The following is a 72,089-nucleotide window of genomic DNA, read 5'->3' on the forward strand; positions in this document are numbered from 1 at the left end:
GACTGCCCTTGTAAAAAGAAAACAAGCTGCCGAGAAACCAGAACATCGATTGTCCATGAAATAAATCCACCTTTCTCCACCATAGTAACCAAGCAACTTTGTAATCAGAAGAAATCCAAGTGTCCAAAAGTCAGTCTCATTTCCTCGGCGTCTTAATGTGACAATTCACAGATGAAATGAACCCTGGGTGTACATAACACCCGCCCCAAAGAAAGCAAAATTCTGATCAAGGAGCAAAATTTTTAACTGTAGATTACAGAGTATTAAGCCATACATACGTGTTTAATATGTAGCACATTACAGAAGCGTATATAAATACTAATTTGTATTTCATTCTTAAACTCAACATCCAGACAACCAATCTACCATTTTATTATCTTTATCTCTCACGTTCTTTGTTATGAAATCAAGTTCTTGCAAAACAAGTTCCTGTGGTATTCAAAACGACGTTTTGTCAGGACAATTAACCACCACGTGATCTGCTTGCTTACCAGCTCCAGAGACTGCCTGAACTTTACTCTGAACAAGTGCTAACTATCACCAATGTTTTCCTTGTGAAAAGTTCTGAACAGTTTATTTGTCCAACTCCATATCCTTTAGTTCCACAGGTTTCCTTAGTAATCCCTACAGATGGTCTCTCCAAGTCAAAACAACACTTCTCCAACCCACAACATTGACGTTGTTTATCTTTAAATCCCAAAATATAGTTAAACAAATCAACATGCACTGTCTCTGCAGACCACTGTTCCCTCAACAAGGTCAAAGGTCTTGAATCTGATCCAGACTTCAATTTCACTTTATTCAAAGGTTCAGAAACAACATCTTTCCCAATACGTTCAATAAAATTTTACTCACCGGTTTTCTTCTCATCACCAGATTTTAGCAGTCAAATCCAGCTCTTTCAAGCTGTCAAAATCATCAAGGTCTAACACTAGACCTCCCTGCTGCCATTTCTCCCTCTCGACCTGCCTCTGATTTTCTGCTTCTTTTCTCTTGTTTTTCTGCCTCTTCTCTCTGTTTTTTTTTTTGCCTCCTCTCTTCGTTTGTCTGCCTCTACTCGCTGTTTGTCTGCCTTTCGAGCTTCGAGCTGTTTTAGTTTTAACTCACATAAGTGACTGAGAACACCCAATTTCCATTGGTAACGCTGTTAACCCTTCATTCACTGACACCAATCTATCTGACACAAATGGACTGAATTCCTTTCCTACCAAATCAGACATCTCTGGCTTTAACAGAGATCCAACACAATATTCAGCATCCTGTAGATTTACAGATGCTTCAACAACCTGAACACAAGCAATTGGGACTGCCCCTTCTTCCTCGCTTTCATCACTAGTCCCAGGTTCAGATTCCATTGCACTCTGGCCACCCCAGCTACTCTCTTGGAAGCTCCTATTTGGGATAAACTTAACCTTATGGGTTAAAGAAAACTCATCTGCTAATCTAGCAGAGTCTGGCAAAGTGGTGGCATCCTTTTCATCTGGGTATGCCTTTATATAATCTGGAACAGACTTCATGAATTCCTCAGTCAAATCCAGCTCTTTCAAGCTGTCAAAATCATCAAGGTCTAACACTAGACCTCCCTGCTGCCATTTCTCCCTCTCGACCTGCCTCTGATTTTCTGCTTCTTTTCTCTTGTTTTTCTGCCTCTTCGCTCTGTTTTTGTTTGCCTCCTCTCTTCGTTTGTCTGCCTCTTCTCGCTGTTTGTCTGCCTTTCGAGCTTCGAGCTGTTTTAGTTTTAACTCATATGCTGTCTTCGCCTATTCTCACCCACCATACTAAATTTTTCTACCTGAAACTGAAGCTCAGCCTCAGCAGGAGTACCTTCAGCAAACATTTCCAACACATCCTCATTAAACTTACCCTTGGCTGAGGAATGATTTGCTATTAACGGCATCTGAGTCTTCCTCATTTTAGTGTTCCCCTTAAGCTTTAACTTTTGAGCAATTTCACTCTGCACAACCCTCTTAGCATCCTCCAATGCTTCAGCGGTTGGCGTTTCCTGAAATTTATCAACATCCATTCCTGCTGATATTCTACTCAAGCAAATCAAATGGGATTTTCCCCAATCAGACCGAATATTAATCAATCAATTAAGTCCCCAACAATTTTTAAATGGCTCCAAATAAATTATTAATATCCCGGAAGAGCCCCTAATTTATGGCACACACACGCCTTCCTATAAAAGTATCAGCAACAATAGAACACATCTGAAATATGATTTTGCTGTTAAAAACACTGTTTTATTAGCAACTACATAATATAATAACTTAGACCAGGTAAATCAAGAGTTAACGGTGTTATGCATATATAGGTGCAAATATATAAAACCCAAACTTCTTCAAGCTCAGATGGTAAGTGTTACAGCATTAAGATGGTATGTAAGAAACCGCAGTTCAAAAGCACGTGTTAATTAATGCGAGATGTGTGTAATCCTAAGGCAAATATTGTGAGAAGGCGATTCCATCGATATTCCACAGACTCCACGACATCAATACAAAATAATAATACCAGTAGGTTTTATCTCTGCCGATATTCAACTCCACACGCGAAGCATCACCGACAGTGATCTTCAACGAATATCATTTCAACACAAATGGTACCACACCCGAATTCAGCTACGGGATATCTCAGAGTGGTGGCCACAGGTACTCAAACGGAATCCACGTATGGATAATCACCAATAGTAGCTTATCACAAAAGGGACCACCTTAAAGGGAACCACCACCCAGGCAAGGGTCGACACACTGGTAGATTCTACAAGGTTACCCCAATCACACACAACCTGATAGCCACTCATCCAGTTCCACGACATACGAAATAACTCAAACAGTGTTATGCCACAGGGGTGCCTTTCTTCAGTGAACGACCACGCCCAGACAAAGGATAAACAAACACGTGGTATTCACAAATGTTTCCCCTCATCTGGGAACCCACTCCTGTGGATTAAATAAGCGACAATCACCCTTTCGTAGCCGAATGGAAACAAACTCACCCTCACTGGCTACTTAGAGAGAGTCACTTACAATACTTAGGATCTCACCGCATTTAGGCTACCGGACGTTTAAACCAACGACCGACTCACTGGTGACTTCCATTGACCGAACCCATCTTGACTTTAAACTGTGTGTGTCTGTGTCTCTGTGACTGTCCTTGTAAAAAGTAAACAAGCTGCGGAGAAATCATAACATCGATTGTCCACCAAAGAACTCCACCTCTCTCCACCATAGTAAACAAGCAACTTTGTAATCAATAGAAATCCAAGTGTCCGAAAGTCAGTCGCATTCCCTCGGTGTCCTAAAGTGACAGTCCACAGATAAAATTTACCTGGGGGTCTATAACAGTTTGCAAAGGTTTCGTCACTAGTCGAGCTGACATCATCTGTGCGCAATTCAATGTTGGTACCGTTGAAATTTCGGGTCTGACTCATTGTTCTGACTGCCTGCCTGTCGCACTGGCCGCTAGTTACCGCTGGGTCCCGACCAACGTATAAAAGGGGAATTGACCATGTATTCTACTATCATCACTTGTTTTTATAATACACTTTTTTTATCTTAGAAACTAAAATACTCCACTTGATGTTATTCACATTTAAAAGCGGTTCTCATAATTTTATTCAATTGCCCTCTGTTGAATTGGAATAAGTCCTAAAACCCTCAATAATTAATTTGGAAGAAATCTTAGCACTGTTTCCCATTCCTTTCGCTATTGATAGTCTTCTGCTCAGTAAGCTCCCATGCTGAATATTTACCATCGCAACTAAAGAAAGGATGAAAGATGGAAATAACGTACACTCAACGATCTTCAGTATTTCACTACGGCATTCGCTGCTGAACAGCAGAAATATTATTAATAATGAACAAGTCGACTGAGCGTATTTTCTTCATTTGCATTAGTTATGCCCCATTTAATAATTAGAGACCTGCTTTTTATGTGCATCGATTATATACGTCATGACCTAACTCTCCATCCAAGTAATTGTTCAAATTAGTAGTTGCATCGCTAAAGTATCGGGAATTGTGCGCATTTAATGCTTACATGTATTATTACATCCCCTGTAGACAAGGATAGGATTCGACTGACCATGATCTTCTCCATATTTTATGTTTTCGTCCCTGAATTTTGTTCATTATTTTAGTAGATTATCGGATCAAGGGAACTATATGATGACGTGGTTACTGTGAATTGGTGTCCGTGAGATACGAGTGTGCCCATGGGATAACTGAAAGGCGATCATTGAAAGTTGTCTCTATCCACGCACTAGTCTTTCTGTTTCCGTCATGATTCTGTTCTATGTGGCAAAGAATGTCCAGCGGAGACAGTGCCTGATTGATAGATATCAAAGATTCAAAGCTGTTGCTTGAACCCCGGGGTGGGCGGTGGTGTTGTTGAAGGACAGCGCTTCCATTAGGAAGTCACAAAATAATGGAGGGTTTGTCTGCGAGTAGGCGTTTAAAGATTTATGGAAGAATCAGAGACAATTATTTAATTTATTATAATTCCCCCTACAGCGGTCGTGAAGGACCAGAGTGAAAACGTTCAAGGTGCGTGCTAAACTTTATTGATTGTTCCTATAATGCTGCTGTTCTATCTTTCTGTTTGATCGATGTGTTATGTGATGAAACCAACTTTACTTATTGTCTCTGATTTTTCTACGGCTCTGATATGATTGAGCCAAACCTGCTGCAAGCAAGATTAAGGCCCAGAAACAACTGCTATTCCTTGGTTTAGTTCACTGAAATTCTATTTTAGACAGATGAGGAGGTAAGATGACAAGGCGGTTTTACAGATACGGAGTTCATTCGTTATGGAGACATTGTTAACAAAGCTCAACTTGAAGAAGAAAGTTTTCTCTGCTTTCAGAAGCAGAGGATATAATTCCACAATAACGTGTAAAGGAATCTCTGCAATAAATTCCCTTCCGAACATAACAGAGTAATCAACAAGCACCGATATGGAATTCGTCAGTGTCACAAGAAGTGAAATGCACAAGGTCCATTGGAACCTCTGCAGTCCACAGATTTAGCGTATGTGTTTTACACCAACCCAAAAGAACACAAATTCTCTCCAAATTATAAAAGGGAACAGATATCCGCTATATAAAGTGAGGTGTCTACAGGGTACTGAAATTGCTTTAAACGATTTGGTGTTTGTTATTCACAGGGTAAAGTTCAATATTCGCTTTTAAAAATCCTAGGCACGAGCAATCTCACAACGGACGCGTTTGACATTATAACAGATCGAAGGTCCTGAACGGACTATTCTGCGTCATATGCCAAAATAAATTTGGGACGGAAAAGTTAAAGGGAGTGAGCAAAAAAGGAATTTGTTAGACAGGACAATGGACCATGGAGGAAAGGGAGGGAGGAGGGGCATGATGGGGTGGTGATAGGCATGTGACGACAAGAGGTAAGAGATAATAGTGAGGACATTGAAGAAGAGGGAGGGAGAATGGTGAAAAGTTCCTGGAAGTTAGAGAAACCGATGTTCATGTCATCAGTTTGGATAATTATGATAACAAAATAAGTAGCATTATGATAATATTCCATTCTAACAATACATAATGATTGTGCATTGCTACAACAGTTAACCAGCTATCCATGCTACACAGGGACAAATTTTCTTCACCGCGAGGAAAACTTAGTAAACGTGACAATGAATTCGGAAATAAAGAGTATCTGTAGAAAATTCAGACAAGACATTGAACTTTAAATAATATATTAATATTTGCCAAACACGTGTGAAGATTACGCTGAGGTTGTGCGTGGTCTGAATCAATTTATTCTCTGTATTTGCAGCTGATTTGGTGAAACCTATACTGTCAGCTGACCGTGGGGTCTATGTGTCCGGTGAAGCGAGTACGTTCAGTTGTACAGCGAAAAACCTACACCCGATTTCACGCTATCTGCTCTACGAAGTCGGACTACAAACACCTGTCCAAAAATCAAACTATTTACGACAAAGTAGTATGACGTTTACCATGGTAAAGATGAGGGCAGGCATATATGACTACTACTGTGCTTACTTGTGCTCAATAAGTGGGAGAATTGTCACGTCAGAGAAAAGTGAAACGGTGAAAATAACTGTCGTGGGTGAGTTTAATATTTGTCGATTTAAGGGTATGTCGTATGTACTGATGCCAGCGCGTAATGGAAAGATATTTAGACAGACAGGGGTCATAAAGAGCAGATTAAAACTTACTTTCACTCCCGCCCTCTCATATTCCTTCCTGTCTTTGTTATGAGCGTGTCTTCACCAGAGTCATAGAGTCGCCGAACAGGACAGCACAGAAACAGGACCTTCGGCCTATCTAGTCCAGCCTAAAGAGTTAAACGGCCTACCCCCATCAGCCTACACAGGAAACATAGCTCTCCACATCTCTATCATTAATGTACCGATCGAAACTTCTCTTATTCGTTGAAATCGAAATCGCATGCACCGCTTGCACCAGCCGCTCGTTTGATGCTCTCACAACCCTCTGAGAGAAGACGTTTCACCGCAAGATTCCCTTAAACTTTTACCTTTCACATTTAACCCATGACCACTTTTTGTAGCCCATCTCGACTTCAGTGGAAATACCCTGCTCGCATTTAGCCTATCTCTTAATTTTGCATACCTCTATCAAATCTCCTCTGAATTGTCTGTGTACCATTAAATAAGGTACAAAGCTATCAATCCTTTCCATATATCTTTGGCCGTCCAGAGCTGGCAACAGTCTTGTAAATTTTCTCTGTACTTTTGCAAACTTACTTATATTATTTTTGTAGGTATGTGATCAAAACTACACACAATACTCCAAATTAAGCCTCACCAACATCTTATATACCTTCAATATAATATCCCCTCTCAAGTACTCAGTCCTTTGATTTATTAAAGCCAGTGTGTCAATATCTTCCTTTCCGACACTATCAAACCTTACGCTGCTTTCAGTGAATTATGGACCTATATCCCATCATTGTTCCTTCATTTGCATTCCTCAGTTCCCTTCCGGTTATTGTGTAAGACCTGCCCTGGCTGGTCCTACCGAACTACAACAACTCTCACTTTTCTGACTGAATTCCATCTGACATTTTAAGCACATTTTTCCAGGAAGTCTAGATCCCATTGCAAGTCATGATAGTCCTTCTCGTTGTCCACCTCACCCCCAATCTCCGTTTCATCGGTAACTTTGCTAATCCAGTTCACCGCATTATTATTCAGATGTTTGATTTCGATGACAAACAATAACATACCGAGCACCGACCCATGCGACACATGCGGCTCCGGGAGGCAACTATCTACTACACTCCGGTTGCTTTACAAAGCTGATGTCTAGTCCAATTTACCACCTCATGTTGAATGCGAATGACTGAAAATTCCTAATGAAATTCCCATGCAGAACTTTGTCAAATACCTTGCTGAAGTCAATGTAGACACCATTCACTGCCTTGTCTCCATCAACTTTGCTGCTGGATTCCTCAACAAACACATTAGGATTAGTTTGACGCAACTTACCTCGCACGAAGCCAAACTGACCATCCATAATTAGTCCATGTCTATCCAAATGCTCATATATCGGGTCCAATATCCTTCCCTCTACTCAATTCAAGCTCACTGGCCTATAATTTCCTGGATTATTTTTAGGAGTTTTCTTAAATAGCGGAAAACATTGGCTATCCCCCAATCCTCTCGAATCTGACAGGTCGCTAAGGATGATTTAAACATTATTGCTAGTGCCCCGGGCAATTGCACAGTTGCCTTCCTCAACACATTGTCAGGCCCGGGAGAACTATCCATTCTAACTTTCCCCAAGCCAGCAAACACCTCGTGCTCTGTTAGTTGTATAGGGTCCATTACGTTGATGCTGCCTTGCCTTTCTGTTGTAGATTTTGTATCCATCTCACGCTCGCGTGTATATATATATATAGATATATATATATATTTTTTTTTCTATTTATATATATATGTATATCTGTGTGTGCGTGTGTGTGTGTGTGTGTGTGTGTGTGTGTGTGTGTGTGTGTGTGTGTGTGTGTGCATTTCATCTCTTGCATTTCTTGTGCTACCTAAACAACTCGTTTCTTCCTATCTGCCTATACCTGAAATGCAGCCTGCTCTATTCCTTAACCAGGATAATGAATGTATTTTGTTTATCCACACACTTTCTTTACCTTCTCCTGTTATCGTTACCCTTTATTCTGACAGACAAATGGAGTCTTTGAACACTCAGGATAACACTTTTAAAGACTTTCTGCGTAAAATGTACACCTTTGCTGGAAAACAGCCTGTCCTAATTAACTGATGCCAGATTCTTGCTGAAACCATCAAAACTGGCCTTTATGATATTCAGAATCTCAACACGCTTACTAGGCCTGTCCTTTTTATTTCAAATTTACTCTGAAATTAATGCTTGGTGATCACGAGATGAAAAATGTTCTCCTACACAAAATGTTGTCACCTTCCCTATTTCATTCCCTTATAGCAGATCACACAGTCTTTTTCTGCGACTTCGAAGCACTAATTCAGGCAATATTCGTGAACACATTTCATAAACTCTTTCGCATCTAGTCGTTTTACAGAATGGGGCTCCACGTCAATTTCTAAAAAGTTAAAATTGTGTCCAATAACAACCTTATGTTTCTCCATCCTTACACGTCAAACCACCCTGCATCAAACAATTGCTCCTCATCTTAACTCTGCCTGCTGAATGTTTACCCTGTTGCCTAATGTGTTTAGTTTCTGCTCCCTAAGTTTAGTGCCCCCTGGTGGCTTGTCTATTACTAAAGATTTAGTTTAATGCTAAAACGTCTACTTGTTCTGCTTTTGGGTCAAGCATTCTCTATATTTTCTCACACTAAGGCTAATTTTCTAGTTTGTTTCGAGAATTGTAAACAAAAAATTGTTATCGCTATTCATCAGCTGCAATACTCCTTTCTGCTCTATTGATTTTAAATCTCCTTCATGCTCCGAATTTAAATCTACAAATGTTTGTATTATCATTATCGTCAGCATTAATTGCCATCCGCTTCGTAGTTTGCTTAGGTGTTTCTGTCTTTGTGATCTTTGTTTCCCTGCATCACATGCCATACTAAATCCGATTTTTGTTTTGATCCGTAGTATTTACCCCCTGGAATCACAAGCACCTTCTGGCAGAGTGGATGTAGACACGATCTTTGCTGCAACTGAGGCAGCTAGGACTAGAGGGCAAACATGAGAAAGGATGTGTGGGTATTGGAGACATTTCAGTGGCGACACAAGAAAGATTCAGCAAATGAAATGGATAACATATGTGCACCAAATAAGACTCTGGTCCCTGTTCACTGGAGTTTAAATTAATAAAGGGGAGGGGTTCATTGAAAGCTTTTGAACTTTGAATAGAGTCGCAGAGTGGACGTGGAAAGACTGTTTCATTTAATGGGAATCATGTGGGCCCTCCTCCTTTAATCCCTCCCGCTTAGATGTGTCTAAAACATCGGGAAACCTGAAAACTGAGCCGCCAGTCTTGCCCTTCCTGCAGCCAGATCGTACTGATGGGTATAATATCATAATTCCGGGTGTTCATTCATGCCCTGAACTCATCTGTCTTTTCAACCATACTCTTGCTTTGGCAAGATGTTTACGCAACTCAGGAGTTTAGTGACATCATGCTCAACATTTTGATTCCTGACTTTGTCTGATGTCTTAATATCTAATCCACAAACTCTCCAGTGACTGTTCTGGCCCCCTGTTTCCCAACGTCCTGCATCTCTAGGATGGTGCCCACCCTCAGACCCTTGCAGCATGAGCAAAGCTTCCGGTTGGGATTCCAGACCCTTCCAGTTCAGTTGCAAACTGCCTTTTCTGTTCAGGATCCACCTTCACGGGAAGGGTGACCAGTGATCCAAGCATTTGACGCCTTCCTTCCTGCACCAAATCCTTAGCCACCAGTAAAACTGATTGATTTTGTTATTTCAGGACTCAGTAATACTTGACATGAGTAGCAATCGAGCACGGCATAACCCTGAAGATCCTGCAATTTAACTTAGCAGAGCTTTCCGGTAGTTCTTTTGTTCAACTTCTACATAGAAAACTTTAGACGAGGGCTGGATGTTATATAATGTGAATTAGGAATGCGAAGTTAATAGTTGTACAGAACGGGTTTTGCACGAAGTCAGTGAGAATTTTGATACCTTCCGCTTCTGCGCAGTCTGAATTAATTGATTTTCTTTCTTTCTAGATCGGCCACCGATGCCTCATATATTAAGTTACTCAAGGAACAAAGTATATCTAACAGGTGAATCGGTCATTTTAACCTGTTGGATAACTTATCCGGTACATTCCAATGGCACCTTCCAACTGTACAAAAACCGACAACCAGTAAAGGAAGAGCAATCAGAGCAAGGCAGAGCGCATTTCAGCATCAGGATTGGAGGTGATGCATCCAGCGAATACAGTTGTGATTACACGTGCACGGTGTCTGGTAGAAGAATATCCTCAACAGAAAGCGACACAATGAAGATAACAGTCGTGGGTGAGTGTTTTGTTTTCACATTCAACAAGGTGACAAATGCACAGAATTGGAACCAGAGTATTTCGACTGGGAGGCCCCGCCTATAGTGGTGCAAACACTATATCTATTCACAGACATCTTGGTTTGACGCGTGTGTCCTACGACCAGGCAAACCTCCTCCTTCAAACTTCACGCGCGAATCACATTTTTGCAGCTATTCAGACATGTTGGGGACAATTGAAATTTCAAAGTTCCAAGTAAGTTTATTTTTGAAGTGCGTATATGTCACCATATCCAAACCTAAGATAAATTTTATTGCGGGCATACTCAACGAAACACGGGGGTGGGGGGGGGGGGGGGAGCTGTACCTGTGTGGATGGAAGTGGAGAAGATACTGCCACCAATCAGAATTAACGGAGATCACCAAGTGTGGAAATCAAGGATGCAATTGCATAATGAGGTATTGAGGTCAAGGTCTTGAAATTCATTGATTAGTTTTGTGCGGATGATGATGTTGAGTGCCAAGTAGCAGCCGATAAAGAAATTCCCGATTGTGGGAATATTTCAATGGAGGTGCAAGTGAAGCTGAGTAAAGTTCTCCCCTTAGGCTCAAGAGCATGATGGCTGAAGGGTAGTAACAGTTCCTGAAGCAGGTAATGTGTATCTTAAGGGTCCTGTACATTCTTCCTGATGGCAGTGACGCGAAGAACGCAAGTGCTGTATAGCAGCGTCACAGATGATTGCTGCTGCGTTCCTGCCACAGCTCTTCGTGGAGATGTGCGTATTGGTGGAGCGTACTTTACCTGTGATAAACTGTGCCATATAGATTACTTTTCTAAGGGATGTTCCCTTCAATGTAGGTTGTGTTTCCATACCAGTCTGCGATGCAACGAGATATACACTCCACTGCACATCTATTGAAGTTCGCCAAAGTTGTAGATGTAATGCCGAATCTTCGCGAACTGTAAAGGAAGTAGAAGCACTGCCGTGCTTTCTTCACGATTAAAATTGCGTTCTATGACCAGAGCAGTTCCTCCCAAGTAACAACACTGAGCAATGTAACATTGCTGATCGTTTCCACCTTTGATTGTCTGGTGAGGACTATCTTGTAGATCCTTGGGAACCTCGTTCTAAAGTCAATATTCAGCTCTTTAATTTTGATCATACTTTGTAAGAGTTTGTTACCATGGCACCCCTCAGCCAGACCTGCAATCTCTGCCCTGTATGCATATTTGTCACCACCTTAGATTCAGCCCACGACGGTGGTATCCTCAGCAAACTTGATTGTAGCTTTCAAATTGTGCTTAACCATACAGTCATTAGCATAAAGTGAGTACAGCGGGTTTAGGGCGTGTGGGCTAAGTACACAGCTGTACCCGTGTGGATGGAGTTCGAGAAGAAAATGTTACCAATCAGAACTAACTGGGATCTCCAAGAGTGGAAATCGAGGATGCAATTGCACAATGAGGTATTGAGGTCAAGGTCTTGAAACATATTGATTAGTTTTGTGCAGATGATGCTGTTGAGTACCGAGAAGCAGCAGATAAAGAAAATCCCGATTTTTGCAACCTCCCTGTTCAGAAGATCCTGTGTTGTGTTAAGAACCAGTAACATGTCATCTGTTGCTCCGGTGGGCAAACTGAGGCGCATATTAGCATACAAATGCAGTTGCAAAAGAATATATCACCTCTTAACCGTTGCTGCTTTCTCCTTGCTTTCATTTTTATGGGAGAGGTCTTGTCGAGGGAAATGCTGAAAGATCAGCTCGCAAGTTTCATCAAATATATGTCATGATACCTTAGTTCTGGACTTTAATAACAAGCATGCGAAACCCAAGACTGTTAAAGATTTCCACTTGCTATTTTTATCTCTTCCGTGCATATCTTTCAGGTCAGCTTGTGCTCGCATTCTTCAGCCGGCAAATGTTGATCGCGCCCAGTCTCCACCCAGCCAATAGGATTCACCTGCCACTCGTTCCAGGCTCATCAGCCGCAGCCTTATTAATCACTTATATCCCACATTCCTCTTCACTCCTGCACCATCCAGCTTCATTTCATTTCATTTTTCAATATTTTTTATTGATTTTCTAATAAAGAATATTCAAATCAGAGGAGAAGTTTAGCAAACAGATAATACAAAAGACATATAAACAACAGTACAAAATCTATTTATTGTCAAAATCAGATAGGTAAAATGTTACGCTGTTATATATACAATATAATCTTTTGGAAGAGGACAGCGAGGCTTTGAGAGGAAGTGCGGCGGCGGCCATTTTCAAATTGCTTCTCAGATCGGAGTTCTGAGAGGCGGGTCTGCGCAGGCACGTGAAGGAGGCCTGGGAAGGAGGGAAGATATAAAAAGGGGAGAAAGAGTGAGGTAGTTCTCTTTTGGAAGAAGACAGCGAGGCTTTGAGAGGAAGTGCGGCGGCGGCCATTTTCAAATTGCTTCTCAGATCGGAGTTCTGAGAGGCGGGACTGCGCAGGCGCGTAAAGGAGGCCTGGGAAGGAGGGAAGATATAAAAAGAACGCAGCCTTAAGCAGCGGGCAGCTTCGTTTGCGGGCAGCGGAGTGAGCCGGGAGCAGAGTGTAGGGCTTGGGCTCAGAGGGCTTAGGCGGAAGAGGGCACAGTAGGCTTATCTTTTAGTTCTCCTTGTTATTTTCAGTTATTCGGGAAGTATGAGTGTGAGGGCAGCTTGTTGTTCTCGGTGTCGGATGTGGGAGATCCTGGAGTCTCCGAGCCTCCCGGACGTCCACATCTGCGCCAGGTGCGCCGAACTGCAGCTCCTGAGGGACCGAGTTAGGGAACTCTAGCTACAGCTCGATGACCTACGCCTGGTCAGGGAGAGTGAGGAGTTACAGGCAGGTGGTCACTCCGGGGCCACGGGAGGCAGATAGGTGGGTCACGGTCAGGAAGGGGAAGAGGCAGGTACTAGAGAGTACCCCAGTGGCTGTACCCCTTGACGATAAGTACTCATGTTTAGATAGATAGATAGATAGATAGATACTTTATTCATCCCCATGGGGAAATTCAACTTTTTTTCCAATGTCCCATACACTTGCTGTAGCAAAACTAATTACATACAATACTTAACTCAGTAAAAAAAATATGATATGCATCTAAATCACCGTCTCAAAAGCATTAATAGCTTTTGAGTACTGTTGGGGGGGTCAGCCTACCTGGAGGAAGTGACAGTGGCCGGGCCTCCGCCACAGAGGACGGCCCTGTAGCTCAGAAGGGTAGTGATAGAAGAAAGAGGACCATAGTAATAGGGGACTCGATAGTCAGGGGTTCAGACAGGCGGTTCTGTGGAGGTGATTGGGAGTCCCGGATGGTAGTTTGTCTCCCTGGTGCCAGGGTTCGGGACGTTTCTGATCGCGTCCAAGATATCCTGAAGTGGGAGGGTGAGGAGCCAGAGGTCGTGGTACATGTAGGTACCAATGACATAGGTAGGAAAGGGGAAGAGGTCCTGAAACGAGAGTATAGGGAGTTAGGAAGGCAGTTAAGAAGAAGGACCTCAAAGGTAGTAATCTCGGGATTACTGCCTGTGCCACGCGACAGTGAGAGTAGGAATGGAATTAGGTGGAGGATGAATGCGTGGCTGAGGGATTGGAGCAGGGGGCAGGGGGCAAGTTCCTGGATCATTGGGACCTCTTCTGGGGCAGGCGTGACCTGTTCAAGAAGGACGAGTTACACTTGAATCCTGGTGGGACCAATATCCTAGCGGGGAGGTTTGCTAGGGCTACAGGGCAGACTTTAAATTAGTAAGATGGGGGGGGGGGGCGGGAATCAATTTGAGTAAACTATGGGAGAGGAGGTTAGTTCACCAGTAGAGCAAGTATGTAGACAGTGTGTGAGGGAGGAAAGGCCGGTGATGGAGAAGGGATGCGCTCAGCCCGAAGATGTAGGGAGAAGAAAGAATAGGATAATAAATTTGAATGCATTGTTAGGGATGAAAAGAGAGGAGGAGGTGGAGAGTATCTTAACTGTATCTATTTTAATGCTAGGAGCATTGTAAGAAAGGTGGATGAGCTTAAAGCGTGGATTGATACCTGGAATTATGATGTTGTAGCTATTAGTGAAACATGGTTGCAGGAAGGGTGTGATTGGCAACTAAATATTCCTGGATTTAGTTGCTTCAGGTGTGATAGAGTAGGAGGGGCCAGAGGAGGAGGTGTTGCATTGCTTGTCCGAGAAAATCTTATGGCGGTGCTTTGGAAGGATAGATTAGAGAGCTCCTCTAGGGAGACTATTTGGGTGGAATTGAGGAATGGGAACGGTGTAGTAACACTGATAGGAGTGTATTATAGGCCACCTAATGGGGAGCGTGAGTTGGAAGAGCAAATGTGTAAGGAGATAGCAGATATTTGTAGTAAACACAAGGTGGCGATTGTGGGAGATTTTAATTTTCCACACATAGATTGGGAAGCTCATTCTGTAAAAGGGCTAGATGGTTTAGAGTTTGTGAAATGTGTGCAGGAAGTTTTTTGCAACAATACATAGAAGTACCGACTAGAGATGGGGCAGTGTTGTATCTCCTGTTAGGGAATGCGATAGGTCTGCTGATAGATGTATTTGTTGGGGAGCACTTCGGGTCCAGTGATCACAATAGCATTAGCTTCAATATAATTATGGAGAAGGACAGGACTGGACCGAGAGTTGAGATTTTTGATTGGAGAAAGGCTAACTTTGAGGAGATGCGAAGGGATTTAGAGAGAGTGGATTGGGTCAAGTTGTTTTATGGGAAGGATGTAATAGAGAAATGGAGGTCATTTAAGGGTGAAATTATGAGGGTACAGAATCCTTATGTTCCTGTTCGGTTGAAAGGAAAGGTTAAAGGTTTGAAAGCGCAATGGTTTTCAAGGGATATTAGAAACTTGGTTCTGAAAAAGAGGAATGTCTACAATAGATATAGGCAGCATGGAGTAAAGGAATTGCTCGAGGAATATAAAGAATGTAAAAGGAATCTTAAGAAAGAGATTAGAAAAGCTAAAAGAAGATACGAGTTTGGTTTGGCAAATAAGGTGGAAGTAAATCCGAAAGGTTTCTCCAGTTATATTAAAAGCAAGAGGATAGTGAGGGATAAAATTGGTCCCTTAGAGAATCAGGGTGGTCAGCTATGTGTGGAGCCGAGGGAGATGGGAGAGATTTTGAACGATTTCTTCTCTTTGGTATTCACTAAGGAGAAGGATATTGAATTGTGTAAAGTGTGGGAAACAAGTAAGGAAGTTATGGAACCTCTGACAATTAAAGAGGTGGAAGTACTGGCGCGTTTAAGAAATTTAAAAGTGGATAAATCTCCGGGTCCTGACAGGATATTCCCCAGAACCTTGAGGGAAGTTTGTGTAGAGATAGCAGGAGCTCTGACGGAGATCTTTCAGATGTCATTAGAAACGGGGATTGTGCCGGAGGATTGGCGTATTGCTCATGTAGTTCCATTGTTTAAAAAGGGTTCCAGAAGTAAGCCTAGCAATTATAGACCTGTCAGTTTGACATCAGTGGTGGGAAAATTAATGGAAAGTATTCTTAGAGATGGTATTTATAATTATCTGGATAGACAGGATCTGATTTGGGGTAGCCAGCATGGATTTGTGCGTGGAAGGTCATGTTTGACAAACCTTATTGAATTTTTTGAAGAAGTTACGAGGAATGTTGACGAGGGTAAGGCAGTGGATGTAGTCTATATGGACTTCAGCAAGGCCTTTGACAAAGTTCCACATGGAAGGTTAGTTAAGAAGGTTCAGTCGTTAGGTATTAATGCTGGAGTAATTAAATGGATTCAACAGTGGCTAGATGGGAGATGCCAGAGAGTAGTGGTGGATAATTGTTTATCGGGATGGAGGCCGGTGACTAGCGGGGTGCCTCAGGGATCTGTTTTGGGCCCAATGTTGTTTGTAATATACATAAATGATCTGGATGATGGGGTGGTAAATTGGATTAGTAAGTATGCCGATTATACTAAGGTAGGAGGTGTTGTGGATAATGAGGTGGGTTTTCAAAGCTTGCAGGGAGATTTATGCCGGTTAGAAGAATGGGCTGAACGTTGGCAGATGGAGTTTAATGCTGAGAAGTGTGAGTTTCTACATTTTGGCAGGAATAATCCAAATAGAACATACAGGGTAAATGGTAGGGCATTGCGGAATTTAGTGGAACAGAGAGATCTCGGAATAACAGTGCATAGTTCCCTGAAGGTGGAGTCTCATGTAGATAGGGTGGTGAAGAAGGCTTTTGGAACGCTGGCCTTTATAAATCAGAGCACTGAGTACAGAAGTTGGGATGTAATGTTAAAATTGTACAAGGCATTGGTAAGGCCAAATTTGGAATATTGTGTACAGTTCTGGTCACCGAATTATAGGAAAGGTATCAATAAATTAGAGAGAGTGCAGAGACGATTTACTAGGACGTTACCTGGATTTCAGCACTTAGGTTACAGAGAAAGGTTGAACAAGTTAGGTCTCTATTCATTGGAGCGTAGAAGGTTGAGGGGGGATTTGATCGAGGTATTTAACATTTTGAGAGGGATAGATAGAGTTGACGTGAATAGGCTGTTTCCATTTAGAGTAGGGGAGATTCAAACGAGAGGACATGATTTGAGAGTTAGGGGGCAAAAGTTTAAGGGAAACACGAGGGGGTATTTCTTTACTCAGAGGGTGATAGCTGTGTGGAATGAGCTTCCTGTTGAAGTAGTAGAGGCCAGTTCAGTTGTGACATTTAAGGTAAAATTGGATAGGTATATGGACAGGAAAGGAGTGGAGGGTTATGGGCTGAGTGCGGGTAGGTGGGACTAGGTGAGATTAAAAGTTCGGCACGGACTAGGAGGGCCGAGATGGCCTGTTTCCGTGCTGTGATTGTTATATGGTTATATAATCGAAAAAACTATAGCTCCTCATAACAATCATTAAAAAAAATTGGAAAAGTTATTTAATAAAGGGAAAAAAACACTAACTAAACGAAAACAGAAAAAAAGAAAGATTGGGCAGTCCATTTGAGGATAAAATTAGAAAAAAAAGAGAAAGAGAAAAAGAAACATCCTTCCAGTCATCTCCGAACCTTCACGGATAAGGATTTTCCCTACGGAGAATTAGAAATAAATAAGTCAATAAATAATAACTTAAATCATGTGAAAATATTGAATAAAGGGTCGCCAGCCTTGTTTAAGTTTAAAAGATGTATCAAATGTCCGGCTTCTAATTTTCTCCAAGCTTTGACATTACATAATGGAGGAGAGCCATCCAGCTTCAACCGGTTTTTCTCGTCTTCACTCTTCCTCCCTATAGTTTACCCTACTGCCTGTTGTGTTTACTTTCTGTTCTCTCCTATTTTGCACCCCTTGGTGACTTATCTATTACTACTGGTTTCGTTTGTTACTAACCTTTATCCCCTACTCTGCTTTTCGGTCAAGACTTCTCGATATTTTCTTACAGTGTCACTTTGAGCTAATGTCTTGGTTTGTCCGGAGAATTATAAAAAAAGCTGCTATCACTATTCATGAACTGCATTACTCCTTTATGGACTGTTCATAATAAATCCTCCTCATGCTCGGAATTTAAAACCTATATTCATAAATATCTGCGTTAATTGCCATCCGCAATTTTCTGCTTATGTGTTTCTGTCCTCGTGATCGTTGTTTTCCAGCATCACAAGCCACACTAAATCCGATTTTTGCCCTGATCCGTAGTATTTACCCCCTAGAACCACAAGCACCTTCTGGCAGAGTGAATGTAGACACGATATTTGCTACAGCGGAGGCTGCTAGGACTAGAGGGCAAATATGAGAAAGGATGTGTGGGTATTGGAGACATTGGAGTCAAAAGAAAGATTCAGCAAATGAAATGGTTAACATATATGCAGTTATGACTGTGGTCCCTATTCACTGGAGTTTAACAGAATAAAGGGGAGGAGGTTCATTGAATGCTTTTGAACTTTGAATGGCCGTCGTAGAGTGGACGTGGAAAGACTGTTTCATTTACTCGGAAATATAGTTGGATGTTTCACGGTTCCACCCATAAAGTATTATTCAACAGGTTCTGCAGTCGGTACTGACAGCATTGCCTTGACGAGTAAAACCAGCCCTCCTCTTTTAATACCTCCCGCTAAGATATGTCTAAAACATCCGAAAACCTGAAAACTGAGCTGCCAGACTTGCCCTTCCTGCAGCCAGATCGCACTGATGGGTATAGTATCATACTTCCGGGTGTTCATTCATGCCCTGAACTCATCTGCCTTTTCTACCATACTCTTGCTTTGGCAAGATGTTTACGCAACTCAGGAGTTTAGTGACATTATTCTCAACATTTTGATTCCTGACTTTGTCTGATGTCTTAGCGTCTAATCCACAACCTCTCCAGTAATTGTTCTGGCTGTCTATTTCCCATCGACCTGTATCTCTAGGATGATGCCCATCCTCAGACCGTTGGAGCATGAGCAATGCTTTTCATTGAGATTTTAGTCCCCTTACATTTCAGTTGCAAACTGTCTTTTCTGTAAAGGATCGAACTTCACTGGAAGGGTGGCTAGTGATCCAAACATTTGGCGCCTTTCTTCCTGCACCAAATCCTTAGCCACCTGTTAAACTGAATAATTTTATTATTTCAGGACTCAGTAATAATTGGCATGAGTAGCAATCGGCACGGCGTAACCCTGAAGATCCTGCTATTTAACTTAGCTTTCCATTAGTTCTTTCGTTCAACCATACAAACATACGTCACTTTAGCCTCTAGGAAATGTTCCTTCTACATAGAGAACTTCAGACGAGGGCTGGGTGTTATATAATGGGAATTAGGAATGCGAAGTAAATAGTTGTACAGAACGGGTTTTGCACGAAGTCAGTGAGAATTTTGATTCCTTCCGCTTCTGCGCAGTCTAAATTAATTGATTTTCTTTCTTTCTAGATCGGCCACCGAAGCCTCAAATATTAAGTTACCCAAGGAACAAAGTATATCTAACAGGTGAATCGGTCATTTTAACTTGTTCGATAAATTATCCGGTACATTCCGATGGCACCTTCCAACTGTACAAAAACCGACAACCAGTAAAGGAAGAGCGATCAGAGCAAGGCAGAGCGCATTTCAGCATCAGGATTGGAGGTGATGCATCCAGCGAATACAGTTGTATTTACACGTGCACGGTGTCTGGTAGAAGAATATCCTCAACAGCCAGCGACACAATGAAGATAACAGTCGTGGGTGAGTATTTTGTTTTCACATTCAACAAGGTGACAAATGCACAGAATTGGAACCAGAGTATTTCGATTGGGTTGCCCCGCCTATAGTGGTGCAAACACTTTATCAATTCACAGACATCTTGGTTTGACGCATGTGTCCTGCGACCAGGCATACCTCCTCCTTCAAACTTCACGTGCGAATCATATTTTCGCAGATATTCAGATATGTTAGGCACAATTGAAATTTCAAATTTGAAAGTAAGTTTATTGTTGAAGTGCGTATATGTGACCATATTCAACCCTGATATAAATTTTATTGCGGGCATACTCAACGAAACACGGGGGGGGGGGGGGGGGGTGGCTGTACCTGTGTGGATGGAAGTCGAGAAGATACTGCCACCAATCAGAACTAACAGCGATCACCAAGTGTGGAATTCAAGGATGCAATTGCATAATGAGGTATTGAGGTCAAGGTCTTGAAATTTATTGATTAGTTTTGAGCGGATGATGATGTTGAGTGCCAAGTAGCAGCCGATAAAAAAAATTACCGATTGTCAGAATATTTCAATAGAGAGGCAAGTGAAGCTGAGTGAAGTTCTCCCCTTACTTTCGAGAGCATGATGGCTGAAGGGTAGTAACTGTTCCTGAAGCAGGTACTGTGTACCTTAAGTGTACTGTACATTCTTCCTGATGGCAGTAACGAGAAGAACGCAAGTACTGTATAGCGGCGTCACAGATGATTGATGCTGCTTTCCTGCCACAGCTCTTCGTGGAGATGTGCGTACTGGTGGAGAGTGCTTTACATGTGATACACTGTGCCATATAGATTACTTTTCTAAGGGATGTTCCCTTCAATGTAGGTTGTGTTTCCATACCAGTCTGCGATGCAACGAGATATACACTCCACTGCACATCTATTGAAGTTCGCCAAAGTTGTAGATGTAATGCCGAATCTTCGCGAACTGTAAAGGAAGTAGAAGCACTGCCGTGCTTTCTTCACGATTAAAATTGTGTTCTAAGACCAGAGCAGTTCCTCCCAAGTAACAACACTGAGCAATGTAACATTGCTGATCGTTTCCACCTTTGATTGTCTGATGAGGACGAGCTTGTAGATCCTTGGGAACCTCGTTCTAAAGTCAATATTCAGCTCTTTAATTTTGATCATACTTTGTAAGAGTTTGTTACCATGGCACCCCTCAGCCAGACCTGCAATCTCTGCCCTGTATGCGTATTTGTCACCACCTTAGATTCAGCCCACGACGGTGGTATCCTCAGCAAACTTGATTGCAGCTTTCAAATTGTGCTTAACCATACAGTCATTAGCATAAAGTGAGTACAGCGGGTTTAGGGCGTGTGGGCTAAGTACACAGCTGTACCCGTGTGGATGGAGATCGAGAAGATAATGTTACCAATCAGAACTAAATGGGATCTCCAAGCGTGGAAATCGAGGATGTAATTGCACAAAGAGGTATTGAGGTCAAGGTCTTCAAACTTATTGATTAGTTTTGTGCAGATGATGCTGTTGAGTACCGAGTAGCAGCCGATAAAGAAAATCCCGATAAAGGAATCATTTTTATGGGAGAGGTCTTGTCGAGGGAAATGCTGAAAGATCAGCTCGCAAGTTTCATCAAATATATGTCATGGTATTTTATTTCTGGAATTTGATAACAAGAATGCGAAACCCAAGACTGTTAAAGATTTCCACTTGCTATTTTTATCTCTTCCGTGCATATCTATCACGTCAGCTCGTTGTCGTATTCTTCAGCCAGCAAATGCAAATCGCGCCCAGTCTCCACCCAGCCAATAGGATTCACCTGCCACTCGCTCCAGGCTCATCAGCAGCAGCCTTATTAATCACTTATGTCCCACATTCCTCTTCACTCCTGCACCATCCAGCTTCATTTCATTTCAATTTTCCATCTTTTTATACATTTTCTAATAAAGAATATAAAAATCAGAGGAGGTTTAGCAAACAGATAATACAAAAGACATATAAACAACAGTAAAAAAGGAAGTATTTATTGTCAAAATCAGATAGGTAAATGTTACGCTGTTATATATACAATATAATAGAAAAAACTATAACTCCTCAGAACAATCATAAAAAAATTGGAAAATTTATTTAATAAAGGGAAAAAAACACTAATCTAAAACAACAAAAAAAAGGAAGATTGGGCAGTCCATTTGAGGATAAAATTAGAAAAAATCAGAAAGAGAAAAAAAAAACATCCTTCCAGTCATCTCCTAACCTTCACGGATAAGGATCTTCCCCAAGGAGAATTAAAAATAAATAAATAAATGATTACTTCATGTGAACATATTGAATAAAGGGTCGCCAGGCTTGTTTAAAATTAAAAGATGTATCAAATTTCCGGCTTCTAATTTTCTCAAAGCTTATCATGACTTAATGGAGGAGAGCCATCCAGCTTCAACCGATTTTTCACGTCTTCACTCTTCCTCCCTATAGTTTACCCTACTGCCTGTTGTGTTTAGTTTCTGTTCTCTCCTGTTTTGCACCCCTTGGTGACTTATCTATTACTACTGGTTTCGTTGGTTACCAGACTGTCTCCCCTACTCTGCTTTCGGGTCAAGTCTTCTCTATATTTTCTTACAGTGTCACTTTGAGCTAATGTCCTGGTTTGTCCAGAGAATCATAAAAAGAAGCTGCTATCGCTATTCATGAACTGCATTACTCCTTTATGGACTGTTCATAACAAATCCTCCTCATGCTCGGAATTTTAAACAAATATTCATAAATATCTGCGTTAATTGCCATCCGCAATTTTTTGCTTATGTGTTTCTGTCCTCGTGATCGTTGTTTTACAGCATCAGAAGCCACACTAAATCGTATTTTTCCTTCGTGATCTATAATATTTACCGCTTATTATCTTAGGCACGTTTTGATAGATTAGAGATGGACTCGATCTTTCCTATAGTGGAGGTGTCCCGAAATGGCAGGTAAATATGAGAAAGGATGAGATGAGATACAAGACTATCCAAATGGCGTTCCAAGGGAAAGATTCAGCAGATGAAAGGTTTAACGTAAATGTAGCGTTTGAGGCTCTGGACCCTAATCACTGGTGCGTAAAAATAAATGAAGGTTAGGCGGTCTCTCTAAAAGACTTTGGACTTTGAAAGGCCCACTTAGACTGGACCTGGAGATGATGTTCACCATAGTGAGAGAGTATTGGAATAGAGAACCCAAGCTCGGATTGAAGTATGATCCTTTCGAATGGAGATGTGGAGGACTTTGTTCTTCTGAAGGCTGATGAATGAATGTCAACGTTAATTGCCTTGCGAAATGTTCTGCTTAGGTGATTCTATCTTCGTGATCTTAGCTTTCCTGCATCACATGCCACACTAAGTGCGATATTTGTTCTCATCCGTAGTATTTACCCCCTATAATCACAAGCACCTTCTGGTAGTGTGGATGTAGAAACAATATTCGCTACAGCGGAGGCATCGAAGACTAGAGGGCAAATATGAGAAAGGATGTTTTGGAAATGGAGCCATTTCAGTGGCGTCACAAGAAAGATTCAGCAAATGAAATGGTTAACGTATATGCACCCATTGAACTCCGATCCCCATTCACTGGAGTTTAAAAGAATAAAGTTGGGGTCTCACTGAAAGCTTTTGAACCTTGAACGGCTGACGTAGATGGGACGTGAAGAGACTGTTTTATTTAGTGAGGTGTTTCGCAGCCCCACCCATAAATTATCATTCAGCAAGTTCTGCAGTCGGTCATGATAGCATTGCTGTGGCATTTCCCCTTAGCAGTAACACCATAGAACTATAGAACCATAGAACATTACAGAACAGTACAGACCCTTCAGCCCTCTGTGTTGTGCCGACCCATATAATCCTTTTAAAAAGTACTAAAACCACACTACCCCATAACCCTCCATTTTTCATTCATCCTTTTTCCTGTCCAAGAGGCTCTTAAATATCCATAATGTTTTAGCCTCTACCACCATCCCTGGCAAGTAATTCCGGGCATTCACAACCCTCTGTGTAAAAAACTTACCCCTGATGTCTCCTCTAAACTTCCCTCCCTTATTTTTGTACATATGCCCTCTGGTGTTTGCTATTAGTGCCCTGGGAAACAGGTACTGACCATCCACCCTATCAATGCCTGTCATAATCTTGTAGACCTCTATCAAGTCCCCTCTCATTCTTTTACGCTCCAAAGAGAAAAGTCCCAGCTCTGCAAACCTTGTTTCATATGACTTGTTCTCCAAACCAGACAACATCCTGGTAAATCTCCTCTACACCCTCTCCATAGCTTCCACATCCTTCCTATAATGAGGTGACCAGAACTGAACACAATGCTCTAAGTGTGGTCTCAACAGAGATTTGTATAGCTGCAACATGACCTCTCTACTCTTGAACTCAATCCCCCGGTTAATGAAGCCTAGCATCCCATAGGCCTTCTTAACTACCCTATCAACCTGTGCAGCGACCTTGAGGGATGTATGGATTTGAACCTCAAGCTCCCTTTGTTCATCCACACTCTTAAGTAACTGACCATTATTCCTACTCAGTCTTCTGGTTTGTCTATCCAAAATACATCACCTCACACTTGTCCGGATTGAACTCCATCTGCCATTTTTCTGCCCAATTACCTGGGAGGCAAACTACCATCCGGGTTTCTTTCCTGCATCCACAGAATCGCCTGTCTGAACCCCTGAATATAGAATCCCCTATCACTACTGTCTTCTTCTTCCTTTCTCTAACTTCCTGAGCAACAGGGCCAGAATCTGTGCCAGAGGCACGACCACTGTCGCTTCCCCCAGGTAGGCTGTCCCCCCACCCACCGAACAGTACTCAAACAGAAGTACTTATTGTCAAGGGGTACAGCCACAACCACCAGACCTCCTCCTCTAATCCCACCCCCTAAGGTGTGTCTAAAACAAAGGAAAACTGGAATACTGATGCTGCCAGTCCTGCCCCTTCTGTAGCCAGATCGCACTGATGGGTATACTATCATAATTCAAGGTGTTGATCCATGCGCTGAATTCAACTGTCTTTTCAACCGCACCTCTTGCTTTGGCATAGTATTTAGCTCAGGATTTTAGGGGCATCGTGCTCAACGTTTTAATTCCTGACTTTGTCGGATGTCTTAACAACATCTATCTCTACAACCACTCTACAAATTGTTCTGGCTCTCTGGTTGCAATTTTCTTGCTCTCCTAGGATGATCCCACCCTCAGATCCTTGCAGCATGAGTTAGCGAAGCTTCCTGTTGATATGTTAGTACACTTCCAGTTCAGCTGCAAACTGTCTTCTCTGTACAGGATCCATCTTCGCTGGAGGAGTGCCCAATGATCCGAACATCTGGCACCTTCCTTCCTGCGCCAAATCCTTAGCCACGTGTTCAACTGTATAATCTTCTTATCTATAGCCTCACTAACTCGTGGTAGTAGTAGCAATCGTTTAGGTCATTACCCTGGGGTTCCTGCTCTTTAACTTAGCAGAGCTTTCCAGTAGATCTTTCGTTGGATCAGACAGACAACCGTCAATTATTGTCTCTTGGATAGTCTCTCACACATATACATCTTCAGACAGGGGTGCGGATGGGTGTTATATGATGGGAATTAGGAATGAGAAATAGGTAGATGCACAAAACGGGTTTTGCACGGAGTTAGTGAGAATTTTGATTCCATACGCTTCAGTACAGTCTGAATCAATTCAATTTCTTTCCATCCAGCTCGGCCACCGAGACCTCAAATATCAAGTGACCAACCGGATAAAGTCTACGTGTCAGATGAATCGGTCAAGTTAACTTGTTGGATAACTGGTTCGGTACTTTCTAATGGCACCTTTCACCTGTACAAAAACGGAAAACCAGTAGAGGAAAAACAATCCCAGCGAATCAGCGTGACGTTCTCCATCGCGAATGGAGTTGATGCATCGGGCAAATACAGTTGTTTATACACGGGCATAGTGTCCGGTAGAACCATATCCTCAGAAGAAAGCGACAGCATAGAGGTAACAGTCGTGGGTGAGTGTTTTGTTTTCCTATTCAACCAGGTGACAAATACATACAATTGGAGCAAGAGTATTTCGGCAGGGAGGACCCACCGAAGGTGGTGCAAACACAATATCTATTCACACTCATCTTGGTTTGACGCATGTGTACTACGACCGGGCATATCTCCTCCTTCAGTCTTCCTGTTTTCCCGCGCAAATCATGTTTTTGGAGAGATTGAGGCAGGATGGGCACAATTGAACGTTCAAAAGTCGAAGTAAGTGTATTGTTGAAGTACGTCTATGTCAACATATCCAACCCTGAAGAACATTTTATTGCGGGCATACACAATGCAACCACTGTACAAAAATAACCATAATAGATTCTATGAAAAAATTCGCCAATGCCAGCGCTCTACTAGGTTCAAGATGTAACAAATTCCAAAAACAAAAGGAAAGAAATAAGACTAGTAAAACATAATTAAGCAGTAAGTATCGAGAACGTAAGATGAACATTTAAAGTAAAATTGGATAGGTATATAGACAGGAAAGGAATGGAGGATTATGGGCTGAGTGCTTGTCAGTGGCACTAGGTGAGAGTAAGCGTTAGGCACGGACTAGAACGGCCGAAATGGCCTGTTTCCGTGCTGTAATTGTGTGGTTATATAGTTATATGATTAAATGAACTGTATTTGAATGTGAGTCGAGATTTTGTGGGATATTTCAATGGAGTGGCAAGTGAAGTTGAGTGAATCGTAAAAACAAATTACGCACCAAATGCTGGGGTGAAAACAACACGTACAACACGCTGGAGGAACTCAGCAGGTCGGGCAGCAGCAGTTAACTATTCGGGCCAAGACCCTTAGTAAGGACTAAAGAGGAAGGTGTCAGGGTCCTTATATATAAGGTGGGGGGGGGGTGGGAACTAGAAGGCTGCTAGGTGCCAGGTGAAAAACCAATAAGAGGAAAGATCTGTAGGAGGGATAGGCAGGAAAGGTGAGGCGGCTAAGTATGTACATACCCGAATGGGAATGTAAAGCACAGTTGAGGTGGGTGGTGGGCTGGTAGGTGAGGTCAATGGGAAGTCGGTCCCTGCGGTGGTGACAGGAGGATGGGCTGAAGGCCAAAGTGCGGAAATGGAGGAGATGCGGGTGAGGGCATCATTGATGACGGAAGAAGGGAAACCACGATCTACAGCCTGGGAGCAGATGCGGCGGAGACGGAGGAAATGGGAATAAGGAATAGCATTGTTGCATGTGGCAGTGTGGGAAGAGGTATAGTCGAGGTAGTTATGAGAGTCAGTGAGTATATAGATGTCAGTAGACAGTCTGTCTCCAGAGATGGAGACCGAGAGGTCGAGAAATGGGAGAGAAATGTCCGAGATGGCCCAAGTGAATCACCTTTCCTGCTTATGCCCTCCCTGCTTCCCCTCCGCCACCCCTTGCTCTTTCCTCTTAATTGTTTTTCACATGGCACCTAACAGCTGCCCCCACCTTCTTTATAGGGCCTCAGGCTCCTCCCTCTTCAGTCTTTACGAAGGGTCTTGCCCCGAAACGTTAACTGCTCGTTTCCACGGATGCTGACCGACCTGCTGAGTCCTCCAGCGTGTTGTACGTGTAGAGGTTGAGTGACGTTCTCCCCTTAAGTCCAAGAGCCTGATGGCTGAAGGGTAGTAACTGTTCCTGAAGCAGGTGATGTGAATCTTAAGGGTCCTGTACATTCTTCCTGATGGCAGCAGCGAGAAGAACGCCAGTACTGTATTGCGGCGTCACAGATGATTGATGCTGCTTTCATGCGACAGCTCTTCGTGGAGATGTGCGTAGTGGTGGAGAGTGCTTTACCCGTGATAGACTGGGCTATACCCATTACTTTTTAAGGGAATTTCCGTTCAAGGTAGGTTGTGCTTCCATACCAGCCTATGATGCAACGAGTCGATATTCGCTCCACTGCACATCTGTAGAAGTTTGTCATATTTGTAGATATAATGCCGAAACTTCGCGAACTCCAAAGGAAGTAGAAGCACTGCCGTGCTTTCTTCACAATTAAAATTGCGTTCTCGGACCAGAACAGTTCATCCGAAGTAATAACACAGAACAATGTAATATTGTTGAATGTTTCCACCTCTGATTGTCTAATGAGGTTTAGCTGATAGACCCTTGGGTTCCTCGTCCTAAAGTCAATATTCAGCTCTTTAATCATGATCATATTTTGTAAGAGTTTGTTACTATGGTACCCTTCAGCCATATCTGCAATCTCTGTCCTGTGTGCGTATTTGTCACCACCTTAGATTCGACCTACGATGGTGGTATCGTCAGCAGACTTCATTGTATCATTCAAGCAGTGCTTAACCATACAGTCATTAGCATAAAGTGAGTATGGCTGGGTTGGGGGGCAGGTTGGTAAGTACACAGCTGTACCTGTGTAGATGGAGATCGAGAAGATACTGTTAACAATCAGAACTAACTGGGGTCTCCAAGTGTAGAAATCGAGGATGCAATTGCACAATGAGTTATTGATTTAGGTGTTGAAACTTATTGATTAGTTTTCTGCGGATGATTATGTTGAGTGCCAAGTAGTAGCCGATAAAAAAAAAATCACAATTTTTGCAACTTCCCTGTTCAGATGATCCTTTGTTGCGTAGGGAACCAGTAATATGTTATCTGTTGCTCCGATGGGCAAATTGAAGGGCATATTAGAATAAATATGCAGTTGCAAAAGAATATTTCACCTCTTAACCCTCGCTGCTCTCTCCTTGCTTTCACTGTTACTGGAGGTCTGTTCTCCATAGGACCACAGAACGATAGAATATTACAGCACATAAGCAGGAGTTTTGGCCCCTCTTGGCAGTGCCAAAATATTTTTCTGCCTAGTCCCACTGAGCTGCACCTGGCACATATCCCTCCGCACACCTCTCATACATGACCCTGTCCAAGTTTTCTTAAAGTTAAAAGTGAGCCCACATTTACAACTTCATCTGGCGGCTCATTCCACACTCACACCACTCTCTGTGTGAAGAAGCCCCTCCAGTGTTCCCTTTAAACTTTTCCCTTTTCACCCGTAACCCATGTCCTTTGTTTTGTTTTCTCCCCTAGTCTCAGCGTAAAAAGCTTGCTTGCGTTCACTCTATCTATAGTCATCATAATTTTATATACCTCTATCAAGTCTCCCCTCATTCATCCATGCTCCAGGGAATAAAGTCCTAACCTATTCAACCTTTCTCTGTAACTCAGTTTCTCAAGTCCCGGCAACGTCCTTGTAAACCTTCTCTGCACTCTTTCAACCTTATTAATATCCTTCCTGTAATCTGGTGACCAAAACTGCACACAGTACTCCAAATTCGGCCTCATCAATGGCTTATACATCCTCACCATAACATTTCAGCTCTTATACTCAATACTTTGATTTATAAAGGCCAATATACCAAAAGCTCTCTTTACTACCCTATGTACCTGTGACGCAACTTTTAGGGAATTTTGTATCTGTATCCTAGATCCCTCTGTTCTACTGCACTCCTCACTGCCCTGCCATTTACCTTGTATGTTCTACCTTGGTTTTTCCTTCCAAAGTGCAATACCTCACACTTGTCTGTATGAAACTCCATCTGCCATTTTTTTGTCCATTTTCCAACTGGTCTAGATCCTTCTGCAAGCATTGAAAACTTTTCTCACTGTACACTACACCTCCAATCTTTGTATCATCAGCAAATTTGCTGATCCAATTAACCACATTATCATCTAGATCATTGATATAGATGATAAATAGCAATGGATCTAGCACTCTTCCCTGTGGTACACCACTAGACACAGGCTTCCACTCAGAGAAGCGATCCTACACTACCACTCTGTGTCTTCTCCCATTGAGCCAATGTCTAATATAATTTACTACCTCACCATGTATACATAAAGACTGAATCTTCCTAACTAAACTCCCATGTAGGACCTTGTCAAAGGCCTTTCTGAAGTTCATGTAGACAACATCCACTGCCTTTCATTCATCCACTTTCCTTGTAACCTCCTCGAAAAACTCTAATAGATATGTTAAACATGACCTACCACGCACAATGCCGTTTTGACTTTCCCTACTAAGTCCCTGTCTTGCTAAATACTTGTACATCCTATCTCTTACTAGTTCTTTCAATAATTTACCTACTACCGACGTCAAACTTACCGGCCTATAATTTACTGGATTACTTTTAGAGTCTTTTTTAAACAATGGAACAACATGAGGTATCCTCCAATCCTCCGGCACCTCACCCGTAAATACCAACATTTTAAATATATCTGCCAGGGCCCCTGCAATTTCAATACTAGTCTCCTTCAAGTTTCAAGGGAATAGCCTGTCAGGTCCTGGGTATTTATCTACTTTGATTTGCCTCAAGATAGCAAGCGCCTCCTCCTCTTCAATCTGTATAGGTTCCATGACCTCACAACTTGTTTGCCTTTTTTCCATTGACTCCATACCTGTTTCCTTAGTAAATACAAACGTGAAAGAAAACATTTAAGATCTCCCCCAATTTCTTTTGGTTCCATATATATCCGACCATTCTGATCGTCAAGAGGACCAATTTTATTCCTTTCTATCCGTTTGCTCTTAATATATCTGTAGAAGCTCTTTGGATTATGTTTCACCTTGACTGCCAAAGCTACCTCATGCCTTCTTTTAGCTCTCCTGATTTCTTTCTTAAGCATTGTTTGGACGTTTTATACTCCTCAAGTGCCTTATTTGCTTATATACATGTCATACATCTCTTCCTTATCAGAGTTCCAATATCCCTAGAGAACAAAGGTTCCTTAAATTCTTATCCACTTTGCCTTTAATCCTGTCAGGAACATACAATCTCTGCTCTCTCAAAATTTCTCCTTTGAAGGCCTCCCACTTACCAACGACATCCTTGCCAGAGAACAGCCTGTCCCAATCCACGCTTTTTAGATCCTTTCCCATTTCTTCAAGTTTGCCCTTTTACCACTTTATAACTTCAACCCGAAGACCATATCTATCTTTATCAATGATCAAGTTGATACTAACGGTGTTATGATTACTGGAACCAAAGTGTTCCCCTACACACTCTTCCATCACCTGTCCTAAGTAGTTTCCTAATAGGAGATCTAATTTTGCATCCTCTCTAGTCGGTACCTCTATATATTGATTTAGAAAACTTTCCTGAACACATTTTACAAACTTTAACCCGTCTAGACCTTTAACAGTATGGAAGTCCCAATCAATACGTGGAAAATTAAAATCCCCTACTATCGCAACTTTATGTTTCCTGCAATTGTCTGCTATCTCTCAGCAGATTTGCCCCTCCAATTCTTGCTGACTATTGGGTGGTCTATAATACAACCCCATTAATGTTGTCATACCTTTCCTGTTTTTCAGCTCCACCTATATGGCCTCGGCAGACAAGCCCTCCAATTTGTCCTGCCGGAGCACTGCTGTAACATTTTCCCTGACTAGCAATGCCAACCCCCCTCCCCCTCATCTCATACTTCCCCTCTGCCTGTATCACGTCTGAAACATCGGAACCCTGGAACATTGAGCTGCCAGTCTTACCCCTCCTAAAGTCAGGTTTCACTAATGGCTGCAATGTCATGATTCCACGTGTCAATCCACGTCCTCAGCTCGTCAGCCTTCCCCACATTACTCCTCACATTGAAATAGTGGGAAATTCTGGAAGATCATCTCCCAACTTTCATCATATATATGTCGTTGTATCTTTTTTTCCGGACTTTGATAAAAGCCTGCGAAACCCAAGACTGTTAAAGATTTCCATGGACTATTTTAACACTTCCATGCTATATCTATCAGGTCCGCTTGTGCTCGCATTACCCAGCCTGCAAAAGCCCAGTCTCCACCCAGCCAATAGGATTCACCTGCCACTCGTTCCAGGCTCATCAACTGCAGCCTTATTAATCCATAATCTCCCACAGCCTTTCTTCACTCACGTATCATCTAGCTTCAACCGGTTGTTCTCGTCTTCACTCTTCCTCCGTAAAGTTTACCCTGCTGCCTGTTGTGCTTAGTTTCTGTTCTCTCCTGTTTTGCTCCTCATGGTGCCTTGTCTATTAATAATGATTTCGTTTGTTGCCAAACTGTCTCCCCATCTCTGCTTTTGGGTCAAGTCTTCTCTATATTTTCTGACAGTGTCACTTTGAGCTAATGTCCTGGTTTGCCCGGAGAATTACAAAAAAGCTGCTATCGCTATTCAGGAGCTGCATTACTGGTTTATGGACTGTTCATGTTAAATCTTCCGCATGCTCGGAACTTAAACCTAATATTCATAAGTATCTGCGTTAATTGCCACCCGCAATTTTCTGCTTTGGTGATTCTGTCCTCGTGATGGTTGTTTTCCAGCATCACAAGCCACACTAAATCGCATTTTTTTTCTTTGTGATCTATAATATTTACCGCTTCCAATCACAGGCACGTTCTGATAGATTAGATATGGACACGATCTTTCCTATAGTGGGGGAGTCTAGGACTGGAGGGTAAATATGAGAAAGGATGAGCTGAGATTCGATGCGATCCAAATAGTGTTTTAAGGGAAAGACAGAACAGATGAAAGTCTTAACGTATACGTAGCGTTTGAGGCTCTGGACCCTACTCACTGGTGCGTAAAAATAAATGAAGGTTGTGCGGTCTCTTTAAAAGACTTTGGACTTTGAAAGTCCTACTTAGACTGAACGTGATGTTCCCCATAGTGTGAGAGATCAGAGGACACAGGTCGGATTGAAGGATGGTCCTTTCGAACAGAGATGAGGAGGAATTTCTGCTTTTAGATGGTGATGAATGTGGTATTCATTTCCACTGTAGTCTCTGGAGGTCGTCATTGGGTATATTTAAATGGAAACGGTAGGTTCATTATTAGTATGGGAGTCAAAGGCTGGGGTGGAAAACGAGGAAAACAGGGTTAAGAACGATAGATAATAAGTCAGCCATGATGGAATGGTGGAGCAGATCTTATAGGCGGAATGATCTCAATTTGATCCCATGTCTTATGTTCTTATATCTAGGTTTACTGAAATAGCTGCATGTCACAGTTATTTGCTTGCATCATTGTTTGCATGATTTCATTCCTTCTCTCTGCACATTGGGCGTTTAACTAACTTTTTTAACGTGTTCTTTTGGGTGTCTTGTCTTCTGGCACTCAAACTCCAAATTTAGCTTCACGAATTTCTAAAACGTCTTGAATATAATATCCTATCTCAAGTACTCAGTCTTTTGACTTATGAAACCCAATGTGCCAAAATCATTATTTACTATGCTTTCAAGCTATAACGCTGCTTTCTGTGAATTATGCCCCTGCATTCCCATATTGTTCCTTCCATCGCATTTCTCAGTTACCACTGTGTAAAACCTATCCTGATTGATCAAATCGAACTGCATCAACTCTCACTAAAATCTGTCTAACTTTTTCAGCCCGTTTTCCCAGCTGGTCCAGATCCCCTTGCATGTTATGATAGTCCTTCTCGTTGTCCACTACACTACCAATCTCAGTATCATCCGCAACATTGCTGATCCACTTCACCTCTTATCATCCAGATCGTATCCAGCAAATCAATATCTTTAACTTATATCTAGTAGCTCTTTTGTTCAATCATACATACAGGCATACGTCACTTTTTGCCTCTAGGAAAGTTCCTTATACATAGAAAACGTCAGGCGAGGGCTGGGTGTTATATAATGGGAATTAGGAATGGGAGGTAAGTAGCTGCACAGAACGGGGTTTGCACGGAGTTAGTGAGAATTTTGATTCCGTCCGCTTGTGAGCAGTCTGAATGAATTTATTTTCTTTCCTTCCAGCTCAGCCACCGAAACCTCAAATATCAAGTGATCGAGGAGTCAAGGTCTATCTGACAAATGAATCGGTCATTTTAACTTGTCAGATAACTGATCCGGTACATTGTGATGGCACCTTACACCTTTACAACAACCAACAATATGTAAAGAAAGAAGCAGCACAGCAAGGCAGCGCGACGTTCACCATCACGACTGGAGGTGCTGCATCGAGCCAATACAGTTGTATTTACTGGTGCACGGTGTCCGGTAGAAACATATCCTCAAGAGAAAGCGACAGATTAAAGATAACAGTGGTGGGTGAGTGTTTTGCTTTCCTATTCAACCAGCTGAGAATTGCACACAATTGTAGCAAACGTATTTGGATAGGGAGTTCCGGTCTACAGAGCAAAATATCAATTCACATTCATGTTGTTTTGACTTTTGCGTAGCACGACCAAATATGCATTCTTCTTCTACTTTTCCGTTTTCCCCCTCGAATCATATTTTGCAGATATTCAGACGTAATGGGCAGTATTCGATTTTTAAGGTTCAAAGTAAGTTTATTGTTGAAGTACGTATATGACACCATATCCAACCCTGAGATGCATTTTCCTGCGGGCATACTCAATGAATCCGGAGTACAACAATAACCGTAATAGATTCCCTGAAAGACCTCGCCAATGTGGGCACTAAACCAGGCACAAAAGACAACAAATTCCAAATACAAAAAGAAAGAAATAAGACTAGCAATACATAAATAAGCAATAAACATCGAGAACAGGAGAAGACGAGTGTTTGGAAGTAAGTCTAGATTTTGTGGGAATATTTCAAAGGCGTGGTAAATGAACTACTGCAGTTCTCCCCTTTAGTTCAAGAGCCTAATAGCTGATCCTGAAGCTGGTGATGTGAATCCTAACGGTCCAGTAAATTATTCTCCGATGACAGCACCGAGAAGAATGCAAGTACTGGATAGCGACGTCCCTGATGATTTTTGCTGCTTTCCTGCGACAACTCTTCGTGCAGATGTGCTTAGTGGTGGAGTGTGCTTTACAACTGATGGACTGGGCTATATCGATTACTTTTTGTAGGATGTTCCGTTCAAGGTAGTTTGCGTTTCCATGCCAGGCTGCAATGTAGGCAGTCAATATACACTCTACTACATATTTATAGACGGTCGTCTAATTTATAGATGTAATGCTGAATCTTCGCGAACTCCAAAGGAAGTGGAGTCGCTGCCGTGCTTTCTTCGTAATTAAAGTCACGCGCTGGACACGAACAGCTCCTCCGAAATAACAACACCGAGCCATGTAACATTGCTGATTTTTTTCCAGCTCTGTCTGTCGATGACTGGCTCATAGAGCTCTGGGTTCTTCCTCCGAATGTCAATATTCAGCTCTTTAATCTTGATCATATTGTATAAGAGTTTGCTGCTATGGCAAGCCTCAACCAAAGTTTCAATCTCTGTCCTGTATGCTTATTCGTCACCACCTTTCATTCAGCCTTTAACAGTGGCGTCGTCAGCAAACTTGAATGTGGCATTGAAGCTGTGTTTAGCCATATATTCATAAGTGTAAAATAAGTAGTGTAACCCCAATGCTGATTGAGTTCATGAAGGTGATATTGTTGCCAATCTGAACTAACTTGGATCTGCAAGTGAGGAAATCGAGGATGGAATTGCACAATGAAGTGTTTTGGTCAAGGGCTTGAAGTTTATTGATTAGTTTAATACGGATGATGGTATAGAATGGCGAGTATTAGTCGATAAAGAACACCCTGATGTTTGCAACTTTGCTATTCAGATGTTCCCCGGTTGCGTAAAGAACCAATGACATGGCATCTGTTGCTCCAGTGGGCACATTGAGCCGCATATAATTATAAATATGCAGTTGTAAAAGAGTATTTCACCTCTTAACCCTCACTGATTTCTCGTTGTGTTTACCGTTAATGGAGAGGAATTCTCGTGGGAAATGTTGGAAGATCCTATAAGACCATAAGATACAGGAGCAGAAGTAGGCCACTCGGCCCTTCGAGTCTGCTTCGCCATTCAATCATGAGCTGATCTTACTCTTCCAGACATCCCCACTCCCCTGCCTTCTCCCCATACCCATTGATGCCCTGACTAATCAAAAACCTATCTATTTCTGTCTTAAATGTACCCAATGACTTGGCCTCCACAACCGCAGTGGCAACAAATTCCATAGATTTACCACACTCTGACTAAAGTAATTTCTCCGCATTTCGGTTCTAAATGGACGTACTTGAATTCTGACTTCGTGCCCTCATGTTCAAGACTCCCTTACTATGGAAAATAATTTTGCCATATCTAATCTCTCGAGGCCTTTTACAATTCGGAAAGTTTCTATGAGATCGGTCCTCATTCTCCTGAACTCCAGGGAATAACATCCAAAAGCTGTCAGACGTTCTACATACGGTAACCCTTTCATTGCTGGAGTCATTCTCGTGAATCGTCTCTGAATCATCTCCAATGTCAATATATCCTTTCTAAAATAAGGAGACAAAAACTGCACACAATACTTCAAATGTGGTCCCACGAGTGCCTTATAGAGCCTCAACATCATATCCCTGCTCTTATATTCTATACCTCTAGAAATGAATGCCAGCATTGCATTCGCCTTCTTCACCACCGACTCAACCTGGAGGTTAATCTTTAGGGTATTTTGCACAAGACCTCTCAAGTCTCTATGCATCTCTGCATTTTGAATTCTATCCGCATCTAAATAATTGAGTGCCAGTTTGTTTCTTCCACCAAAGTGCATGCCCATACGCTTTCCAACATTATATTTCATTTGCCACTTGTTTGCGTATTCCCCTAAACTATCTAAGTCTCTCTGCAGGTTCTCTGTTTCCTCAGCACTACTCGCTCCTCCGCCTATTTTTGTATCAGCGGCAAATTTAGCCACAAATCCATTAATCCCATAGTTCAAATCATTGACATATATCTTACAGAGCAGTGGTCACAATACAGACGCCTGTGGAACTCCAAAGGTAACCGACAGCCTGCCAGAATAGGATCCCTTTATTGTCACTTTCTGTTGTGTGCCGATCAGCCAATGCTCGACCCATCCTAACACTCCCCTGTAATTCCAGCAATGAAAGGTTGTAGATGTTGTGGATAATGTGGACTGTCAGAGGATTACATTAATAGGATGCAAAACTGGGCTGAGAACTGGCAGGTGGAGTTCAACCCAGACAAGTATGAAGTGGTTCATTTTGGTAGTTCAAATATGAAGGCAGAATATAGTAAAGGTAATGGAAAGACTCTTGGAAGTGTGGAGGATCAGGGGGATCTTGTGGTCCGAGTCCACAGGACGCACAAAACAGCTGCGGTTGTCACTGTGGTTAAGAAGAGATACGGTATATTGGCCTTCATTAAACGTGGAATTGAATTTAGGAGCCGAGAGGTAATGTTGCAGCTATATAGGAACCAAGTCAGACACCACTTGGAGTACTCTGCACTGTTCTGGTCACCTCACTACTGGAAGGATGTGGAAGCCATAAAAAGGTGCAGAGGTGATTTACAAGAATGTTGCCCAGATTGGTGAGCATGCCTTATGAAAGCAGGTTGAGTGAACTCGGTCTTTTCTCCTTGGAGCGACGGAGGATGAGAGGTGACCTGATAGAGGTGTATACGATGATGAGAAGCATTGATCGTGTGGATAGTCAGAGGCTTTTCCCCAGGGCTGAAATGGTTGTAACAAGAGGACACAGGTTTCAGGTGCTGTGGAGTAGGTACAGACACGTCACGGGTAAGAATTTTACTCAGAGAGTGGTGAGTGCGTGGAATTGGCTGCCGGCAATGGTGCTAGATGCGGATACGATAGGGTATTTTAAGAAACTTTTAGATCGTTACATGGAGCTTAGAAAAATAGAGGGCTCTGGGGAAGTCCAGTAATTTCAAAAGGTAGGGACATGTTCGGCACAACTTTGTTGGCTGAAGGGCCTCTATTGTGCTGTAGGTTTTCTATGTTTCTATGTTGCCATGGGCGCTTATCTTGCTAAGCAGCCTCATGTGCAGCACCTTATTAAAGGCCTTCTGAAAATTCAAGTACACCAATTCTACTGCATCTCCTTTGTCTTCCCTGCTTGTAATTTCTTGAAAAATTTCAGGCAACCATGCTGACTTTGGCCTATCTTGTCATGTGCTTCCAGGTATTCCGGAATCTCATCCGTAACAATCGATTCCAACAACTTCCCAACCACTGATGTTAGGCTAACAGGTCTATAGTTTCCTTTCTGCTGTCTCCCACCCCTGTTAAGTAGCGATGTAGCATTTCCAATATTCTAGTGATCCAGTACAATGCCAAAATCTATCGACTCTTGAAAGATGATTGTTAATGCCTCCGCAATATCTCCTGCTACTTCTTTCAGAACCCAAGGGTGCATTCCATCAGGTCCAGCTGATTTCTCCACCCACCTACCATTAAGCTTCCTGAGAACCTTCTCAGTCGTAATTCTCGTTGCACATACTTCACTTCCCTGAGACTCTCGAATGTCCGGTATACTGAAGATTTTTTTCGCAGAAATTCCGATCATTGATTCTTGCTAATGTCTCTTTCCAGGCTAGTTCCCCTCTCATGTCATTGTAATGTCATTTATTGCATTGAAATACCGACACAGTGGAATGTAGTTTCTCCTTCTCAAAATTCAAAGTGAACTCCGTCGTATTTTGATCACTGTTCACCAAGGGTTCTTTAACTTTAAGCTCCCTTATCACATCCGGATCATTGCACAACCCTCAATCCAGCACAGCTGATTCCTTCATGGGTTCAGCAACAAGCTGTTCCAAAACGTCATCCGTTAGGCATTCTATAAGTTCTCTCTCTTGAGGTTCAGTACTCGCCTGGCTTTCCCAATAAACTTTCATGTTAAAATCCCCAACAATTATCATGACATTGCTCTTCTGATACGCCTTTTTGATCTCCTGCTGTAATTTTGTAATCCACAACCTGGCTGCTGTTTCGAGGCCTGTATACAGCTGCCATTAGGGTCCTTTTACCCTTGCTATTTCTTAACTCAACCATAGAAACTCTACACCTTCCGAAATTATGTCATCACTTTCTAATGATTAAATATTATTTCTTATACACAGGGCCATGCCACCCTTTCTGTCTACAAACCTATTTTTTCCTATACACCGCATATCCTTGGACATTTAACTCCCAGTAGCAGCCATTTTTTTTATCCAAGAGCAGTGATGGCCACAAAGTTATACTTGCCAATCTGTAGCTGGATTTCAACATCGTCCATTTTACTTCTTATTGTTTATTCTTATACTCTCCCAAGTTTCATTATAAATCGTGTGGTTTTTTTTTCTGGACTGATAAAAAGCATGCGAAATCCAAGACTGATCAAGGTTTTGATGGGCTATTTTCATGGGTTTCCATGCCATATCTATTAGGTTTGCTCCCGCCCGCATTCCACAGTCTGCAAATGCATACTACGCCCAGTCTCCACCCTGCCACTCGTTCCAGGCTCATCATCTGCAACCTATTTAATCCCTTCTCAACCACAGTCCTTGTTCACTCATCTGTACCATCCAGCTTAAACCACCTTTCCTCGTCTTCACTCTTCCTGCCTAAAGTTTTCTCTGTTGCTTGCTCTGTTTAGTTTCTGTTCCCTCCTGTTTTGCTCCCCATTGTGCCTTGTCTATTACTGATGATTTGGTTTGTTGCTAAACAGTCTACCCTATTCTGCTTTTGGGTCAAGCCTTCTCTATATTTTCTGACACTGTTACTTGGAGCTAATTTCCTGGTTTGTCTGGAGATTTATAAGAAAGGTGCCATCGCTATTCACGAACTACGTTCTGTGTTATGGCCTATTTATTATAATCTCCCTCATGCTCCGAATTCAAATCCAATATTCATAAATGTCTGCAATAATTACCAACCGTAGTTTCCTCGTGATCTTTGTTTTCCAGCATCACAAACCACATTAAATCCGTTTTTTATATTGTTACGTACCCCATAACTGGGTGTCTAACCAGCAGAGAAAGAATAATCCGTTGGAGTCTGGTGGTACTATATTCAAAACTGTTTATTAGTAAAGTAAGCAAATCAATACCAATAATGCAAATAGATAGATAACACACGTTAGCAGTAATAAACCTAAAAGTGTAGGAATAATAATAAGCAATAATAAACAAGCTCTATCGATGTCTAGGGGTAAATGAATTGTCGTAGAATATAAAGTTCAGTTCAGTTCATGCGTGCTGAGGTAGATATGGTTGTTGTGTTGTAATCGTTGGAGAGAGAGAGAGCGAGCGAGCGAGCAAGAAGTAACAGCTACAACAGTCAAACCTTCCTTTACGTTCTTGATCCGTCGTGTCGTTGTGGTCATTCAGTTATGACCCCTCTGTCCTTCAGCTAGACAGTTCTTCTGTGGTGGACTCGTCACTCTGGCAAGAGTGGACACACACACAAGTCCCCACCGGCCTTCCTAAAACACTGTGAGTTTAACTGACCGGTCTCCTGGTCCGGTCTCCGATGCCCCACACCTTCCTGTGGGTTCCAACACTCAATCAGTGTCCACTAGTGTGTCTCCTGGTGTGTCTGAAGGGTGTCCCTCCAGACCTGACTTTTATCCCTACTCACGGGGTCTCAGCTATCAATCAATTTTGAATGGCTGTGTCCATCATACCAGCCCACTCCGGCTGTCCACTGAGGTATGTTAATGAACAGAATGGTACAAGATAAATAACCCTCTCAGAAGTCATAATACGGTGAGTCAACAAGTCTCACTCCCCTCTCTTATCAGTAGCAGATGTTCTTGCAGGTTTCCTCCTCATCTCTCTCTCTCATGAGCAGCATAGCAACAGTAATGGTGTGTGATTCTCCCGGGGGGGGGGGGGGGGACATGGGCAACTCTGCACTCTTCTGCCCATCAGAGCTGTTCATCCTTCATAACAATATATATATATATATATATATATATATATATATAACCTAGAGTATTTACCCCTAAAATTACCAGAACGTTTTGGTAGAAAAGATATGAAGAGGATTTTTTCCGACAGTGAGGGAGTCTAGGACTGGAGGGCAATTATGAGAAAGGATGTGCTTGTATTGAAGGTTTTCCAATCGTGTTTCAGGAGAAAGATTTAGCAAAAGACGTCAATAGGAGAGAAAATACCTTTCAATTTATTATTGAATGTGCCTTATTTTGCTTAACTGAAATCAGTCAAATCATACCGCAGGCACCGGACAGAAATGACAACAGTTCCATTGGTCTGTCTAGGCAGATATTGTGGCATGATCTTGAACTTGAGGGTCTTTAAATTACTGGGAAGTTCACTCTTCATGGGGTTAGATCGCTTTACACCTATAACTACAACTGCCATCTTGCCCTCCGTCTCTGCTTCACTCTGTTTCATCTGCTATCCATCCCCGCCACTTTTCCTTCCCGTTCATGCCACAGTCGCGTAGCTGTTACTGCGACGCTATCTCAGTTCGGGGCATCGGAGTTCGGAGTTCAATTCCAGCGACCACTGTAAGGAGTTTCTGTAAGACCTCCCCGTGGAATGCATGTGTTTCCCTGGGTCCTCCAATTATCTGCCACAGTGCAAAGACTGTGGCACGTAATTTGTTTTTTTATATATACAAATTGCCCCGTGATCAGTGTAGAGTTTAATTGGGGTTGTCGGGGGTCTGCGGGGCGGTGAGGCTCGAAGGGCCAGAAGGGCCTATTGCGCGCTGTCTGTCTAAGTCATGTAACATGATGCGTCTTTGATATCTACGTTGCGCTTTCCTACGTGTTTCTTCGACTTTCCGTCTGATGCGCTGCTATTGGGTTGATAATGCAGTACTTCTTATATCAATATGCTCTTGATACTGTCAGCTGTTCAGAACGTGTTACCAAACATTTCTACCCATCTTCAGTTTAGTTAAAAAAAACAACACATTATTGAAATGACTGGACACATGTGAGCCATAATGAAATGTTCTAAGATTTTGCCTCCTTTGGACTGAACTATGACCCGAAAAGTAGAAGTTTATGCTTTGCATGTCAAATATTTCAGCATGTTCTTTGTAAACTACAGAACTCTGTGAAAACGGCACTAACATTCGACCTCGGATAGGAATGTAGACAATTTTGATTTTTTTTCAATAGATGCCGCACCTTATTCTGCATTCTTGCCGGAAGCATATGCCTGCAACTGCTACCCTGACATAATCTCGCCTATTTATCTATTTCAGAAAAGTCGATTCAGCCGTGGATTCCAGCTTTAACTGTTGTGACCCTTCTGTTAATGCTTGGAGTATTCGGTGTTTACTGCTGGAAAAAAGGTAAGCGACACCTGTGAACAAGAGCCAACTATACAGCAGGCAAGAGGAAGAATTTTGTCTCACTTTAATTTCCCTTGCATAGGCCTATCTCTCATCGCCTAAATGTGGGCCATAAATGGCATAAGGTTATGAACTGCCATGCGAAGTACAAATGGTTGACTTTTAAGGACATTTAATATAATGATGAAAATAAATTTGACTCTTTAAGAGTAGAAGTTCAGAATCAGATCTAGATTTAATATCACCGATATGTGTCGTGAAATTTGTTAACTTTACGGCAAAGGTACAATGAAATACATAATAATTAAATATAGAGAAACAACTAAATGACAGTAAGTGTGTGTGTATTAAATAGTTAAGTTAAAATGAATAGTGCGGAAAGAAACAGAAATAAAAAAAAGTGATTAATCTCATTTTAGAAATTGGATGGCAGTGAAAGAAGCTGTCCCTGAATCACTTAGTGTGTGCCTTTAGGCTTCTGTACCTCCTTCCTGACGGTAACAATGGCAAGTATGCATGTCCTCGCTGGTGGGGGTCCTTAATCATGGACGCCACTTTCCTCAGGCACCGCTACTTAAAGATGTCTTGGATACAATGGAGGCCAGTACCCATAATAAAGGGCACTAATTTTACAGATTTCTGCAACTTACTTGAATCTTCTGCATTACCCCCTCCCAAATACCAGACCGTGAAGCAACCAGTCAGAATTCTCGCGCTCTCCACTTCTGATCCCTCTATGAGGATTGGTTTGTGTTCCCTCGTCTTACCCTTTCTGAAATCCACAATCAGCTCTTTAGTCCTGCAATTTAGTTCACTGCAATGTTGTTGCTGCGGTACCACTCAACTAACTGGTATATCTTACTCCTGTACAGCCTTTCGTCGCCATACGAAATTCTGGCAACAATGGTTGTATCATCAGCAAATTTATAGATAGCATTTGAGCTCGACCTAGTCATACAGTCATTATATTTTCAAAATGCATACGTCAACGATTTAGATGAAGGCATTGAGAATAACATCAGCAAATTTGCTGATGATACTAAGCTGGGTAGCAGTGTGACGTGTGATGAGGATGTTAGGAGAATTCAGGGTGACTTGGATAGGCTGGGTGAATGGGCAGATACTTGGCAGATGACGTTTAATGTGAATAAGTGTGTGGTTATCCACTTTGGGAGTACGAACAGGAAGGCAGATTATTATCTGAACGGTGTAGAGCTAGGTAAGGGAGAAATACAAAGAGATCTAGGAGTCCTTGTTCATCAGTCACTGAAGGTGAATGAGCAAGTGCAGCAGGCATTGAAGAAGGCTAATGCAATGTTGGCCTTTATTACAAAGGGAATTGAGTACAAGAGCAAGGAAATCCTCTTGCATTTGTACAGAACCCTGGTGAGACCAGGAGTATTGTGTACAGTTTTGGTCTCCAGGGTTAAGGAAGGACATCCTGGCTGTAGAGCAAGTGCAGCGTAGATTCACGAGGTTAATTCTTGGGATGTCTGGACTGTCTTACGCAGAGAGGTTAGAGAGACTGGGCTTGTACACGCTGGAATTAAGGAGATTGAGAGGGGATCTGATTGAAACATATAAGATTATTAAGGGATTGGACAAGATAGAGTCAGGAAATATGTTCCAGATGCTGGGAGAGTCCAGTACCAGAGGGCATGGTTTGAAAATAAGGGATAGGCCATTTAGAACAGAGTTAAGGAAAAACCTTCTCCCAGAGAGTTGTGGGGGTCTGGAATGCACTGCCTCGGAAGGTAGTGGAGGCCAATTCGCTGGATGCTTTCAAGAAGGAGCTAGTTAGGTATCTTATGGATAGGGGAATCAAGGGATATGGGGACAAGGCAGGAACTGGGTATTGATAGTAGATGATCAGCCATGATCTTAAAATGGCGGTGCAGGCTCGAAGGGCCGAATGGTCTACTTCTGCACCTATTGTCTATTGTCTATCATCTTTTGAAAAGTATCAGTCCGAAAGTGGTAGGCACCTTAATCAATGGCCGCGTGTGTCCAGACTTGTCACATCCTTGTCAGGTAGATGCATAACTTGGATCCGTTTTCGTTTTTGAGTGTCTATGGCTTTATCGGTTCGCTATCTTCTATACTCCCATCATCATCATTATGTACTTTCTATGCACAATAGCACGGAAAAACTGTAACTGTAAAATATACAGATCTCTCTATCTCCAACACACACGCACACAACGCATACACACACACGTTCACTCGCTATCTCACATTAGTAGATTCTCTGTCACTCACTCACAACTCCCTCTCTCTCTCTCTCTCTCTCTCTCTCTCTCTCTCTCCTCTCTCTCTCCTCTCCCTCTCTCTCTCTCTCTCTCTCTCTCTCTCTCTCTCTCTCTCTCTCTCTCTCTCTCTCTCTCTCTCTCTCTCTCCCTCCCTCTCCACCCTCCCACATTTTTATCGCTCCCCTCATTACGGCATGGAAATTAACAGTACGCCCAGGTTGGCTTCAGGAACTTCAAAGCCCAGTTCATCAAATCCTGAGTCCGATTGTGTCTCAGTACTGAGACGGGTTGCTGGCGCGGTGGAGTTACATCTCTATCAAAGGTGGAGACAGTGCTCTTTCCTTCCGCTAGCCTGCAAGTCACCTTTGGACAAGTTGTATCATCTGCCTAGCGCCTCCCCACCCCCGATCAGGTCACTTGAAACAATGGGAGTGATGGGGAATGGTGTATATTACAAGTCCTGACAATAAGTGGACGGTCTCAGAAGGGTTTTGATCATGCCGGGGTCACCCATCTTGTAAAGAATGCAATGGCAAATAATTTCTGTGGAAAAATGTACCAGGAACAATCATGGTCATGGATAGACCATGACACATAATTGTGCTGATGATGATGATGATGATCACAATAATCAGGTTCTGACGGTGGGTTTTCTACCTGAAATCTAAAGGCAAACTCCCAGTAGATAAGTCATGTTCTATCTCTTTTCGTTTTCACATTTTTGTTATTTGTTTTACTTTCAGTCTCGCTCTCACCTTAGGGGCGACGTTTGTCTTCTTCAGACAGTTGTGGATTTGGTCAGGATTTTATTCTGTGCCAAGAAGCAGGAATTGCAAATGCTCACACATGCAAGCTGTTCTTTATATGGTTCTGTGCTGTTTTTTAACTTCTTTTAAATCTCCTTATAATTTTCAGGGAAGTCCAGAGGCCCCAGAGAATTGAGGTGAGAGCATGATTTCGGCAGAAGCAAATAGATATAACATTCATATTCAAATATTGGGGAAAGTTTTAGAATTCTGAACATCATCTCGGAACACTTTTATCCAATATTCGGGTGTCAGTTGCAGAGTGATATTATGAAAATGAGTCCCCGTTTGATCATTGTCCCCAGTGGCAGCTCCCTAAAGCGTCTCTCCAAATAGATCACATGCTCCACATCAGCCCCTCTTTTTGCGCTTCTGCGGGATAAGAACGACAAATGAGCAGTATAATTCAACGTTTATATTGTGTCATGTTGATGGCACACGATGGACACCTGTCAGTACCTCCAGTTGAAATTTGTCTTTTTGTGCGTTTTCCCCATAGCCGTCAGTCTGTGGTTTTGTATTGCCATGTTCTCTTGTTTGTTTTCATGTCCCATGTGCTCCTGTCCACGATCCTGCTCTACTCCGGCCCTTTGTTTGCACCTCGAGATATGCTACTCAGTAAATATCACAGGGCGCACTGTATTGGTCTGAGATTGGGTCCCTGCTGCAGCGCCCACACAGTTGAGTGATGACGTAGGCCACCTTGGGGCTCGATCAGTCGGAAAGGGTGTAGGTTGTAACTCAAAAATGAGGGTGCACTGCGAAAGAAAAGAGCGGCAGGTACCGGGCTCACCTAAGTACTTTTCTGGAGGAGGCAGACGGGGCTTTTGGACGGGAGAAGTATGCGAGAACGCAGGGGAAGATGCAGTCGTAGGATGTGGATGGGCGTTCTAAATCTGGGCCAGAAGATCGGCTACGTTGGCAGAAAGCGACTCCACTGCACTGAATGCGGAGTCCAGCTGATTATAGTGTCTCCCCAGCATCACTCCCTGTTGTTCAAGGCCAGCCCTCAGACGACCAGGGTTTGCTGGATCCATTCTGGCTAGATTGTACTGTCGGCATCAAGGTTCAGGCAGAAATCAAAACATCCACAGAAATCCAAAAAACAGAATCGGGGAACAGGAATGCTGGAAAGGCTCAGGAAAATTCACCGGCACAATCTGGAAATCAACAAGTGAAAACAGAGGACTGAAATACACTGAACAAGAAACAGAGAGGTAGATGATAGGTGGAGCACAATGAGACAGAAGCGGCAGCAAAACAGGTAATATTGAGAAACAGGTGAGAGGCAGAGTACTTAGTAATACAGGGGCCGGAGTAGGGCAGGAGCGGGGACAGGAGCACATGGGACGTGAAAACAAACAAGAGCACTTGCCAATACGAAACCATATCGATCTGATATGGTTCATGATTAATTCTTGCTGATTTTCCTCATTATTTATCTTCTCAGTTTTTTTTTTAATTTTTTCAGACCTTTGTGGGATCCTTTCACCTTTTATCATCCATTTTGCTCTCCATTTGCCTCTTAATACCGTTTAGACCTCTCCCACTCGCCTGTCCCTTTCGCACTACTTTTAAACCCACAATCTTTCCACGTCCACTTCCATCCTCGATCTGATATGGTGCACCTTTGGCCGTCATGCGGTTTCCTCATTCGATTCTAATTTTTGAAAGTGATGAATGTCTTACATCGATTGTCAGAAATCAGATTTCTCCAAGCCTGACATTCTAATGTTGAGTGTATTCCCTGTGCCATCCGAAGTTCAAATCAAGTTCAAGTTGAATTTTATTGTCATGTAAATCATGTATATGTCTACCGTGAAACGAAACAGTGTTCCTCCGGACCAAGGTGCGCAGCACAGTACATATACAGTAACTCATGCACAACATATATAAATTCCGCATTGCCACAAATAAATTACAAATAACAAGATGTATTTACTACACCAGTAAACAACATAAACAATCATTAACTGGCACTTTGTACTTGACGAAACCTGTGTGGTGACAGGGACTGTCATACCCTTGCTCTTTCCATCCCTCGTGCTCGTCTGGACAATATCTGTACTCTAAATTTTTGCATTGCATCATAGTGATAGGATAACGTTGGGCACTCCAAACAGTGACGCACTTAAGTCTACTGCCATTTGTATTCTGCAGCGCACTTCCATTCTTCTGCAAACGTTCAGAATTACACGTTTTTTCTTGTCTAATCACCTCTGTCCTGTTTGGGACAACTCGCTTATTGGGAAAGTTGTCTACATATCAATCAGATAGATCTCCTGCAATTTCTTTCCCACCGTCTTCAATATATTTGCAGTATTTTCCAAATAAAATAAGTTGACTTGGGAATTTATGTTCCTTTCAGAGCCGCTCCACTACCTAACGACGGTGGCAGTGACGATATCGTATGTAAGTATTGTGTAACACCTAGAATTGCACGAGGTTTTAATTGTATTATATTTGTCCTTTCATAAGGTGCAGCGAGCATGTGATGTTATTAGAACGAAAGTGACTTTGCAACGTGCTCGCAATCTTGGGAGTACGCTATGAACTGTCTTCAGAATTCAATAACAAGAATTAGCATTGCGCAAGCTCAGAAAAAGACGCAGAATTCTTCAAAATTTGCATGCTTGACTCAATTAGCAATCTGAGGGAACAGAAGAAGCAAATCACACAGTGCGCGGAAAAGGGGTATATGGAATACGCTGGAATAACTCAGGAGGTTGATCAGCACCTGTGGGAATGAATCTGATCTGAAATGTTGACCTTGTTCTTTCCATAGTTACTGGCTGAGCTGTTGAGTATTAGCGCCCCTTCCCCTTTTTGCAGAAATGAAGCATCAATTCTATTCCACGTTTTCATAAATTAACGTCCAAGCGAATGAGAGGGAATGGCAGCGCCCTCTGCTTTTCAAATGAAATGTCGTAGGAAACTGAAGCGTGAGGGCAGTGGTGGGGTGTTGAAATTGCCCAAAGACCGCACCGGAATTCAAGTCGAACCCGGTGCTGAAGGCTGTCAGGCATCATTTGCGCTACGCTATGATGTCGCTGCCGACGCGTTATGCACACTTCATTGATGTTGCTTTTTGACAGCTTGTTGGTGCTGCAATTCAGATCCGTTCAAAATAATCCAAATGGGATTTAATCGCGCGCATTGGAAGTGGAAATGAGAGTAGCTGTGGGGATGGCAAGGGATTGTTTTGTTTAGGTGAAAGGACTGGGATAGACCATGGCTGGCTAAGGTTTACAATGTGTAAGATAGAGAGTATACCTACTTCAAAAAACAAAGCTGAAATACTGCACATTATGTCAAGAATAATTTTTGAATGTCGATTCTGAAACACCGTGAAGTACCATTGGCTTTCCTTGTCCTTCTATACAACATGCAAAGAGACAACAGATTTATTGGACTGTCATATAAATAGATAGAAATATTTTATTATCTGATTCCTGAAATGTTGTAGTAGAAATCCCGATGCAGCGGCCTCCGCTTAATTGGAACACATCGTAACCACTAGCTTTTGGCTAATTGGGCGGCACGTTGTCTCAAAAAATGAAAGGCATTTCGGCAATTTGTTCTATTATTTTTTGTTCTTTAAGAGTTGTCCCAAATAAGCTGACCCTGTGATTAAACCGTAGCCGTTCATATTCAACTACATTTATGTCTGTCCTTTCTGAAACAAACCGTGAATATTACATGCAGAGCTGGTTCCTTAACAAAATATATATAATTACTCCCGACATAGATAGTAGTGATTGCTCATCAGACCCGGTAGGACCTTTACAGAATATCTTCTGCGACTCGACTCTTTATAATTTGGATTATTCTGAGATGACCTCTTTGTTTATTTTGTCTATTTCGAGATACAGAGCGGTAACACGCTCTTCTGCTGCAACGAGCCTGCGCCGCCAAAATTACACTGATGTCATCGACTAACATACTAACCCGTATTTCATTGGAATGTGGGAGGAAGCCGGAGCACCCGGGCACACGGTCATGGAGAGAGTGTACAAACATCTCACGGAGAGCGGTGGGAAAAGAGATCTGTTTTCTCTCCCTCTCCACCCTCTCTCTCTCTCTCTCTCTCTCTCCTCTCTCTCTCTCTCTCTCTCTCTCTCTCTCTCTCTCTCTCTCTCTCTCTCTCTCTCTCTCTCTCTCTCTCTCTCTCTCTCTCTGTCACCCCACCTCGACCCCATCTTGCTACAGTTTTTGAGTCAGCATTGACCCTTCATCCCAACTGCTTCTATTATTCTATTATTAGAATAACCAGTTAGCCTGACTTTGGTGGTTGGGATTGGCGAGATTAACCATGAGTTAAGCATTACTATGCATGACTTTTCTATAAACTTGGAGGCACATTATTAAGTGGGCCGCAGCTGGCATGGTTTCGTTTAGAAGAAATTTAGCTTGACAAATCTTTAGGAATTATTTGAGGAAATAACCTGCAGGATAGGCAAACTGTGGATACTGTTTGCTTAAATTTTCAGATGGGTGTTGACAGCGTGCTTATCGTAGGACCAGTGCTATTACAGAAAGGGACAGCATGAACAAGGGCTCTTACTCCGCGCTGTATGCTAAATTAAATCAATATATAAATACTGGCTGACTGGCAGTAGGCAAAGAGTTAGCATATTGGGGGCATTTTCTGGTTGGCTCCTCCAAGAGGATCACAACCTTGAAATGGGATTTGCAGAATTTCGTGCCTCAATGATCAAGAAATCTATGTTGGCTCGAGGTAACGCTTTATGCTTTGGCTCTTGGTAGCGTCAACTTTGAAAACAGGTCAAAGAGTAGAGGTCAGACTAAAAGTGATCCACCTGTCGTCTAAGTTCAGGGGTTCAGCTCAGTGCAAACAACCGTGACCACAGGAGCTGCTGTTGGGACCATGTTTTTCACGTTAATAGTTAATAGTATGGATGTTGGAATTGATGGCTTTGTGGCCATGTCTGCGGAAAACAAGAAAATAGGTGGAAGGGCAGGCAGTGTGTGGAATAAGGAGTCTGCAGGAGGACTTGGACTGACTAGGAGAATAGGCAAAGATGTAGCAGACAGAATGCAATGCTGGGAAGTGCATAGAACAGAGATGAGAAAGGATTTCATTATGCATAGGGTGGTAAATCTGTGGAATTCTTTGCCAAGGATGGATGCAGCGAACAAGTCATTGGCTATAATAACGCGGAGCTTGTCCGTTTGTTCATTAGGATGAGTGTCAATGGTTACGGAGTGAAAGGAGAATGGGATGGGGAGGAAAAATGAATCAACCATAAACGATTCGCAACTAAGAGGGGCCTAATGGCCTTATTCTGCTCCTTTGCCTTATGGCAAACCGCAAATGAGTATATAACCTCCGCCAAGCAGAGCACGCAATGTGCTCTACCCCAAACTACCCCAGAAAGCAGCTCGCTCACATCTGTCCACAGTTCACTCCAGACCTCGGGCGCTGTCTGCCTGTAGTTTGTACGTCCTTTCTTTATGGTGTTCCTGATTCTTTCCTCCTTCAAAATTCTCGTGTAGGTTTGTGGTTTAATTGGAAATTGCAACGGACCACATCTAACCACTCTTTTATACATGTTTAATGTAGCGTTTTAAATATTGATAATATATGATTTCTTGTTTTTAATTTTGTACAGACGCTGATCTTACGGTAATACCACAAAGGACAAATCAAAAAGTGAGTTGAAAATGCTCCTTTCGTTATAATTTATGATTTACGTCCTTGCTTTCAGACAGTTGGCTATTCATCTTAGGATTGCCCAGTAGGTTTCTCCCAGCATTATATTTTAAAATAAACAGGCATTTTCTATTATGTAACGAAACTTGAATCGGACATTATACTAGCGTGGAAAAGTGAATTATATGGAGAGACATGCGTCATCACGCACGTAATCTACAAGTGACTCGATTGCGAATGATGCTTATTTTTTGCATGGTAAGGATGCGCTATCTATAGGGACTGATGCGCAGGATCTTTTGGTGACAGCTCTTCTGGGTCAGGGTTAAAGTGCAGAAAATTCTTTGTATTCGCAACCCGACTATCCTTAATATCTGGAAAGTGTAACATATTGTCCAGTACCGGGGAAATTATATGCTTCCCCTGACTGAAACACCCTCTGTTGCAATAATTACTCTCCGTCCTATTTCAAATATTAATGTGCGATACTCTTGGAAGTAAGAAGTAGTGTGTTTCTTACATTAAGGCTGTGAGGCTAACAGCTGAGGGTTAATTATTTTATTGGGTCATGTTTTCATATGCTCGTAAAAGAAGCTGATCCCACTTTGATCTTAACTCGACAACCTTGCACTGCCTTAACCATCTGCAACTGTGATTAACAGGGCTCAGACATTTTGTTATCTATTTATTTATTTTTTTGTTTATTTCGCGATGCAGCGCGGAACAGGCCCCTCCAGACTAACAAGCCGTGCCGCCAAGCAACTCACAAATTTAAGTCTTGGACAATTACAGGACAATTACAATGACCAATTAACCTGCTAACCGATATACTGTACCTTTGGACCGTGGGAAGAAATCGCCGGCTCCGAAAGAAAATGCACGCGGTCCACGGGGAGTAGGGGAGTACGTAAAAACTCCTTACAGACGGAGCAGGAAATTGAATTCCGAACTCTGATAACCTGAGCTGTAATACCGTCCCACTAACCGCTGCGCTGAGGTTGCGCCCAAAGATCTTATTCCAGTCCCACTATGAGCAGTTTGTTCTTACCGCTAGTTGCAAACGTTCATCTGTCAATAGAATAGTTTTCAGCCGTTAACAGATAGACAGACATCGAAATGATTCACTAACGAATTTGAACATTCATCTCAGGGCAAGAAGAAACGCTTTCAAACCAACGGCGATGATAGCACGGTCTATGCAGACATCAAGCTGTAAAAGGGACAACAGGCGTTTCGATATTCGATGTGTCCGCAGGAGGTAAGGTGCCGATCAAAACAATGATCAAGTGGAATTTAGACTGCTCCATATTACCCAGCAGTAATTACTAGTTGCAAACAGCTTTGAAGTGTGTGAACTGAGCAAATCTCGTTTTACCCTCCTGATACTCTATTGAACAGACAGCCCTGCGATGTGATTACCGACTGGTGACGTATTCCTCCATTCATTGTTTCTCAAGGGAACTGAAAAATATAGCGAACTGGGGAAAAGGTTAACTATTTTGACTCTTAAATTCCTTCCCACCATTCAACACCGCCATAGATATTGCCACATTTTCCCATCTTCACGGCAATAGGAGTGGGAGGAGCTAAAGATGGCGCCAGATGTTTTTGAGGACCTGTCTGAAACAGTTTAATACTTCTCTTCTCGTGTCTCTGTCATTTCTTTTCAAGGTGACTTGGGTCCGTGATCTACAGCTGCAGCTCAAGCTACGCTTCTTCATAGGTGGTGGGTTCTCGCTGTCGGAACTCACCGAGCGACCTGGGGTTTCGATGTCTCCATGTTTCAATGTTTCGACGTGCGCCGTCGGGGTGCGGTCAGGTGGACGACCCGATTCCTCACCGATGTCACAGACTGAAGTATCGCGCGATATTGAAACACCGAGACAGCGGGCGGTGTGGTCTGAGGCCCCTCGAGGGAGGGAGGGGGGGATTCTCTCTCTCTCTCTCTCTCTCTTTCTCTCTCAAAGTATAAAATAGGAAGGACCTATACAACGATGTATCTCAACAATCAATCAATAATCGGATTGATAGATAGCTATCAATATAGATAGAGAGAGAGAGAGAGAGAGAGAGAGAGAGAGAGAGAGAGAGAGAGAGAGAGAGAGAGAGAGAGAGAGAGAGAGAGAGAGAGAGAGAGAGAGAGAGAGAGAGAGAGAGAGAGAGACTGAGACTGCCTGAGATATCGAAGTGCTGGAATGGACAGTAGCTTTTGATGGACTCTAGATCATGGTCTGCGGAAGTTTTACTAATGCTTTCATGCTGGGGAGGGTTAAATATTTTGTTGCTGCTTGTGCGTAGGAGGGGGGATCTGGGCTGTAACGTTTTCTGTCGAACATTGTCTGTTTTTCTTCTCTGTTTCGTAGCTGTCTTCGAAGAGTAAGGATTTCAGTTGTATATTGTATACATTCTTTGATAGTAAATTGAACCATTAAACCATTAATAGCTGCCATACCTTCTGCTTAGCTCAGTCTCAAGATTGGGATGCAGATCTTTCAGCAGGAACAGGCCGGATTCAGATTCATATTGAGACTCAGATTCACAGTTATTTATTCATCACGATGTACTCCTAAACATACAATGAAATAAGCCGTCTGCGATAACAGCCAACGCAGTAGTTCAGTCCCAGAATTTGAATTCAGATCTAAGTGTTTTACAATGAAACACGGTAACGGAAGTAGTCCAATTACATCATGACACTAGGCCAGTCACTGATCAGGATCATGCCTGATCACTTCCTTCGGCGCCACGTGATTGTGCTAATCCAATATCACTGGATACAACTACCTGTTGCGCGAAATTCAAATGACACGACTTCTTTGTCTAATTTGCGATTCGATACCCAAAGTTTGGTAGAAACTTATTACAAAAGCAGTCCTAAGTCAAAGTCGAGAATAAAGTCAAGTATAGAAGTTGCTGTATTTTCAGGTGCAAAGATAAACGCAGATTAAACTGATGGCAACTGAATATAACTGATTAATTGAATGATACTCAGCTATCTCCAGCATGTCAGAGAAGTTTCAGTGCGGAAATTGAGTTTATATTCAACTGCACGAGTCCATGTATGCATAGGAGGAAGAGTAATGATAAGTTTACCTGTCCCACGCCCTGGACAACAGATAAGCATCATTCAGGAAAAAATAAAATCGAAATTAAATTTAAATTATACACAATCTGTTTAAGAACGAACACAGGTAGAAGTAAAACATCCAACACAGAATACAGTAATAAATGTTGTCATTGTTTTGCTAAACCTAAGGTCCGCCGGTTGATTCACGAACCGAATGGTTTTAGGAACTGGTTGACTGTGACCATTTTTCTAAATTCAAATAGAAATATTATTCTGCAGTTGCTCATCCATTGCTCTTTAGGGATGATCCTGATGTTTTATTGTTGCCTCAACAGTCATGAAACACATTTAATTAATTAACTTCATTTGACACATTGCATTGTCAATAAAATGCGTGTCAGACCCGTGATCTGAGCAGCGCCGAAGGGTAGCTGTTAGAAGAAAGCTTTGCAGTACCAGCGGCCTGGGTTCAATCCGCGCCGCTGCCTGCCAGAAATGTCAGCGTTCTCCACATGACCAAATGTGTTTCCTCCTGCTACTTCGGTGTCCTCCCACAGTCCAAAGACATACCGGTTGGTAGATTAACTGGTTGTTATAAATTGTCGCGTGATTAGGTTCAGATTAAAACGGGGGGAATGCTGAGCGGCGTGGCTGGAAGGGCGGGAAGGATTTATACCCCGTTGTATCTCAACAATCAATCAATAATCTGATAGATAGATAGATAGATTGATAGATAGATAGATAGATAGATAGATAGATAGATAGATAGATAGATAGATAGATAGATAGATAGATAGATAGATAGATAGATAGATAGATAGATAGATAGATAGATAGATAGATAGATAGATAGATGGTAAATAAGTAGACAGATAGAGAGATAAATACATAGAAATATAGATAACTAAATGGACAAACAAATAAATACATAACTCAGCTTCTGAAAATAGATCCAAGTCATAGAATCAGTTCCATGTTTGGGAAAACGTCTCCAACTCTAAGACTGGCCTTCGACGCTTCTTTGTCGACATCTGGTCTGCTCAGATCGTGGGGAAGACTTGGATGGAGGCTCATGCTCTTCCATTGGTTACAGTTTTCTTCTACAGTGATAATTTCTTCATGTTTTGTGTTGTGCTGTCATTTAAGTTTAATAGCGTGTATGCTTTATCATTATTATTGTTATTATTAATTTTTCTTCTTGCATTTGCACAGTTTGTTTGGTTTTTGTACATTAGTTGTTGCCCGTCCTGTTGGCCAAGGTCCTTTATTTACCGTGTTGTGTTTCTTGTATTATCTGTGATTGCCCTCAAGAAAATGAATCTCAGGGCTGTGTATGGTAATATCAATGAACATTGATATAAAAAAACATTTGTACTTTGAAATTCGAAATTCTGGACAGAAATTCTATCAGGTAATTCTTGTTCTGTTACGTACACGTGACACGTGACTGGGGTTGAAGCTATACTGGACTTGAGGTAATGGTCTTGTGATGGTGGAGTGACGTCATTTACCCGCCAGTAGAGGTCATGTGACAGGTTGTTTTTACAGGGTATAAAATGAGGACCCCTCCCTGTGAGGAGGGGCAGTTCAATAGACAATAGACAATAGGTGCAGAAGTAGACCATTCGGCCCTTCGATCCTGCACCGCCATTTTGAGATCATGGCTTATCAATTACTATCAATACCCGGTTCCTGACTTGTCCCCATATCCCTTGATTCCCCTATCCATAGGATACCTATCTAGCTCCTTCTTGAAAGCATCCAGAGAACTGGCCTCCACTACCTTGCGAGGCAGTGCATTCCAGACCCCAACAACTCTCTGGGAGAAGAAGTTTTTCCTTAACTCTGTCCTAAATGACCTACCCCTTATTCTCAAACCATGCCCTCTGGTACAGGATTCTCCCAGCATCTGGAACATATTTCCTGCCTCTATCTTGTCCAATCCCTTAATAATCTTATATGTTTCAATCAGATCCTCTCTCAATCTCCTTAATTCCAGTGTGTACAAGCCCAATCTCACTAACCACTCTATGTAAGACAGTCCAGACATCCCAGGAATTAACCTCGTGAATCTACGCTGCACTTCCTCTACAGCCAGGATGTCCTTCCTTAACCCTGGAGACCAAAACTGTAAACAATACTCCAGGTGTGGTCTCACCAGGGCTCTGTACAAATGCAAAAGGATTTCCTTGCTCTTGTACTCAATTCCCTTTGTAATAAAGGCCAACATTCCATTAGCCTTCTTCACTGCCTGCTGCACTTGCTCATTCACTTTCAGTGCCTGATGAACAAGGACTCCTAGATCTCTTGTTATTTCTCCCTTACCCAACTCTACACCGTTCAGATAATAATCTGCCTTCCTGTTCTTACTCCCAAAGTGGATAACCTCACACTTATTCACATTAAACGCCATCTGCCAAGTATCTGACCACTCACCCAGCCTATCCAAGTCACCCTGAATTCTCCTAACATCCTCATCACATGTCACACTGCCACCCAGCTTAGTATCATCAGCAAATTTGATGATGTTATTTTCTATGCCTTCATCCAAATCGTTAACGTAAATGGTAAACAGCTGTGGTCCCAATACCGAGCCCTGTGGCACCCCACTAGTCACCGCCTGCCATTCCGAGAAACACCCATTCACCGCTACCCTTTGCTTTCTATCTGCCAAGCAGTTTTCAATCCATGTCAATGCCTTTCCCCCGATGCCCTGAGCTTTGATTTTACCCACCAGTCTTCTATGTGGGACCTTATCAAATGCCTTCTGAAAATCGAGGTACACTACATCCACTGGATCTCCCCCGTCTAACTTCCTGGTTACATCCTCGAAAAGCTCCAAAAGATTAGTCAAGCATGATTTACCCTTGGTAAATCCATGCTGGCTCGGCCCAATCCTAACACTGCTATCTAGTTATGCCACTATTTCATCCTTAATAATGGACTCTAGCATCTTTCCCACCACCGATGTCAGGCTGACAGGTCGATAGTTCTCTGTTTTCTCCCTCCCTCCTTTCTTAAAAAGTGGGATAACATTAGCCATTCTCCAATCCTCAGGAACTGATCCTGAATCTAAGGAACATTGGAAAATGATTACCAATGCATCCGCAATTTCCTAGCTTTTATATTCCTCTATATTCCTGGCTAGCTTGCGTTCGTACCTCATTTTTTTCTCCCTGTATTGTCTTTTTAGTTAAGCTCTGTTGTTCCTTAAAAACGTCCCAATCATCTGTCTTCCCACTCAGCTTAGCTCTGTCATATTTCCTTTTTTTTAATGCTATGCAATCTCTGACTTCCTTTGTCAACCACTGTGGCCCCCTTTCCCCCCTTTGAATCCTTCCTTCTCTGGGGGATGAACTGATTTTGCACCTTGTGCATTATTCCCAAGAATACCTGCCATTGCTGTTCCACTGTCTTTTCTGCCAGTCTATCCGTCCAGTCAACTTTGGCCAGCTCCTCTCTCATGGTTCCATAGTTTCCCCTGTTCATCTGCAACATTGACACCTCCGAGCTGCTCTTATCCTTCTCAAACTGCAGACAAAAGCTTATCATATTGTGATCACTACCTCCTAATGGCTCCTTTACTGCGAGATCGCTTATCAAATCCTGTTCATTACATAACACTATATCCAGAATAGTCTTGTCCTTGGTCGGCTCTCGTACAAGCTGTTCCAAGAATGCATCCCGTAGGCACTCTACAAACTTCCTATCCTGTGGTCCAGCACCAATCTGATTCTCCCAGTTCACCTGCATGTTGAAATCCCCCATAACTACTGCGACATTACCTTTGCCACATGCCAATGTTAACTCCCTATTCAACTTGCACCCAATATCCATGCTACTGTTTGGTGGCCTGTAGACAGCACACATTTGGGTCCTTTTGCCCTTACTGTTCCTCAGTTCTATCCACACAGACTTTACTTCTCCTGACCCTATGTCCCCCCTTGCAAAGGACTGAATCTCATTCCTCACCAACAGGGTCACCCCACACCCTCTGCCCACATTTCTGCCCCTACAATAGCACGTATACCCTTGTACATTCATTTCCCAGGTCTGATCTCCCTGCAGCCATGTCTCCGTTATCCCAACAACATCATAGTTACCCATTCGCACCTGGGATTCAAGCGCATCCGCCTTATTGTTGACACTTCGTGCATTCAGATATAGAATTTTTAACCCATTTCTCCTCTCTCTGTTTGAATCGCTGCCTATTGTGCTTAGCCCAGCTCCCCGAACTCCCATCGGGCTATACGCCCCTAGAATTTTGTTGTCCTTCCTAAATTTACTTATTCTTTCAACACATTTAACTCCATGCTCCATCAGACCATCTCTCTGTACATGAGTCCTCCTTATCACTTGTTCCGCCCGATCTTCCTCTACTACATACTTAATATTCCAGTTCATGGCTGGATTTGCCATGTTGACTACATGCAACTGCGTGATTTAATGTTATGACGCAGTTTAGTTGGAAGATGAAGTTTTATTTAATGCCTAAAGCTTAAAGGGTCATTGCCAGCAGTTTCTTTATAATACTGCTAGTTGAGAATCAGTGGAGAGTGAAGATCGGAGTTCGGGAATTAAAAGATCGAGGAAAATCGATTTCGACGCTGAAACAGGTTCGACTTTGTTTGATCCTCATTCGGAAGGAATTCGTTGACTGTTCTCGTGTTAATCCCTGTGAATAATAGCAGAAAGGATTGGGAACAGTTCTGTAAAGGAAAGGTCAGTGCCTTTAAGCCGTTTCATTTCCATCTTCGTGGGAAAAGTAGTTCGCTTGGGAATTGCAACATCACGACGTGAAAGAGAACTTAAATCGTCTTAAAAAGTCTCTCCCTTAAATGGACTGTGAGCATTTTGAACTTTTGCAAAATTACTTTGAAGAACAGTTTTTGCAACATCGCTTTAAGAACTGCTTAAGCTTCATTGCTTTAAGAACTATTTAAGCTGCCGCACAGCAGCGAATTTCCGGTTACGTTAGTGCTTTGTTTACTTTTGGGGGGTTTGTTTTTCAGTGTTCAATAAACGTGTTATTGGTTATACAAACCCCTGCCTAACTCCTATATTTATTGTTGCTTGAATCCGTAACAGTTCTAAAAGGTGGGAGAACAAACACAGTGATGCAATCTGGTGACAGGTACTTTACTTTTGATTCTCAGTCGGAAAAGTTTTAGTGTTCAAGTGTGCTGTATGAACTGACCGAAAGCAAGAGAAGTTATATTCAGTATCTTTTGCATAAAACTCGACAATGGACAGACATTGAAAGGGACAAACTTCTTAAAGGACAAAACGAGACTCTGCTCCAAGTTTCAAGGATTCAAAATTCAGGATTGTTTATTATATTTCTTATACGAGTGTCAAGGAGAAAGAAATAATTGTTACTCCAGATCCGGTGCAGTAGAAAATATTAAAACAAGCATAAAGAACACAATAAAGAAACAAAAGAAACTATAAATATATACACAGTCTTATAAAGTATTTATTCTTGCAAAGTAACTATTACATCCCGCACATGGTTGCCTGTGCATAAACTGGGACTTGGTGAACAAAATCCTACTCCTTAGTCTAAATACACCACTGTGCAACTGGGTGTTAGACGTTCTAAGCCGTAAACCTCGGGCTGTTCAGGATGCACAATCGCTAGTCTCGTTGTTAAACAAAGGATTAGTGCTTAAGATACAGAAGGATATGAGGAAGAAGATTTGCACGTTCAAATATTTCGGGTGGATTCTGAAGGACATTGACTAGGGGGAATGTTAAGGGCACGAACTCTCGAAACATCCAAAAGATGCACAATTGATTGAGAAGGATATTCGATAGGTTCCTGGACAGCATTTATGGAATGGGGCGGCGATCAGAGATGGAGTTTCGTTCTCCAAAGTTAGTTTACACTAAAAGAAACACAAAATTTGTGAGTTTTCGTCACAAACCGTTGAAAATAATTATTATGCTATTGCTTGTCTGGAACAATCGCAGATCAAACTGATGACACAGATCCACCATGACCACTCTAACGACGTCACTGGATAACCAGACGCATCTCTGACCACACTCAGAATCATGAGGATAAAACAGTCCTGTCATCATTCTCACTGGTAATATTGCTACTTACCCAGACACGGTACTGATATAGGGAAAAGGTCCTCCTTTAATTACGTCAATCCGCAAAAATATGCTGCCGACGTTGATGCCCGAGCAACTTTGACGGCAGTACCACTGGCTGTCCAAGCCATCTTAAAACACACTCGTGATATATCAATAGTCAAAGCCCACAAACTTGCAGATAACGAAACTGTTGAATCCCTCGAAACATAAATCTTCACAATGAATACATCATCATTGCTATCTCTAATCGCGTTTATAGCCCTCTTCACACCAGGAGAAGACTCCAGCCTTGATCGAATAGACATGCAATTTATGTTCATGAAATGAATTTTACTGCTTACGCCGTTCTCGACCTAGAGGATAAGACGGACTGACTAATCTAACAGTGGGAGAATGAGATGTTAAACATCTACTAACATCAAAACTAATCCAAGCAGTTAAGGGGAAAATTGTCATTTTTGTCATCGCATGGGCTTGGTACCGTGTTTATACACTGTGGGAACCAGAGAAAACGAGTATTTTCCCAAGACATTTTTATTTCCTTAGATCCAAATGAAATAACTATTGTTTAATCTCGGACGTTTTACACCCCTTCATTTGGTCTATTCATTTGCAATTTATTCGGGACATTTTTCAGCCGATTAGTGGATGAATGTAAATCAAAGAGTGAAAAAAATCAGCTTGTATTTGGTGGCGACGGGTAATTTTCCCCACTGGGGAAATTAGTAATATCATTACTTTATCGTACAGATCGATGTGCCGACATTATGCCCAACCATATTATAGAAATGCCCACTTCAAAAATCAGGCCAGAAATATAATATTCCACATTAGTTAATATGATCTAATATATATCATTTTATATATAAAGTAATAGTTTGTTATCTTTATTTATATCTGCATCCCTTTCTCACATAACCACACATTGCTCTCCTCCCAAGCATGAACTTCTATCAGTTTAAGGACAGCGATAGAAAAAGGTACGTCAAGTACACAGGTTGGGGTCTAGGTTGGAGCAGATCTCATTTGGGGGAATTAGACAGAATTTAGTAGATGCCGACCGTTTAAAGAGACATGGACGACTGGCAATTGGGAGATCGTTAAGAGTGTGATAACAGGCATCCAGGCTTAGCATGTCCTTCTTCGGTGGAAGGGTACAGCTGGCAGTTTAGAGAACCTTGGAAAACGAGAGATATTAAACATCTGCTGAAGAAAACGAGGGAAGCATGCATTAGCGCTATCAGGTCGCTGCAAAATCGGACGAGCCAAATCTTTTTTTATGCTCAATTGGACGTCGCCAGTACTAAGCCCCTGAGGAGACCTGCAGATAATGCGACCGGCAGCTTGGTCATCTCTGAGGGCAAATTACGCAGGTGTTTCCAAAGGATGGACAGACGCAAGGCTGCGGGACCGGGCAGCATCCCAGTGTGAACACTCAGGACGTGCGCGGCACATTTGGCAGGTGTGTTTACAGCCATTTTTAATCTCTGCTTTTCCCAGTGTAGAGTGCCCCCTGCATTAAAACATCCAACATTACCCCTGTACTTCAAAGGACCAAAGTAACATGTCTGAACGACTGTCGTCCTGTCGCACTTACCTCAATAATAAGCAAATGCTTTGAGAGGCTGGTCAAGAACTACGATTGTAGCATGCTGCCACCCACACTGGACCCACTACAATGGTCTACTGACACAACCAATCGACAGACAACACAATAACCATTGCTCTACACACCGCCCTTACACATCTGGAGAAGTGGGATGCTTATGTGAGAATGGTATTCTTGGACTACACTTAAGCATTCAACACTATAATTACCTCCAGGCTTGACAAGAAGCTCAGAGACATTGGCCTTCAGCTTGCCTTATGTAGCTGGATCCTCGACCTCCTGTCGGATCACCACTTGGTCGTAAGAGTGGGGTCCTTCACCTCTGCCCCTCTGATCCTCAACACTGTTGCCCCTCAGGGATGTGTACTAAGCCCCCTCCTTTACTCTCTATATACCCATGAATGTATCTCTACCCACAGCTCCAAACTGCTAATTAAGTTTGCTGATGACACTACTCTGATTGGCCTAATCTCAAATAATAACGAGGCAGCTTGCATAGAGGAAGACAGCACCCTGACACACTGGTGTCAAAGCAACCCGTTTTTCAACGTTGCAAACACAAAGGAATGGAGACAGGCTAACCCCTATAGTCATCAATGGATAGGGGCTGAGAAGCTGAATAGCTTTTAAGTTCCGCAGCATAAACATCATCGAGGGTCTCACGTGGTCTGTACCACAGACGGTTGAAGAGGTTTGGCATTCCCCCCCCCCCACACACACACACACACAAATTCTTTCTATAAGGGAACGATTGAGAGCATCCTGACTGGCTGCATCACTGCCTGGCATGGGAACAGTACTTCCCTCAGTCACAGGACTCTGCAGAGAATGGTGCGAACAGCCCAGCACATCTGTAGATATGAGCTTCCCACTATTCAGGACATTTACAAAGACAAGTGTCTAAAAAGGGCCTGAAGGATTATTAGAGACTCGAGTCACCCCAACTACAAACTGTTCCAGCTGCTACCATCCGGGAAACGGAACTGCAGCATAAAAGCCAGGACCAACAGGCTCTGGAACAGCTGCTTTCACCAGGCCATCAGACTGATTAACTCATGCTGACACAACTGCGTTTCAATGTCATATTGACTATCCTGTTGTACATAATATCTATTTTAAATTACTATAACTGAGCGTTGTACATTTGAACGGAGACGTAACGTTAAGATATTTACTCCTCGTGTATTTGAAGAATGTAAGTAATAAACTCAATTCAATTCAGAGCGAATCAGTGAATTAATATAAAAGGACTGACGATGGTCTTAAGAGGGAAATCGGGAGAACAAATGGAGGGTATGCAATGAGGCTAGTAGGCAGAGTTAAGGAAAATCCTAAGAAGTTCCATAAAGATATTTAAAGTGTGGACACGAAAAGAATAGCTACCCTTAGGGATAAGGAGCAGTTCCCTCCTAATTGCGTGTGTGCTTGGCCGCGCTTTAACTGAAATGTTCTTGCGCACATAACCTTTGTTGCCCCACAGCTGGATTTTTAAAAATATACAATGTAAATATAACGCGCCATGCAGCTTTCAGGCTGTGAATAAATTTCCTGTTCAGAGTAATGGTTGGTCCGCGCAGCTGTATTAAGCAAAATTAGAGAGAACGTTCATTGAAAGGGCGGACATATCTTGAGACACAGTAGATTGATGGAAAGATCAGGTGTGTTAGAGAGTGACGATTGTTATCGTAGGGGATTACAAGGGGAACATTATCAGCTAGGGAAGCGGGCCAAGCAGTGGCAAATGGATTTCAGTACAGATAAGCGGGACTTGACACATTGAAAACCAGCCTCCGATTCATACCGATCTGGTTAATCTGAAATAGATCAGAATTGATCTGCAACACGTTCCCAGGACTAAAAGGTCCGATCTAACTAGGCGGAAAGCAGAACAAAGAAAATCTGTGGCTGCTGAAAATCTGAAATAATGAATATTTCACGATGAGATGTGTGAATGAGTGTTGCTATATAAGCTGCAAAATGTGATTTTGATTTTGTTTTTGTTGCCGCTTTGTTTAACGGTGTCCACGGAACGGCCTCCCCCATCTTTGCTGAAAACATATTGCTATTTTTTTCATTTTTGGAGATACAGCGCGGAACACGCCGCTCCAGCCCAATGAGCGGCACCGCCTAGCACCAACCTATTTCACGTTAGATTTAGCTATCACATTTTCTTTATAACGACCAAGTTATCTACAAATGACAAGTTTTTGGGCTATGGGAGGAAACAAAGCACCTCGAGGAAAACACACGGAAAACAGGAAGTGCGTGAAACATTTTTGCAGAGGGGACAGGAAATGACCTCCGAACTCCGACTTCTCTCGTGAAAATGTATAGTGATAGAGTGATGGCGAAACCCCATGAAGGCTAACGGGTGAATCTTAAATCTGAAACGCGCAGCATGATGGGGTGGAACAGATGGAGATTCTCGTGAGATTCAAAAAATATCGTGACCAGCACTTAAATCACTTCGACGTAGTTGCCGTCAGACTTCATACTGGTGAATGGGATCAGGAAAGATATGGAGATGGCGCATGGAAACAGGCTTTGAGGTACTGTGGGGCGGGGGGGTGGGGGCGAAGCATTTGAAAAGAAAAATCTGACGTGGCCGCTTGGCGACAGGTAAACTCTACAAAAGTTGCTTCAAGAGGCTGGATCCATCAAACAGGAACATCGCCATCTTTTCACTACTACCATATGTACCATCAGTATGTGGACTTTGCAACGATGGGGGAGAACGCATTGGACCTGGTTTACACAAACATTCCCGAAGCGTACCGGGCAGAGCCCCGCCCTCACCTCGGATAATCAGACCACATCTCTGTTATGCTAAACCCAGCATACAGACCGCTCGTCAGGCGCTCCAGACCAGTTCAGAAGCAAGTGAAAACCTGGCCAGCAGGAGCCATCTCTGCTCTTCAAGACTGCTTTGAGTACACTGACTGGACTGCTTTGAGAACACTGACTGGCACATGTTCAGGGAAGCTGCAACTGATGGCGACTTTACCAACTTAAAGCAGTACACAGCATCAGTGACCAGCTACATCAGCAAGTGCATTGATGATGTTACTCTGTCCAAGACCATCACTATACGTGCCAACCAGAAGCCATCAATGACCGCAGAGGTGCATGCGCTGCTGAGGTCCCGCGACTCCGCATTCAGTGCAGGCGACAAGGCAGCTTTAACAACAGCAAGGGCCAAACTGTCCTGAACTATCAGAAGGGCAAAGCGTGAACATGCCCAGCTAATCCTGACTGTGCAGGTGATGCCTCCCTCCCAAATGCGCTGAATAACTTCTACGCCCGGTTTGAGGCGGAAAATGACGTGGCGGAGAGGACGTCCACCCCTCCTGCGAATGACCAGGTGCTGTGTCTCTCCGTGGCCGACGTGAGAAGAACCCTGTGCAGGGTCAACCCACGAAAGTCTGCTGGACCAGACAACATCCCTGGTAGAGTGCTCAGAGGATGTGCAGACCAGCTAGCAGATGTTCTCACTGACATCTTCAACATCTCCCTGAGCAGCGCCACCATTCCAACGTGCTTCAAGGCCGCCACCATCGTCCCCGTGCCGAAGAAGTCTTCAGTGTCCTGCCTAAATGACTACCGTCCCGTTGCACTTACATCCATCATCATGAAGTGATTCGAGAGGCTCGTCATGAGGCATATCAGGACCATGCTGCCCCCCTCACTGGACCCCCTGCAGTTTACGTACCGTCCCAACCGCTCAACAGATGACGCCATTGCCACCACCCTCCACCTGGCCCTAACCCACCTGGACAAAAAGACACATACGTTCGGATGCTGTTCATAGACTAGTTCAGCATTCAACACAATCATCCCTCAGAAACTGATTGGAAAGCTGAGCCTATTGGAACTGAACACCTCCCTCTGCAACTGGATCCTCGACTTGCTGACTGGGAGACCTCAGTCAGTCCGGATCGGGAGCAGCATCTCCAACACCATCACACTGAGCACGGGGGCTCCCCAGGGTTGCGTGCTCAGTCCACTGCTGTTCACTCTGCTGACACACGACTGTGCTGCAACACACAGCTCGAACCATATCATCAGGTTCGCCAATGACACCACCGTGGTGGGTCTCTTCAGCAAGAACGACGAGTCAGCTTACAGAGAGGAGGTGCAGCAGCTAACGGACTGGTGCAGAGCCAACAACCTGTCTCTTAATGTGAACAAAACAAAAGAGATGATTGTTGATTTCAGGAGGCCACGGAGCGACCACTCCCCGCTGAACTTCGACGGCTCCTCGGTAGAGATCGTAAAGAGCACCAAATTTCTTGGTGTTCACCTGACGGAGAATCTCACCTGGTCCCTCAACACCAGCTCCATAGCAAAGAAAGCCCAGCAGCGTCTCTACTTTTTTGTGAAGGATGAGGAAAATCCATCTCCCACTCCCCCATCCTCATCACATTCTACAGGGGTTGTATTGAGAGCGTCCTGAGCAACTGCATCACTGCCTGGTTCGGAAATCGTACCATCTCGGATCGCAAGACCCTGCAGCGGATAGCGAGCTCAGCTGAGAAGATCATCGGGGTCTCTCTTACCGCCATCACGGACATTTACACTATACACTGCATCCGCAAATGAAACAGCATTATGAAGGACCCCATGCACCCGTCATACAATCTCTTCTCCCTCCTGCCGTCTGGGAAAAGGTTCCGAAGCATTCGGGCTCTTACGACCAGACTACATAACAATTTCATCCCCCAAGCTATCAGACTCCTCAATACCCGAAGCCTTTGACACCTTGCCCTACTGTCCTATTTATTATTTGTTGTAATGCCGGTACTGTTTTTGTGCACTTTATGCAGTCCAGTGTAGGTCTGTAGTCTATTATAGCTTTCTCTGTGTTTTTATTACGTAGTTCAGTCTAGTTTTTGTACTGTGTCATGTAAACCATGGTCCTGAAAAACGTTGTCTCATTTTTACTATGCACTGTACCAGCAGCTATGGTCGAAATGACAATAAAAGTTGACATGACTTGACTTGTAAAGGAAGTGTTGCACCAGCCTGAAGACACACACAAAGCTTTATGAACAGTTTCATCCCCATTGACATCAGGTTTCTACACGGTTCGTGAAGTCATGGACACTAGGTCGCCAATTTTCTTTTGCACTATTTATGTAATTAATTTTCTTTGTAACCTGTAGATTTCTTGTCTTCCATTGTAATGCTGCGACATATCAGCACTTTTTATGCTACAGCTCAGTGATAAACCGATGATGAACTTCACTGATATAGTGGAGGGAAACTCAACTGTAGACTTATTAATAACTGTAAAATTGTCCCCGCACCTGTATAACAGAGGATTATCACTATCATTTGGATATGGCTGAAATAATATATCATTGGGAAAATTGGAAACAATGATAGTTGGGATTACTCTGATAGAATAGACGGACTGAATGGTCTCCCACTATATCATGAAGAGTTTTGGTTCGTTTCGTTGATTTTAGAACTATAGAACCACAGAATATTACAGCGCAGAAACAGGCCTTTTAGCCCTTCTTGGCTGTGCTGAACCATTTTTCTGCCTAGTCCCAATGACCGACACCTGGATCTATCCCTCCATACCCCTCTCATCCATGTACTTGTCCAGGTTTTTCTTAAGTGTTAAAAGTGAGCCCGCATTTACCAATTCATCTGGCAGCTCATTCCACACTCCCAACAATCTCTGTGTTAAGAAGCCCATCCCCAATGTTCCCTTTAAACTTTTCCCCCTTCACCCTTAACCCATGTCCTCTGTTTTTTTTTCTCCACTAGCCTCAGTGGAAAAAGCCTGCTTGCATTCACTCTATCTATATCCATCATAATTTTATATACCTCAATCAAATCTTCCTTCATTCTCCTACACACCAGGGAATAAAGTCCTAACCTATTCAACCTTTCTCTGTTACTCAGTTTCTCAAGTCCCGGCAACAACCTTCTAAACCTTCTCTGCACTCTTTCAACCTTATTAATATCCTTCCTGTAATTAGGTAACTAAAACTATACACAATACTCCAAATACGGCCTCACCAATGTCTTGTAGAACCTCACCATAACATTCCAACTCTTATACTCAATACTTTGATTTATAAAGGCCAATGTACCAAAAGCTCTCTTTACGACCCTATATACCTGTGACGCCACTTTTAGGCAATTATGTATCTGTATTCCCGGATCCTTCTGTTCTACTGCACTCCTCAGTGTCCTACCCGTTACCTTATATGTTCTACCTGGGTTTGTCCTTCCAAAGTGCAATACCTCACACTTGTCTGCATTAAACTCCATCTGCCATTTTTCAGCCATTTTTCCAGCTGGTCCAAATCCCTTTGCAAGCTTTGAAAACCTTCCACACTGTCCACTACACCTCCAATCTTTGTATCATCAGCAAATTTGCTGATCCGATTTACCACATTATCATCCAGATCATTGATATAGATGACAAATAACAATGGACTCAGCACTGATCCCTGTGGCACACCACTTGTCACAGGCTTCCTCTCAGAGAAGCAATCCTCCACTACTGCTCTCTTGCTTCTCCTACTGAGCCAATGTCTAATCCAATTTACTACCTCACCATGTATACCTAGCGACTGAATCTTCCTAACTAACCTCCCATGCGGGACCTTGTCAAAGGCCTTACTGAAGTCCATGTAGACAACATTCACTGCCTTCTCTTCGTCCACTTTCCTGGTAACCTCCTCGAAAAACTCTAATAGTTTGGTTAAACATGACCTACCATGCACAAAGGCATGTTGACTCTCCCTATTAAGGCCCTGTCTATCCAAATACTTGTAGATCCTATCTTTTCGTACTCCTTCCAATAACTTACCTACTACTGACGTCAAATACACCAGCCTATAATTGTCTGGATTACTTTTAGAGCCTTTTTGAAGCAACGGAACAACATGAGGCACCTCACCCGTGGATACCGACATGTTATACATATCTGCCAGGGCCCCTGCAATTTCAACACCAGTCTCCTTCAAGGTCCGAGGGAATACACTGTCAGGTCCTGGGGATTTATCTACTTTGATTTGCCTCAAGATAGCAAGCGCCTCCTCCTCTTCAATCTGTACAGGTTCCATTACCTCACTACCTGTTTGCCTTATTTCCATAGACTCTATGCCAGTTTCCTTAGTAAACACAGATGCAAAAGACCCATTTAAGATTTCCGCCACTTCTTTTGCTTCCATACATAGCCGACCACTCTGATCTTCTAGAGGACCAATTGTATCCCTTACTATCCTTTTGCTCTTAATATACCTGTAGAAGCTGTTAGGATTATCCTTCACCTCGACTGCCAAAGCAACCTCATGTCTTCTTTTAGCCCTCCTGATTTCTTTCTTAAGTATTTTTTGCACATTTTATACTCCTCAAACACCTTATTTGCTCTCTGTTGCCTATACATGTTATACATCTCTCTCTTCTTCTTATCAGAGTTCCAATATCCGTCTAGAACCAAGGTTCCTTATTCTTATTCACTTTCCCTTTAATCCTGACAGGAACATACTCTCAAAATTTCTCCTTTGAAGGCCTCCCACTTACCAATCACGTCCTTGCCAGAGAACAATCTGTCCCAATCCTCGCTTTTTAGATTCTTTCTCATTTTTTTGATATTTGGCCTTTTGTCAGTTTAGAACCTCAACCGGAGGACCAGATCTATCTTTATCCATGGTCAAGTTGAAACTAATAATGTTATGATCACTGGAACCAAAGTGTTCCCCTACACACACTTGCATCACCTGTCCTAACTCGTTTCCTAATAGGAGATCTAATATTGCACACTCTCTAGTTGTTACCTCTATATATTGATGTGGAAAACTTTCCTGAATACATTTTACAAACTCTAACCCGTCTAGACCTATAGCAGTATGGGAGCCCCAATCAATATGTGGAAAATTATAATCCCTTTTGTTTTGATGAAATCTCCCTCCGTTCAGCTCCATATGTCTTGCTCTAAATCTCATTCATCTTTAACTCTCAAGGCTAAATATAATATCAAATAATATAATTACATCTGCATGAGGTGAATAGTGATAAGTAGAAGCTACAGGGAGACAGTCATCCCTAAGTTGCAGAAGCGATGTAGCATGTATTTTGGTGATGGAAAGGAAATACAAACTATCCTTCTGGTCGTTAACATCAATTATAAGTACAATACATTTGATGGTGTTGCGGGAGGGGGAATGATCCACTACGGCAAAACCATGGCACCCAAGTCTCTAGCACCGAGTCTGGCTCCGTTCGTGGCTTAGCGGAAAATGGGGGAGAAGAGGAGTGCTGTACTGATAGGATTTCATTGTTAGAAAAGTAGACAGGAGATTCCGTGGACTTGAAAGGGATACACGATTGTCTGTTGCCTACCAGGTGCCAGTATCAGGGATGGCTCGGATCAGGTCGGCAGCATTGTGAAGAGGGAGAGTGGGTCGCCAGAAGTTGTGGTATCTCGATACCAAAGACATAAGTAAGAAAAGACATGAGGTCCTGAAGGGGCAATTTGGGGAGCCAGGTAGAAAGCTGGAAAGCAGGTAATTGTCTCTGCACTACTGCCAGTACAGGCACCAATGAGGGTAAGAAAAGAATGCCTTGGTAGGTGAAAGCGTGGGTGAGAAATTGGGGTAGGGTTTCAGATGTTGGATCACTGTGATCTCTCTGCAAAACAGGATTTGTTGCACGTGGACTCGGGGGGTCGGGGTGGGCTGAACAATATCCTTGTGGGCAAATTTGTCAAAGATGTTGCAAAGGGTTTAAACTTATTTGGCAGTGGAATGGGAACCAGATGGATAGGGTGGAAGATGGGGTAGTTGTTATACAAAATAGATACAGTGTTTATGTGTAAAGAAGGAAAGCAAATGATTGGGCAAAATTGTTATCAGTGGGTTGGATGGAAATGTTTATTTAAACCAAATATTAGGTTCGACAGTTTGCAGAAGTGCTGATAACGTGCACTTCTGTAGAAATGCAGGGGAGATTACGAAAGCCAGAACAAATTCGTAAACAAAAAACGTTAGAAATGGATAGGAATTGAACTTCTGGTAACATTGGGTGGAAACTGAAAAGGGTGTTGAATATAGGACTGCAGGTGTTATGTTTCAATGCCTAGGGAATAAGGTAGATAATCTCGTACTGCAGTCAGAGAGTGGTAGGTATGATATTGTGAGCATCACTGAGTTATGGCTGACCGAAGATCAGAATTGAGAGCCTAACATCAAAGGATACACATTGTGCATAAATATAGGCAAGTAGGCGGTTGGCGGCGGGTGGAGTTGGTCCTGTTGGTAAAAAAGATAACATAAAAAAACCTTCTAAATTAACATGGAATCTGAAGAATTAGAATCCTTTGAGGGCAAAGTTAAGAAACTGCGACGGTAAAAAGACCCTGATAGCCTCCAAACAGTAGACAGGATATAGGGTACGAATTCCACCAAGAGACAGAAAACGCGTGTAGAAAGGGCTATGGTACGATAGTCATGGGGGTTTTCGATATGCAGATAGATTGGGGAAATCAATTTAGTGTTGATCCCACAGAAGGAATTTGTCAGATGGATTTTTGGAGAAGTTTGTGATTGAAACTACCAGGGAAAAGAAATTCTGGACTGGATTTTGTTTACTATACCAGATTTGATATGGATCGTAAGGCAAAGGAAGAAGTGATCATAGTATGATAGAATTCACCTTGCAGTACAGAAGGGTTAAGCTAAAATCAGATGTATCTATGTTACAATGGAATAAGGGGATCTACAGAGGCCTGAGAAAGGAGTAGGCCAAAGTTCATTGGAAGTGGGGCACAAGCAGGAATGACCAGCAGAACAGCAAGGGTTGGATTTTCTGGGAGCAATTTGAAAGGCGCAGATCAAATGGAGAATAAGTATACTAAAGGGAAGATGACTCTACCGTTGCTGACAAGGGAAGTCAAAGGCAACATTCAAACAAATGGGCAAGCATACAACATAATAACAATATTTGGGATGGTGGATGATTGGAAAACATTTAAAAACCAACAGAAGGCAACCGAAACACAATAAGGGGGGTAAGATTAAATATGAAGCAAAGATAGCCTATTATATAAAAGATGATACCAAAACGTTTTGCAGATGTATAAAGAGTAAAAGAGAGGCAACAGTAGATATTCTCCCCAGACATTGCTACTGCACTTCCTGACAGCACATTTCTTGCACCGACCATCCTCTACGTAAAAATAATCCGAAAATATATCGAGAGTGGGAGCAAAGGAATGGTGTCGAACCCATTACGTATTTTCTGTAGCCTTTGCTGTGGAAGACATTAGCAGTATGTCATGAATTTGAGAGTGTCAGGGTGCAGAAGGGAGTGTAGTTGTCATAACTAAGGAGAAGGTGCTCGGATAGCTGAAAGCTCTGAAGTTACATAGGTCACTTTGACCAGATGGACTACACCACATGGTTCTAAAAGAGGTAGCGAAAGAGGTTGCGGAGGAATTAGTAATCTTATTTCAAAAATGTGTAGATTTGGGAATGGTTCTGGAGGTCCTTAAGAATTGAGGGAGGCAGAATAAAGGAATTTATTGTCCACATAGCCTGACTTCAGTGGTTGGAAAATTGTTGGAATCCATTATTAAGGATAAGTTTTCGTGATACTTGGAAATGCATGATAAAATAAACCGAAGTCAGCTTGGATTTCTTGATGAAAACTCTTGCCTGACAAATTGGTTAGAATTCTGTGAGGTAATAACAGGCAGAATAGACAATCTAGAGTCAGTGGATGTTGTTAACTTGGATTTTTAGAAGACCTTTGACAAGGTGCCGAACATAAGGCTGCTAAACAAGATAAGAGACCCTTGTATTACGGGAACGATACAAACCTAGATAGAAAATTGACTGACTGGCAGGGGCAAAGAGTAGGAATAAAGAGGGCCTTTTATGTTTGGCT

General features: G+C 42.6%; 1 protein-coding gene across 3 annotated transcripts; it reads left to right on the forward strand.

Moving 5' to 3' along the window:
* The first annotated feature begins 10,325 nt into the window (after nucleotides 1-10,325).
* On the forward strand, nucleotides 10,326-58,513 carry LOC140716075 (immunoglobulin superfamily member 1-like). Of its 3 annotated transcripts, none has more exons than XM_073028763.1 (9): nucleotides 10,326-10,489; nucleotides 25,336-25,629; nucleotides 33,396-33,689; nucleotides 41,585-41,674; nucleotides 44,839-44,866; nucleotides 47,098-47,141; nucleotides 50,363-50,403; nucleotides 51,554-51,661; nucleotides 52,075-58,513. In XM_073028763.1, exons 1-8 carry the CDS (start codon nucleotides 10,471-10,473, stop codon nucleotides 51,617-51,619), a joined length of 876 nt encoding a protein of 291 aa, XP_072884864.1. In that variant the 5' UTR covers nucleotides 10,326-10,470; the 3' UTR covers nucleotides 51,620-51,661; nucleotides 52,075-58,513. The 3 variants fall into 3 exon arrangements, with proteins under 3 accessions (XP_072884864.1, XP_072884863.1, XP_072884865.1); XM_073028762.1 differs by lacking the exon at nucleotides 10,326-10,489 and adding an exon at nucleotides 19,623-19,650; XM_073028764.1 differs by lacking the exons at nucleotides 10,326-10,489; nucleotides 44,839-44,866; nucleotides 52,075-58,513 and adding an exon at nucleotides 19,623-19,650.
* Nucleotides 58,514-72,089: the final 13,576 nt, after the last annotated feature.

Source organism: Hemitrygon akajei, chromosome 24 (assembly GCF_048418815.1).
Source record: "Hemitrygon akajei chromosome 24, sHemAka1.3, whole genome shotgun sequence".
In the NCBI taxonomy this organism is placed as follows: domain Eukaryota; kingdom Metazoa; phylum Chordata; class Chondrichthyes; order Myliobatiformes; family Dasyatidae; genus Hemitrygon; species Hemitrygon akajei.

Bases quoted from the DNA above. Each gene is read 5' to 3' on its own strand.
- LOC140716075 (XM_073028763.1), top strand. The intron at 25,630-33,395 runs GTGAGTGTTTTG...CTTTCCTTCCAG, and splicing joins CATAGAGGTAACAGTCGTGG to CTCAGCCACCGAAACCTCAA. The intron at 41,675-44,838 runs GTAAGCGACACC...TATAATTTTCAG, and splicing joins TGTTTACTGCTGGAAAAAAG to GGAAGTCCAGAGGCCCCAGA.